At 39.8% G+C, this 60,948-nt stretch overlaps 7 protein-coding genes and 1 long non-coding RNA gene across 21 annotated transcripts; 4 read left to right on the top strand and 4 right to left on the bottom strand.

The window, feature by feature from the left end:
- The first annotated feature begins 2,044 nt into the window (after positions 1-2,044).
- LOC135636330 (uncharacterized) lies at positions 2,045-7,582 on the top strand. 12 transcript variants are annotated; one of them, XR_010495878.1, is made up of 7 exons: positions 2,047-2,343; positions 2,452-2,528; positions 2,689-2,800; positions 3,891-4,027; positions 4,853-5,064; positions 7,024-7,215; positions 7,316-7,582. XR_010495878.1 is itself a non-coding variant. In XM_065148016.1 (5 exons), the coding sequence occupies exons 1-4, from the start codon at positions 2,075-2,077 to the stop codon at positions 4,018-4,020; spliced, it is 588 nt and encodes a 195-aa protein (XP_065004088.1). In that variant the 5' UTR covers positions 2,047-2,074; the 3' UTR covers positions 4,021-4,027; positions 7,024-7,582. The 12 variants fall into 12 exon arrangements, 4 of the variants coding, with proteins under 4 accessions (XP_065004090.1, XP_065004088.1, XP_065004089.1 ...); XR_010495877.1 differs by having other exon boundaries at positions 7,302-7,582; XR_010495882.1 differs by having other exon boundaries at positions 2,045-2,343; positions 2,689-2,780; positions 4,867-5,064; positions 7,024-7,582.
- On the bottom strand, positions 4,609-9,215 carry LOC103981628 (protein trichome birefringence-like 37). Of its 2 annotated transcripts, XM_009398375.3 has the most exons (5): positions 8,893-9,215; positions 8,652-8,823; positions 7,280-7,455; positions 7,022-7,180; positions 4,609-5,137 (listed from the first exon to the last, which is right to left on the bottom strand). In XM_009398375.3, exons 1-5 carry the CDS (start codon positions 9,213-9,215, stop codon positions 4,846-4,848), a joined length of 1,122 nt encoding a protein of 373 aa, XP_009396650.2. In that variant the 3' UTR covers positions 4,609-4,845. The 2 variants fall into 2 exon arrangements, with proteins under 2 accessions (XP_009396650.2, XP_018680949.2); XM_018825404.2 differs by having other exon boundaries at positions 7,022-7,455.
- Positions 9,216-20,792: 11,577 nt separating this feature from the next.
- LOC135635567 (uncharacterized) lies at positions 20,793-23,784 on the bottom strand. Its single transcript, XM_065146719.1, has 3 exons — positions 23,660-23,784; positions 21,245-23,217; positions 20,793-21,126 (listed from the first exon to the last, which is right to left on the bottom strand). The coding sequence occupies exons 2-3, from the start codon at positions 23,145-23,147 to the stop codon at positions 20,966-20,968; spliced, it is 2,064 nt and encodes a 687-aa protein (XP_065002791.1). The 5' UTR covers positions 23,148-23,217; positions 23,660-23,784; the 3' UTR covers positions 20,793-20,965.
- Positions 23,785-24,444: 660 nt separating this feature from the next.
- On the top strand, positions 24,445-25,742 carry LOC135635733 (uncharacterized). The gene is made up of 3 exons (XR_010495727.1): positions 24,445-25,210; positions 25,288-25,397; positions 25,489-25,742. It is a non-coding gene; the product is annotated as an uncharacterized LOC135635733 (long non-coding RNA).
- Positions 25,743-26,397: 655 nt separating this feature from the next.
- On the top strand, positions 26,398-27,649 carry LOC135635511 (pathogenesis-related genes transcriptional activator PTI6-like). The gene has a single exon (XM_065146622.1). It carries the CDS (start codon positions 26,708-26,710, stop codon positions 27,440-27,442), a length of 735 nt encoding a protein of 244 aa, XP_065002694.1. The 5' UTR covers positions 26,398-26,707; the 3' UTR covers positions 27,443-27,649.
- A 452-nt stretch (positions 27,650-28,101) lies between these two features.
- On the bottom strand, positions 28,102-32,200 carry LOC103980978 (putative pentatricopeptide repeat-containing protein At3g11460, mitochondrial). The gene is made up of 2 exons (XM_009397533.3): positions 29,309-32,200; positions 28,102-28,974 (listed from the first exon to the last, which is right to left on the bottom strand). The coding sequence occupies exon 1, from the start codon at positions 32,184-32,186 to the stop codon at positions 30,330-30,332; it is 1,857 nt and encodes a 618-aa protein (XP_009395808.2). The 5' UTR covers positions 32,187-32,200; the 3' UTR covers positions 28,102-28,974; positions 29,309-30,329.
- A 3,050-nt stretch (positions 32,201-35,250) lies between these two features.
- LOC135634851 (RNA-binding protein involved in heterochromatin assembly dri1-like) lies at positions 35,251-36,683 on the bottom strand. 2 transcript variants are annotated; one of them, XM_065145515.1, is made up of 4 exons: positions 36,564-36,683; positions 36,152-36,497; positions 35,539-35,612; positions 35,251-35,454 (listed from the first exon to the last, which is right to left on the bottom strand). In XM_065145515.1, exons 2-4 carry the CDS (start codon positions 36,469-36,471, stop codon positions 35,441-35,443), a joined length of 408 nt encoding a protein of 135 aa, XP_065001587.1. In that variant the 5' UTR covers positions 36,472-36,497; positions 36,564-36,683; the 3' UTR covers positions 35,251-35,440. The 2 variants fall into 2 exon arrangements, with proteins under 2 accessions (XP_065001587.1, XP_065001588.1); XM_065145516.1 differs by having other exon boundaries at positions 35,252-35,454; positions 35,539-35,609.
- A 4,826-nt stretch (positions 36,684-41,509) lies between these two features.
- LOC135636336 (potassium channel AKT1-like) lies at positions 41,510-44,701 on the top strand. Its single transcript, XM_065148026.1, has 9 exons — positions 41,510-41,710; positions 42,435-42,800; positions 42,887-42,944; positions 43,039-43,356; positions 43,454-43,699; positions 43,782-43,880; positions 43,962-43,994; positions 44,072-44,257; positions 44,320-44,701. The coding sequence occupies exons 1-9, from the start codon at positions 41,511-41,513 to the stop codon at positions 44,422-44,424; spliced, it is 1,611 nt and encodes a 536-aa protein (XP_065004098.1). The 5' UTR covers position 41,510; the 3' UTR covers positions 44,425-44,701.
- Positions 44,702-60,948: the final 16,247 nt, after the last annotated feature.

The raw sequence follows: 60,948 nt of genomic DNA, 5'->3' as shown, positions 1-60,948 counted from the left end.
TCCATGGCAAAGCGATTCACAAAATGGGAGAGGGGCTCGTCCTCCTTTTGGTTAAGTCCGAGGAGCAGTGCAACGGACGACTTTGGCCGGGCGTAAGCTAAGAAGTTAAGCTCAAAGTCTTTGGCGAGCTAATCAAAGGAAGTGATCGCCCCGGCCTTCAGGTCATTGTACCATGCGTGGGTTGGCCCCCTCATAGTCGTGGGAAATGCCCTGCATATCAAAGTGTCCGAGGTTTCGTACAATGCCATTTGGGCACGGAAGGCGGCTACATGGTCCGCCAGGTCGGTGGCGCCATCATATGCGTCGAGAGAAGGGAGCCGAAAGTTCGGGGGGACTGACTGATCTTGTATCTCAAGCGCGAACGGAGACCCCCCGAGTTCTTCCTGTGACTTACGAACCTCCCTCTGCACTTCGTCGAGTCGCTGGTTAATGAAGCATAGCTAGGCTTGCAGGGAGCCCGTTGAATCTAAAGATGACACCTCGGGCTCCGGGCGGGTGCTCGGGTTTCCCATTGCTCGATCCTCAAGCGGGGCCGATCGGACCCGAGGTGACGCGGGGAGCTCCGGAGGTACCGTGTGAGCCCGAACGGGCGGCTCTTGTTGCCACAGTGGTTGGATCGTAGGTGGGTGTGTCAGATGAGAAATGAGCGAGATAATGGTCTGCATCATCCCAGTCAGAACTCGGACTTGATGAGCGAGGTCCTGAAAAGGCCTCGGGTGATACGGGTGACGGGTCGGTTGGGGTGCCTTCGGGCGGCGACAAGCCCGGGTCATTGAATAACCGCCAATAGCGCTCTGAGGTCGCGACGGGGTGCTCAGATCGAGGTTCACCATGCCGGGGGGGGGGGATTCCCCGGAGCCCCGATCAAGTGCGACCCCTTAGCTGTGGGTTCGTCTGGGTCGATCTGCCGATCTCTCGACATTCGAACCCTCCTTCCAGCGCCAAACTGTTAGTGTCAACATCTTTACGTCATGGTCTCGGGGCCAACATGATTGGGTTCGGGTCCAAATGATTGGAGATCTTCCTGAACGACCCTTGAGACTGCTGAGGTAGCTGACCATGGTGGTCCGATCACGATGGGGTCATTGTTTTCTCTGGGAAGAGACCCCTCGCCTGGGCGTTCGGTGGGAGGCACTCCGTCTTCGTCCCTACACAGGTCGGGTCGGGAGATCTCGGCCCGACCCCTCCGATGATCAAGTTAGTCGATAGTCTCAGGGGGATTTTCTTATTTGATCTCCCTCCCTCTTCGTTCCGAACGCGAGTGTTTTTATAGGGAAGGTCATCATTTCCTGATGTGCCCGCTTGCAGGGAGAATGGTCGTACCTTGGATAACGTCTGACATCGACATTGGCATTGCGTGAAGGACCGGACTCCTGTAGAATGGTGACATGCCTCGATCGACGTTTTGATCTACTTCGGCCAGGCGTTGTCAAGTCAGATCGAGACAGGCGACCCCTATAACTCCTCGGTCTGCGTGACCTAGGAGACGTCACCCAAGAGTTGGTGATGTTAGTTCATGTCCCATTACTATTATTACCCTCGTCAAGCATGCAAGCATACCAATCTTGCTTCTATGCCCTCCCTCATGTGATTTCTTTGGAGTTGATATCTCGTCTATTATCTTATCTATCTATCTCGGATATTTTATTTACCAATGAGATTGTTTTAATCGATGAGAATTTAGATAGAATAAATAATAAACTTGCGTTATGGAGATAAACTGCTTTTGATCAATTCGATTACAAATATACCTCCAATAGTTTGGTGCCACTGGATATGGTTTAATATCATGATCATTCGGGCTTCATGTCCCAGATTTATATGGTTAAACTATTACTTGAGAGAATAAGCTTAGTTCAAAATCCAATGGTTTACCAATCGTAAAGGAATCTGTTCATAAATGTCAAGGTAATACATGAAAGGAGGGGAACCAACTGGAAGCTCTATTTGGTCTGTTCCATAACGGTCTTAGTCTAGTCCAATCGACACTTGGTTTTTTTTTATCTTGTTCTGGATAATGAAAACTTGTTGCTTCGAGGGGTCTTTTATCCTTTGGTATTCCTCTTCCCGGAAAATGCCGTTGCTTAACAAATGGGGCCTCTGTGGCTCCCCGACTCTTCCTCTCCTGCGGCCCTCTCTCTCGCATGCTAACCTAATCCACCGTTACCGCCCGCCTCTTCCTTTGAAGAAGAGGTGCGGACGAGGAGTTCTCTCGTGCTCCCTTCGCCAGTTCGCAAGATCGATGGAGGGCGAACGGCGACCCACAACGGCAGAGGAAGAGGAGGGTGTCCCCTCGATGAAGCTCCTCTTCGTCGAGATGGGCGTCGGCTATGATCAGCATGGGTAACTCCATCCGAACTCCGATCGAATCGCGTCCTTTCTTCCTACAATTGATTCCTGTTGGTGTAGCTCCTCTTCACGAGGATCTCTCTCTCTCTCTCGTTTTGTCAGGCAAGATATAACCACCGCTGCGATGCGCGCTTGCCGCGACGCCATCTCTTCCAACTCCATCCCTGCTTTTCGACGAGGTTAATAGTTCCTCTTTTCTTTTCTTTCTCATGTTTATGATCAGGTATTCTCCTGACCTTGAGGATCTTGGATTGTTTGTTGAATTGGCTGCTGAAAACTTAGGGTTGAGTCATTCTTTAAGCTTGCTGAAAATTTTTTGTCCTTGTGTTCTCTGTGCAGGGTCGATTCCTGGTGTTAATTCGGATCAGATGAAGCTTGTAATCAAGCTAGGAGTCCCTCGGTCTACCCAGCATCTGCTCGATATTGAGATGGTTAAATCTGTCTTTCCTTAGTGAGTCTAAATCGTTAATTCCCGCTTGTTTCCCGATCCTTTGAATTGTCTGGTTCTTTGAGGTTGTTGATTTGGTAGGTATAAATGATGCTTTTACAATGCACTTGGCTTCCTGCCTGGGATATATTCATTGCAATGATCACGATGTGTATAAGCCAGGAAGTCCAAGTGAATTAATCTTGAGGTCAATGAAGTGACACTAGTTAATTAACAAGAGGTCTCTTAAGTTCTTAATGGAATTGATTGATGAGACCTTCACTGATCAGAGTGACAAGGTTTCTATGGGAGAATTTACCAAAGTCTATATTTGGAAATTATCAGTTACAATTTCCAAGTATGGTTTGCAGAATTCAGTTAGAAAGTTGGGTAACACACATGCAATTCTTATCCAGTAAATAATTAACTGGAAAGGCTATATGCCCGCCCAGGATAATGATTCTTTGATAATCTGTTATATTTGTAAATGACTTAGCTGTTTCACCAAGTGGTATCAAACTTTTAGAGCTGCAGGAATGCTTAATTTAATGTCAGAAGAACTTTGATCTATCTTGTATATGAGTTGAATACTTTTCTTTGTGTTCCTTTTGTTTTCCTTTTCTTTTTCTTGAGTAGAATTTTGTGCTGCAGGCTTACCAAAGTGAGATATGTTTAAATGAGGATTAATCTTATTGTTGCTGTTTAACATGTGCTCTTGAGTTTTTCCTACTGATTTCTTGTTGCATTATTGATTCCTTATCTAATTAAACAGTAGCCCATACGAAACATTATATGATAGAAAACTAGCTACTTGTTCATGTCTATATCTAGAGTTCTTTTCACCGAATAACCTAATCTATGAATTTCTGTAAATTTGCAGCATTTATAGCGTGACATGTCTGAAGAAGCACCTCAGGCCTTTGCTGTTTTATGATAAATTAGAATTAGCATTTCTTGCCTCTATATAACTTCAGGAGTTGTTGAATTTGAGAAATATGTTTGAGAAGATTTATATCTTTTTCTATGACATCCTCACGAATATATTGAGATGATAGGTGTCCAACATATGAAGGCATTTCTGACAACCATTATGAATTTGTTTATCTTATTGTAGTGGCGAAATTATTAAGGTGGAGGTTGTCGATGGAGGGATGATATGCTCAAGTGGTGTTTATCTTGAAGCGATGGGAGACAAAAATGATGATTGCTACATAGTGAATGCTGCGATATATGTTGGCTACTGATGCCTTTGTATGGTCGTCCTTGCTTCTGTCTTTTCCTTACCTTTTCATTATAATGCTTTCATAGAGTGTCATTGCTAGTCTTTCAGAAGGTTATGTAGGCTTTATTCTGTGTTCTCTTAACTTTAAAGTTTTTCTTGGAGTAATAATAATCGTAGTAACTACTTTCTTATTGTGATTTATCTCTGGCAAGTTTTGTTATTGGCATTTTTTTTTCCTTTTATCTCTTTTCACTGAAAGACACATACGTGTTCATTAGTTGATTTCACTAAAAAGCAGGCTTGAATATTGGCATTTGTTCGTATGCTAACATTTCCCTGAATCATTTGGCATTTGTGGCAGTCTTGCATATGCTGTTTTACAATCTGGATCTGCAGCTGCAGCTTCGTTTAGTCATTGATCAAAATATTTTTGTTGGAAGAATTAGTTTAACCTCTTGTGGTATCTATGGAGCTAACTATATTGTCCACCATCTCATCGTGTAACGGACAACTCAAGGGAAAAAAACACATGAATATGAGGTTCTGCTTCCAAACAAAGAACTTTGCATCATAAATTAAACTATTGCTACTGAACCCTCTGATATTGATAAAATGATATTTTATTGGTATGACAAATGACAATGTTACAATTTTGCCACGTTTTTTTTTAGGCTTCTTGATTTCATATTTGTCCAAGCAAGAGATTATTATCACTGACCATACCCCCCATTGAATCACTGAAGAATACATTAACAGATATTGAAAATAATTCTTCCTAACTTCTAAACAGTTACCAATTGTGTACTTTCTAGTCCTTCCACAAATATTGTCAGAAACATCTATTCCATCAACAGAGTGCTGCATATAGGATCTGATTCCAAGTATCTGGAAGGCCGGAAACGCACCAGTGGCTGCAATCCATGCCTGCGTGATCTCCACTGTATGCAGATGGATGTGCGTCTTTTCTGAGTTGGGAGAGCAAGGTTATGTCAAGCAGATAAACTGGCTTTGTCATGGTACTAAGAACACTCTTCACGATGCCTTGAGCTGGAACTGGACCACCAGGGTAAGTTGATCCTTTGACTGGTTGGATCTGTCTGTAACAGTTCTTTGCACTTGGGTCTCCCCAATCGACCCCTCTGATTACAGAATTAAGGAAGAAATGATTTATCAGCTCCATCAACATAACCTATAAGACCTATATGGTTGCTTGAATTTCTTTACTTGATGCATTTCAAGGGAATGAATAGAACATAAGTCTTCTTATCTTTATTTTAAATTCTTCGTTCTTATTAATCTTAACAATAGCTTATGAGTGTTCCTGTTCTAGCACATACACAGGAAAAAAGTGAATTATGATAGAACCATGTAAGGGATGATTTGCATCTGTTATAAATTGAATTCTGGAGAGAGGAAGTCACTGAAAGATTCAATGTTAGGATTAGAAATAGCCAGTGGTATCTGATCTCAGCCTTCATGTTTGTTCCGGTTATGCACCAAAGCGTACCAGAAACGGTAGAAGTCTTCTCATGTTTATTTAAAAAATTTCTTCTTATTAATCTAAAAATGAAGGCTCGAGTGTTTCTGTGTTGGTATACAAGGAAAAGAAGTCAATTATGATAGAACCATGTAAGGGATTGATTTGCATTCCTTGTAAGATGAATTCTGGAAAGTGGAAGTCACTGAAAGATTCAATGTTAGGATAAGAAATAATCAGTGGGATCTGGACCTCAGCCTTCATGTTTGTACCGGTTATGCACCGAAACATACCGGAAATGTAATTTGTCATGATTTAGCATGACCCAGCTTATCAGGAGAGCAATTGACTGTATTAAGAAGATCGATACCTTGGCTGCTAAACAATAACAGACTTTGCACTAAGCTAATTCTCTTTAAAACAGAAGTAAAGGTTTGACTCGGTTGTCTGTTTTGTGATGATATTGAAGACTATGAAATGTGCTTTTGCAAACTATGGTTGTGTGGAGGTAAGCAGAACATAGCTGATCGATACCAATGTTCATTACATTAGGATGAAGGAATCTTCTTGAGAGCTGTGGTAGTAGCAAGTAAAAAAAGATTTTAGCCTGTCTATGATTATGGCTGGAGTTGGTTTGTCTAGAAGGAGAGAAATCAAAGTATCTGTAGCAATAACCTGAATGGTGAGTTGTTTGTTTGGAAGGAGAGAAATTAATGGATCTGTACCAGTAACCTCAATGGCAATTGAGTGGGTCTTCAAGCTGATGTTGCTCAAGCACAGAGATGGTGTAATCTCTGTTGCGAGTTAAATGTTTATCTGTCTATTTTCTCTCTACTTTTCCTTTCATTTATTTTTTTTAATCTTTCTTGTTTCTTATTCTTTGTCATTCATACTCCTTAAATTTTTATTTACCTGTTGGAAGGCCTCTTCCTCCATCTTTTAGTAAAATAGAGAACTGATTTTTCTTGCATGTCACAAGACAAATAACAAACATTAAGGTTTGGATCCGATATGAGATAGGCATACTACAATCCTATATATGCAGGCTTTATTGGTTGCACAATGATTCTTGTAAGCAATGTGTTATCATGCATAAGAGAAACACTTTTGACATCAGTCATTTTGATGTTGTTGACAAATTGTAAAGAGCTTCCATTTTTATTCTTGTTAATCTCTAAGCTTCTTGAATAACTAGTGGTGGTCCGATCCCTGTGAGATATTGGGGGTCTTTATACTGAATGTTACCATTTGTGTTAAAATTTGAAGACATGGATTTTCAGGTTTCCTTCTTGTTACAAAGCTGATGCATTTGTCCAAATAGAAACAAGGAAAACACAAAGATGGTTGGTTCATTAACAGCCAATGCTTTTGGCATAGTGAGAGAACTCCAAGAGAAGGGATTAAGATTCCTAGAGGGAACTGTTAGATGATGTTCTGTACATATTTCAAGAAATTAGTTCCTTTTCGTTTAGGCATATAGTTGTTTTCATGTATGTTTTCTTTCTGCTGATCGTAATTTACGACTGACTGTGGTTGTAGAACTTACAGGTAATGGGTTGGGGATATCCCTTGGAAGAAGACTTTGGTTGTGGCAGGATTGACGTTGGAATCCACCCATTTGGCCCAAGTAGCTAGCCCCTTGTTGAAGGCCAGCAACCTATCCATGTCTCTGTAAACCTGGACTCCGTCCTGTACATAGTCCCATCTGCACCACAAGATTGCTGTTGTTAGACTGACATGGTAGATGAAATAACAGCTTTTCCAAAGAATAATGCAGGGTTCTGAGTTAGGGCATCTCTCACACGGTTGGCTGTTTCCTCTGTGAGTCCACCAATGCCAGGTATTGAAGATTAACACGTCGGCGCCCAGCCACACCGAGCCAGATTGGATGGAATCGAGCTTCAGGACGCGGCCGATGGGTTCGTTCACTATGTCCACCAGGTATGTGGTATGGTAGTACACTACCGACACTCCATAATCCTGCAGTAGCGCCTGTTGTTAGCTGTAGTTTCATTTAATTCTTTACCATGCTTTCGCTGTTGCACTCATGTGCTTTCATAGCTAAAATCTCTACATGACTGGAGCAGCAGGTGAGCTGACTATTTCAGACTGTTCTCTCGTTTGTCTCTCGATATTTTTGGGTATATGACGGAGTTTGTTTTGTGAAAAATGCTCATATATAGGCTAGAATCCGTGGCAGAGAGTAGCTTGCCACAAGGTAAATTTTGTTGTTAGATGGCCCTTCAGAATCACACGAGGGCTTACTGCTGATGCGAGGCAGAACTGTTCTTGGGACCCCAAACTTTATTCCCATTGTAATACCCAAGAATGCTTCGTCGTACAAGATGGGTGTAAAATAAAAGCTGAGGCAAAGGTTCAGAGAAAGTAGGAAAAAGGCGGAACGGTTTGAGGTGACATGAAACAAAGAGGAACAGTGAATGACAGAAAAGAGAAAAAAGTAGGGGCAGGACGAAGCAAAGCAGAAGCCGATGAACAGGGTCCGATTTGGTATCTCAATGAATGAAAATTTGGATTGTCAAAATCCTTTGTCGGGTTTGCACTCTGGCCATGATGCATTGACCGGAAAAAACGCATCGCCATACTGGAGGCCAGATGGAAAGTAACGCCAGTGATGGCTCTTTCTCGATGGCATGTTCTCTGCAGAAGATGACAGAAGAATAAGAAAACTCGGGGTTTTTACTCTTTAGGAAGCTTATCAAAAGGTCATGGCTAGTTGCCTTGGTGCAGACGAACTGAACACTTGTTCCAATCTCTACAACTTAAGAGGTTTCTTATTATAAAAAGCGGAACGGCGCGTCACGGAGTTCGGTCATTACCTCTCGTGACAGGAGCTCAGGAAATGCCAATTTGGGGAGTTGGTGAGGAAAACAAGACTCACAGTGCAATGACATGCCTTGCTGTTGCAGTCTCCCAGGATATGATGTGTGATTCCTTCTTGGATACAGACACGTGAACAATTGGGCACCACCACCACATGTGCCAGCGGATGTGATGCTTGAGATCTTGAATCTCCACGAAACAAAAGAGCGATTCATAACAGAGTTTGGAGAACAAGGTAGGGGAAGGAGGGTTGATGATGATGATGATGATGATGCTGGTGATGAGAAGAACAAAGAGGGGGATATCGCAGAGGTTTCAGAGAGAAAGAAGGGCACCTCGAATGCGATGGTGGAGAGAGCCTCCTTTCTTGTGTAGGTCGTCCTGGCGTTCGGCACCGCGGCATGAAGCATACAGCCCAGTGACTGCCACTGGTTCAAGCTGATGGAGTCCCCCACAAACATAATCTTCTTGCCTTTCCACCTCTTCAGCAAATCTTGGCCGTCGAACCTTCAGGATTCCCCCATTCACTTGGTGCGAAATAGCAGCGAGTAATGAACACAGCAGAGAGAAACTTACCTTGGGAGCTCACAACCATCAGGCTTCCACCTGTACTTGAGGTACATCTTGTCGGTCCGGCCGTATCGTTGGCAATCGAACTCTGGCTCCAGAAAGGGGCAACTTGAGGAGTCGTAGAGCGGGTAGGTCTCGTCGTAAACCCACCTCCCTCGGAACATGTTCTTGCAACTGACACCACTCGCCCTCTCCCGCTTCCTCGCCGACCCGCCGTTGTTGCGACGCTTGTGCTCTAAGCTCTCTGTCGTTATGCCATGCAAAGAGGCAACTAGAAGTAACAGTAAAGTGCAGTGGAGTCCAAAATTCCCGAAGGTTTTGGATCCCATATGGGAGGAGAAGAAGAAGAAGAAGAAGAAGAAGAAGAAGAGGTGATGGCGATGGGAGAGAGGATCTACAGATAGAGCGGTGTCAAGAGAAATGGAGGTGGTAGAATTTATGAAACTGAGCTCACAAGGATTTGGCTGTTCTGCTATTTGCAGCAGTTCACTTTATTGTTCTGTTCACGGTGGTAAAACAAGGACGGAGAGGAGGGAGGGGGGATGTGGCATGGCCTTTGCGAAGGGGGCCGAGCCTGGACAGGTTTGGAGTGTCAAGGAGCATATTGCTATTGAGAGGTGATTTCATGGACTTGCTTTGTGTCGTGGAGTGAACTTGCTTTGGGTTGGCTACTTGCAAGTACGTGTGCCATCTTTGCCGACTGTGGCACCATCCATCTGATGTGGTTGAGACAAGCGTCACATACTAATCCCTCGGTGGCCATTCCATGGACGGGCATGCCTTGTGTATAAAGTGGCAGCATGTATACTCGTGAAATACTCTCTTCAGACCAGTGCTTCTGTCACAAGAACAGGAGATCATAACTTCCAACCATGGGAGGGATGTAGTACTGCTTTTGTAGGATGTCACGTCATTGGTGAGACATGCACCGCAGCAGATCCATAAAATTAGGCTTTTTTTGGGCCTCGATTTTATTACGACGGTTGTGATCATAATCGAGTCCTTTTAATATGTTTATATGCACACATATTTAACATGCATATGTTCACATGTTAAATATTCTTTTATCATCGTTCTCATATTATGTTTAGGCATATGAAAAGTGACAAGAATATAATATATTTCGATGGATAATTATTAGGAGAAAATATCATTGACATATTTGTAAGTACGATATAACCCTGATCTATATGCGCAGAGTCGTTCGAGGTGGAGAGCGCCTTCTCCCGAGTCGTTACATGCATAAAAATCAAAGTTGAGAGAAGCTTTATGAGTTGACCCATCCGATGTTTATGTTAGTATTGAAGTTAACTCTCTTTAATTTTGAGTTCCTCTCGTTTGAAGTTGAGGGTATGTTTTTCTATCATCCCTTGAGGAGACGGAATATCTCATAAAGATTCTATAATGGAGGTGGTTTATAATCAACTCAAGCTGTCCATTCGACTCCCAAAGATAATCTTATGAATATTTCGTAGGGTGATAGTTTGTGATTGTCCCGAGCTGCTCCCTAGACTTCTAAGAATATTCTTGTGAATATTTCACAGGGAAAGCAGTTCGATAACTAACCTTGGACTCCTATCCACGTGTGTAAGCGGGTGTCGGGTTGTTTGAGTCTCTTTCCTCCCACGGGCTTGTGGTTTTTATGTGTGCTGGTTATTTATTCACTATAACTTGTCCCCCTCTCAAAGGTGTGCTTTAGAGCTCTTGGGTTCAAAATGTGTTATTTGGTTTTTTCGGAGAATTCAAGATCTCATCCTAAGGGTTGAGTTTTTCTGAATTAGGTATCTTAACCATTTCAGGCCTTGCGCCTCCACCGTGAGGGATTTTGCTTGGCACGGGTCGGATTTTTCTCGACTCATGTGCCTCGGGCATCATTTAGCCCGATCATTCGCCATAGCGAGTTTCTTTTCACGCAAGTTGGGTCTCCGACTTACACGTCTCACGTATGTTTCGTCTTGTGCCTCCACCGTAGCAGATTTTACTTAGCGTGAGTCGAATTTTTCTTGACTCATGCGCCTCGAGCATTATTTGACTCGATCCTTCGTTGTAGCGGATTACTCTTCACGCGGGTCAAGTCTTCTCGACTCACGTCTTATGCTTTCGTCGTAACATATCTTCTAGTGTGGGTCAGATCTTCTCGATTCACGTGTCTCTTCGGAGCTATCCCGAGGAAACACTTGACTCAATCGCGAGAGGTGGTTATATCATAAGAGGGGAGAGTTTGCTTTCCCTGATCAACATCTATAGTGGGGGGAGAAAGAGTATATCTTCTTCACATCCTTCTCAATTGGTATCTTAGTAATGGAGAGAGAGACCGAGGAAACACTTGACTTCATTGCGAGGGGTGGCTATATCATAAGAGGGGAGAGTTTGCTCTCCCTGATCAACATCTATAGTGGGGGGAGAGAGAGTATATCTTATTCACATCCTTCTCGATTGGTGCCCTAGTAACGAAGGAGAGAGAGACATTCGAGTGACGTCTTTTCGACATGATCCTGAAATAACACTTGTGTTAATCATGTGAGAAGCGAAAGATTTCTCGATTAATTAGCACTTGAGAGGCAGAGGAGAGAGGGATTATATCTTCCTCGATTAGCACCTCAACAAAGAGAGAGAGAGAGGGAGATTTCCTCATGTCTTCCACGATTAGCGCCTTAGCAACGAAAGTTTGATTTCCTCATGTCTTCTACGATTAGTGCCCTAGTTTGCTTTCCCTCATATCTACCTCGATTAGCGCCTCAGCAACAAGGGAGTATCCCTTCAACATGGTCTCGAAGGAACATTTGTACTGATCGTGAGAAGAGAGAGATCGTCCCCTATCTATAAACCTCCCTTAGTCTATTTAGTGAGGTTCATTCCACTCTCTCGTCCTAACATCAAATGTCATGATTCCTTATTACCTCTAAAAAAGAATGCAATCAAGAATTTATTATCCATTTGTTATTTGTATTTTTATTGGTCGAGTAAAAATAATATATATATATATATATATATATAATTATAATAATTATTATTATTATTTATCATCATAGATATCAAGATTCTTGTTAATTTTCTCATTATTCATAACACATATGCTAAGGGAAAGAGTGTCAATTTTGCAAGTATAAGATTTCTCGATCGATTGCGGAAGCTTAGTTCCCAAATTTTTTGAAACAATATCCTATTACAAAATCCTCTGATCATAATCATAACTAGAAATATCTAAAATGTGCATTATAAAATGTTCATCAAATGTGGCGGTTGTATCAAGTCGAGAGTGATAATGACGAAGGGAAGAGAAAACGGCTTCGATGGATGAAAGCATAGGCTAAGTTATCTCATCCCCGGGAGCAAGGGTGAAGCTCGAAGAAGGCTAACAGAAAAGGGATCAAGGTGAACACAGCGCTTACTGGAGAGAGCTTTGGTCTTTTTCTAACATTGAAGGAATAATCTCCAAGGAAAAAATCAGCAAAGGGAAAAAATAGAAGTTACAGGTGGGGATGATGATGGCACTGACGAAGGAATTGGAGGGGTTGTGTAACGTCCCTTAAACTCGATCATAAGAGACTTCAAGATTAGAACTTTAATAAGAGACACTTCAAGTAAATTCTCCAACAAGGCGAACTGACAGGTAAAAATCCAGAAACATGGGTTTTTTCTTTTCTTTTTTTGGGTATAACTCGCCCAAAGTTTAATACATCATCCAACATAAATTTCACCTATTTGTACAACCCCACCAAGTAACCACAAATCCCAAGATAGAAATTGCCTACCTGCACCCACAATGATGGGTTCATTTAAGAGGCAGCTTTCGTGATCAACTGATTGAATGAATGGACATGCAAATTCACTCCCAAAAAGAGAATGAAAAGGCCTTAACGGTGTTCACTTAGAAACAGCGAAGCGAAATAACGGCGGTGAAGCTCAGTTCAACAGTAGAGCAACTTATTAATGTTTATATAATCTCAACGTGAGATGATGCCTATGCATCAGCCCAAGTTCGAACACCAACTTCTCCCACATAAACCCCTGAAATGGTTTATCAAGAGAACAAAATTGGACAGATAAATTCAATTCCTAGTCGTTTCTGCACTCGGGAAGGTACAGGTCAGATTCTTGTCACGGTTTAACAATTTAATATACTGAGATCAATTCTCATCGCTAACTCCACCATTGGAATTGGAGCCTCGAGAAACGATGTCATGACATAAAATAAATCAACATGTCTATGCAAACTACTTTTGAGAATACCTAAACACCTCCTCCAGGTTTAGCACCCCTTTACCCTCTTCCCGGGGATCGTTAGGCCATGACCGTCCGGCTGATACACCGGCCACAGTAGGCCGTTCAATCATCTGAATGTTGCGCCTAGACCCGCTTGAGCTTTCCGACGCCATGAACGGTGGCCTTGCGTCTTTCCCGGTTAGGCTCTGCACAACAGATTTGAAGTGAGTCGCATCCGTCTCGACGAACTTGGTCTCGATTATCTTCACCCTGGTACCTTGTCCTGACATGGAATTCGAACTCTTCCTTGATAAAAACTACGTCGATAGATTTATGGAGGCAACCGACTCGGGTATATAGAAGCCGTCAAAGATATGTTGGATGCCTACTTAGACCCAAGAGAATAGTCAAAGGCACGCCGGTCATGCATTCATGAATGGTGACCAAGCGAATCTATGGATTAAGATCTCCACAAGGTTGGCAAGACAAAAAGGTTCATTATGATAAGTTACTTTTACTTGAACCCAGGTTAATAATGCTGTACCAATTCAAAAGTTAAACATTGACATCCAGTATCTCCTATAGCCCGGCCCGTAATAGTTGAATGTTCCAAGGTGGAGTGGTTGGAGGGATAGCTGACATCTTTAGCTGCTTCATGGGTTTGATCAAAATTACTGGTCGCATATACAACTTATTGTAGAAGCACAGATTGACGATAATTAAATTGTAACAAGGAATATTAGTCCTAGAGGCAAAATTTTCATATACAAACAATTATATTGACTAAGTAATTTAATTGATAATTGAGCAGAAAAAAAATATATATACTAAATATGATAGAGTTTATCTAGAACGCAGTGGATCCCTCGCCAGTTGTTTCTACGGATGAGTGGCTGGAAGCGATGCTCTTCTCTATAAATCTCAGGGAAGATCTGAGCTCCCTTCGTGCAGACCTTATGTAGAAATTTAAGAGAGATTGTTGAAGATCGCAGCAGGACAGCATCAGATGTTATCAAATTGGACACGCAAACGGGAGTCCCTCCACCAATTTGCAAAGTCATGTTCTAGATCGTAGATGAGAACTCTGGGATCTAGTAACGTGGTAACTATTGAATGCTCAAGCGAACGGCGGATGCCTTTAGACCTTCTGTTTCCAAGGACTGAAAGTTACGCTTATAAGCCATAGGGAGAGAGGGAGAGAGACGGAAACCGATAGCCGTAGAACTTTCATCATGAGAATTAACGGGGAAAATACGTAGATAGATACTCCAGATCAATCAACAAGATGACAACGCTGACCATCTACGGCTTCAAAAGATTGGCTACTTTATAGACGCTACCTATTACCCCTCCCTATGCATCATTTGACGAGGGTGCAGGTCACAATTAGACGTGCCGTACTCCAAGACCTGAAAATTAGAAAAACCACAAGGTTTGGTAGGCCACGTCAATGGTTTTTAGTGAGTTCATAGGTGGGCTCACGTTTCCTGGTTAACTTCAAATTTTGGCCGATGATCGTTTGTCAACTTAACTATACCGGCTAGTTATTGAAGCCTAACCACATCTGACCCATTCTAGCTACTGATGATATCTAAAGCAACTTATGCTAGCGGATCAAGTTTATGCTGAATTAGGATATTAGCTAATCGCATTTTGAATGGGTACAGACTGAGAAAAGATCGATATCAAAGTTAGGATGAAGACGAGCTCAAATGCCTACTTTATAAACCATATTCGGTTAACGGATCGAAAAAAATTCTCCGTGTTTGCTATCCATAGGATTAATCGTCAGTCAGATATTTCTAGAAGTTATTTATGTATATCCACTCCATTTATGTCGGATTAGGGTTCCACAAGTAAAAGAGGGTAGCTAGCAAGTTGTCTTGTTTAGTTGACACCGGGAATGAACACAACTTAGCTTGACGGGGCTGATTTCTCTTTACGAGATTGAGTTGCAGGAGAAAGATGGAGACATATTTCATTGTGCCCGCCCTGTAATCAGTGGATCCTATTTGTTGCAGAGAAGCTAAAACACTTCTCAGAAAGATGTTACCATCATGCATCCTGAGAGAAGAGGAGGATTACTAATTTGTCATGGCTATAGCTGAAGACATCGGCACTGAGTGCGTACAGCCACACTCGAAACGTACATCGGCCGGGCCAGTTCCACACACGTTACTGATGATATCACATCTGTTTCCATACTTTTGTTGTTATGGAAAAATATCATTGATATCCTTATCAATATGACGTGATTCTTATCCATATGTCGTAGTCATCCAAGATGAAAAACACCTTCTCTCGACTCGGTACCTACACAAAATCAAAATCGAGAGAGACTTCTTGAATCAATCCCTCTGATGCTTAAGTTAGTCATAAAATCAGCTTCTCTAGGTCTTAGTTTTCTATTTTCCTTCTCCTATTTGAAGTTAAGGATATATTTTTATACCTGACCTTGAAATGATATAATATTTTATAAAAATTTCGTAGAAAAGAGATGATTTATAATCAACTCGAGCTACCTCATAAACTCAAAATATTTCTATAAATATTTCATATGAGAGACAATTTATAACTAACTCGAATCGGTCCCTAGACTCCCGAAAATATTCCTATGAATATTTCATAAGGAGACAATTGATAATCAATCCGAACTATCTCTTAGACTCTTATCCATTCGAACGAATGAGTGTCAAGTCATTTGAACCTTTTTTTTCTCCCATGACGTTATTTTTAATCAATGTTATATTTATTTAATTCAGTATGATTTATGGTCAACTATTATTCCGATTAACAAGAGGACTGGCTTCACCTTCGGCTCCTTCACGGCCAAAACCACATTGAAGGAACCTAAATAGTGTCAATAATTCCTCTACGTGGTCAAAGATGCATGTTGAACTAACTGCAAAATTTAACTGGAATTCTGAGATCACATGCATGACTGCATTATTTTATAAGGTTGTCTGTACGATAATTAGAGTAGCCATGGAGGCTAAAAGCCAGCCTCTGACAAAAGCCTCCAAGAATATTGACCAAACGATGCAAACTCCGAATTACTTTGGGCCCATAGTCCAATGTCGTCGAATTGATGGTAAACTATACAACTCCAAGCTTCATCCAATGGGGGCCGTGTGATGTCCAAAGGATAAAAAGGGGATGCCCAGAATAACCATAATCGACGAGGAGCACAAATGCAGGGCCTTAAATAAAAGGCCCTGCATTTGACAAAATCGATACTGGAACATTGACTGCAGAGACTTCAAATATAATCTGCATTGCCAGCAACATCAGAAGATCGTTTGTCTTCTGAGCAGACAGCAGTGAGAAATTTGCATAATTAATCTGAGAAGTTGGATCCAAACAAAGGGTAATACTGTTAGAGCTAGTTGTAGGAAATTTAGCAATGGATAATTTTGACAATCCAACAAAGACAATAAGGTGAAAAAGATAAAAAGCGATAAGAACATCAGATTTACGTGGTTCGATCAATTAACCTTGACTTACATTCACGGACGAAAAATGAGTAAATCACTACTATAAAAGAGACTATTACAAATGCCTTAGGAAGATATAAGCACAAACTATTTAACTGAGTGTGGACTTAAACCTAAAACAAACACTTAGGTTTTTCTTGTGGTGCCTCTTATGATGCATCTGACTTCAAAGCTCATACCCTTATTTATAGTTCAAATGTGAGACTATGGGACTTGCCAAACTAACAAATCTCCATCTGGCATATCCCAACAAAACTTGCTCCACCTTCTTCATAAAAGCCCCAACGGGCAATCACCAACAATGAACACCAACCAAGTCCAAGCATTGCTTGAACTTGTAAACCGGAAGAGGCTTCGTAAGAATATCAGTTGGATTGTCCTTCGTATGAATTTTCTGAACAAGGACCTTTCCCTCAGCAATAGTATCTCATTTGCATCTAACAATTTTCTTACCCAAAAGCGGCTTCACAAGTTCCCAAGTTCTATTATGATGGAGAGATTCTATTTCTTCATTCATCGCAATCAACCACTTAACAAAATTATCACTGCATCTGAGTAGGAAGTAGGCTCACCAACTTCACTTATTTCTTCTACAACAGACAAAACATATACAACCAAATTTGTATATCTTTGTGGTGGTCAAATATTTCTCCGTGGTCTATCCTTGGCTATGGAATATTGCTCTTTCTCTGGATCATCTGCGTCAGTAGACTCGGGACCATCTACTGACATTCTTTGAATAGAAGAGTTCGACTTAAAAGAATTAAAACTACCAATCTCAAGCTCCACATGCTTCTGCGCACTATCATTTGTACAACTAGTAGATTCCACTTTAGAATATAACATAGACAATTCATCAAAAGTAATATATCTACTGATTACAAATTTTGAGGATTTGAGATCAGAACACCATAATCTTATCCTTTCACCCCAGAAGCATACCCAAGGAAAATGCACTTTTTCGCTCGAGGCTCTAATTTTCCTTCATTTACATGCATATATGCTGGACACCCAAAAATTTTTAAATCAGAGTAATCAGCAGTACCTGACCAAACTTCCTCCGGAGTTTTAAAATTAAGTGTTGCAGAAGGAGCGCGGTTGACAACATAACATGTCATATTAATCGCCTCTACCCAAAAGTCTTTTGTCAACCCTGCATTTGAGATCATACACCTTGCTCTCTCCAAGAGTGTTATGTTCATACGTTCGGCCACACCATTTTGTTGAGGCGTCATCCTAACGGTGCGATGCCGAACGATTCCTTCGTGTTTGCAAAATTCATTAAAGTCACCTTCACAAAATTTCATGTCATTATCAGTTCGAAACCGCTTAATCTGTTTACCTGTTTACTTCTCAATCAAAACCTTCCATTGTTTAAAGGTTAGAAAAACATTATTTTTATGCTTCAAAAAATAAACCCAAACTTTCCTGGAATAATCGTCAATGAAAGTTAACATATACCTAGCACCACTCTTAGACTAAACATGAGCTGAACCCCAAAGGTCTGAATGAATATAGTGAAGAGTACCTTTTGTTTTGTGAACTGCCGGAGAATTGAAGCTGACTCTTTTTTTTTTCCAAACACGCAATGTTCATAAAAATCTAGTGGCCCAGTACTCTGTCCACAAAGTAGACCCTTTTTGCTCAATGTGCTCAAACATTTTTTACTCATATGACCCAAATGCATATGACATAATTTGGTGATGTCAGAATCAAACAATGATGATGATGAGACTGCAACCGAGCTTGTGACAATTGTTCCCTACAAAATATACAAGCTACCAGACATACAAGCTTTCATAACAACAAGAGCACTTCTAGAAACTTTCATAACTCCACCTTCGACTGTGTATTTACACCCAAGGGCCTCTAGAGTACCTAAAAAGATGAGATTCTTTTTTAAATCAGGAACATGTCTAACATTAGTGAGCGTCCTCACAATACCATCATGCATTTTAATTTGAATTGTTCCTTTACCAACAACATCACATGCTGTATTATTGTCCATCAAAACAATTCCACCATTACAAGATTCATATGTAGAAAATAAATCTTTATTAGGACACATGTGATAAGAACAACCTGAATCTAAAATCCATTCATTTTTAGACCTCGTCCTGTCATCAATAGCAAAGAAAATATTTCCAACATTCTTATCAGTTGCTACACTAGCTTCAACGAATTCAATAGTTTTCTCAATAAATTTTTCCTTTTAGTTTAATTTATTTTTTAATTTAAAACAATCAACCTTAATGTGCCCTATTTTATAATAATATCTGCATTCCAAATTTCTATGTCTGGATTTAGATCTAAATTTAGATCTACTATTGTCAAATTTCCTTTTATCTATTCTCCCCCTAACAACTAGACCTTAAGCTTGATTCTCTCTACTTTCCCCAGTGATATCTCTATCTATTTGCTCCTTAGATTTTAGTGCAGATTTAATCTCCTGATACGAAATTATTTCTTTTTCATAAATTATAGTATCACAGAAATGCTTAAAAGATTGGGGAAGAGAACACAAAAGTAATAGGGTCTTATCTTCATCATCAATTTTTGCATCTATATTCTCCAAATTCATAACCAAAGAATCAAATTTATCAAGATATGAGAGTATAGATGTACATTCAGTCATCCGAAGCATATACAAACTCTACTTTAAGTAGAGACAATTCTCTACTGTCATCTTCATATACAAGACTTTAAGCTTATCCTACATGCTCTTAGCCGTAATCTCCGGAGTTACCTTCCGTAAAACCTCGTCATAGAGATTTAAAATAATGTTGGATCGGGCCTTCTTATCCATACCTACAAGATCTTCCTTTGACGTACCATTTGGAATATTTTTAACTCCCTATAGTGCCAAATTAACTCTGTCTTGAACCAGAATGACATTCATCTTGAGTTGCCACATGCCGAAGTTAATATTTCTATCGAATTTCTCGATAACGATATTTGTTATTGTCATTATTACCAAAAGATCTTGAAACTAGGCTCTGATATCAGTTTGTTAGAGTAAGCCTTAAGAAATTTACTAAAGAGTAATTTTGGCAACCCAACAAAAACAATAAAACGGAAAAGATAAAAGCGACAAGAACACTAGATTTACATGGTTCGATCAATTAACCTTTACCTACATCCACGGACGAAAGAGAAACAAATCACTACTATAAAAGAGACTATTACAAATGTCTTAAGAAAATATTCTTAGACCATAAAACACCCAAAAATATTAAACAAGAAAAAATATAAACTATTTAACTGAGTGTGGACTTAAACTCAAAGCAAACACTTAAGTTTTTCTTGTGATGCATCTAACTTCAAGGTCCAGACCCTTATTTATAATTTTAATAAAAGATAATAAGTCTAATTTTCCTGAAACTATAAGAATTGCCCAATCGAATGTTCAAGAGAGTCACACGTTATTGCTACCGACCGCAAACAAATCTGCCTCGCGGAAATACTTCCAGGAAACAAGCAAAACTCTATAATAAATATTCTTCACATCCGCAACAAGAAATCAAGTAATCGACGGAAGAAGAGAGAGTAAAATAAATAAACTCTACGACCGAACTCAGATCAACGAAACCCCAATCCGATCAAACACAAGAACCCCATAACCAAGATTTCGAATGACAGCATTCCAACTCGCACCCTACGGACGACGCAGAAAGAAACCCCATCTAAGATCGGAAAATATAAAATAAAAAACCCGAAACTGAGATTTCAGATCACAAACACAAAAGAAACGGGACAAACAGATTCATCAATCAATCAGCGTTTTCCGATCGGAAAAGGGACAAGAAGAAGAATTAAGAAGCGGGAGCACACCTGGAACTGGAATCTTTCTTCTCGACCCGAATGCTCCCGAGATTTGGTGGAGACGATGAAGTAAATCACACGACCTCCGATCCGCATCAAACAAATAGAGTTCATCACAACGTTAAACGAGAGAAACAATCCAAAGGAAGAAGAGGAAGAGGAGGAAATGACCTGAAGCGGGTTTAAGAGGCGAAAACTTTGGAGCGGGGAGCGGGGAGCGGAGAGCGGGAGAGCGAGAGAGGGGGCGGGAAGGGACCGACTCATGTGACATTTAAGCAAGGAACCCACTCACGTGACATTTCATTTTGTGTAGGTACATTGTGGAAGAAAGAAACCCGGGAAATTAATAAAAAGAAAAGAAAAAAAAAACAAGAGAATCTGTTTACAGAAAAGCCGCTACAATCATTTCCGACTCAACAATACAACAATGAATGTGAAACAAGAGAAACTGTATGGAAGAAGGTCGATCTTCGATCATGACAGTATGAGGGTCTCAACTACCTCGTGTTGGGTCTCTGTGGGGAAGGGGTCTCTTGATCATGACAGGATGAGGGTCTTCAGATATATGTTAGTTCTGAATCTGAGGCATGCCCCGATGCCTTCCGTCTTCTTGGGCTCATCATAACTGGTTGCAGCTGCAGCCGGTTTTCAGCGTTGGTTCTTGCAGTGCGTCCGGTCAGGTGTGTTGGTATAATGGTTCTTGATTTTTGAAGCTTCCCTGTAGAGACGATTGGAGAATAGGAATTAGATTATTGCTCGAAACAACATCAAGGATACCAAGAAATTTGAGAGCCAAATTGAAATCCAAACGAGCACTGCATGAAACCACAAGTTACCTAATTGCTTATTGCTCTTCCCACTAGCCTTCACCGTGGAGGAGGTCTTGTTGTTAGTATCAGAAATCGTGGGAGAGAATGACTTCACAGAACCCACAGAGGTAGAAACCACATCATCTGGGAGAGTTATAATGAATGCGTTTTCATCGCTGCAAACCGAGGCTCCTTCACTCCCTGAATCCGAACACTTGTCCTTGATGTTGGTGCTAGTCTTCTCCCTTTCTGCAACTCGATAAGCGTACATTTGAAAGGGGATTTCTGAGACCCGGGGAACATCTTTCCTTCCCCAGTTTGTGAACCTCTTGCACAGACTAATTTCAAGGTCATAGTAATCCGCCGGTGGCATTGGTGCATCAGGTTGGCTATGATCTGGGTTCATAACCAAGAATCGCTTGATGTACCTGAGCACTCTACAGATGGAAGAGAAGCTGGGCCGCTGGGACGGATCGGTCTGCCAACATCTTTTTGTTAGGGTGGTCAGATACTTGGGGGATTGACATGCGAACAAAGGCCTCACACCCGCTCTTATGTTCTTGCTCATCTTATCTCCTTGAAGATGGTCGTCTTCAAAGGGAATTTTCCCTGTCAGCAGCTCGAAGCATATCATTGCAAAGCTGTAAACATCTGCCTTCTCCGTGCACTTTGAGCCACCACTGCTCTCCCCTGACCGCTCCTGCTCTAGTAGGACTTCTGGAGCATACCAGATACATGGGTTTGTGGCAGCTGCCTGGTTTGCCCAAGGCTTGGAGTTCTTCATTGGTGAAAGCCCGCATCCAGTAACTTTCACATGCAAGTATCCATCTGGTGAAGAATTCCTCGTCTTAACCAATATGTTTGAAGGGTTCAAGTCGCCATGGTATATGTTCTTGGAATGGAGATACTCCATTCCTCTTGCAATCTGAAGCATTATGTCTACTGCCACCAGCAAAGGGAATAACACCTTTCTTCTGGTGGAGGAAATTTCTTTGATGTAGCTGGACAGATCCTTGGTCATTAGCTCCATCAGCAGAAAGCACTCCTTCTTCTCTTCATCGACGAACGAGTACACGTAATACGCTACGTTTGTGTGTGAGACGGATGATAGGAGAGAAATCACAGACATCAGTGGCTCAATCTCTCCGATGACATGCTTCACGGCAAAGCTCTCCCCCATCCATTGCACTTCCTTGTAGTTGTTTCCGGACCCAAATCTTCTTCTGACTTGGTAGTCATTCGATCCTACAAGAGCTGAGCATGGGAAGAGCTTCCCTTTGGGGCACACCAGGAGCTCGGCAAGCCGGTTCTCTTGCTTAGACAGGGGCTTGGATCCTGGGCTTCTCTTCTCGGCTATCGTTTCCGAGAGAACCCATCGATCTTCCTTCCATGCTGTTTCCATTTTGTTGCGTAGTTCCTGAGAAGCCAAGTAGGATTTACCAAACTTGAGCTGGAAGAGCTTAGGCTCCATCCACTCCTTCTCGTACTTCTTCGAGAAAACGAGCTTCTTCCTACCAATGTCTTCTTGGTCGGTTCCAGTGATCTCCCCGACATTCTCGATCGCCTCCATCACGATGGGGACACACCATAACAAGTCGTGAAGGTGGAACTCGACGCAGTCAGTGTTGTGAGTGAGGGCTATGGCTTTTCCCCACCAATCACTGGGCTCCAAGCACTGCCTGAGATACTGCTCCCCTTCTCGGAAGATCCGGTGGAGCTCCCTGAGAGGGTGCTCGAGGGCTTTCCACTTGATGAGCTTCTCGTCGAACCTCAGATGGTTTCTCATCTCCTCTGCCACGCTCTCGAAGGCGAGATCGAAAGCGTCCACCAGCAAGCAACACTGGTGCCGGTTGACTCGTATCTCGTCTCGGAACATCATCAGGGCCTCGATGCTTCCCAGAACTTCACCAATCTGCCGGAATTGCTCCATCTCCAATCCCAAGTTGGGGATGGAGGATTATTTTCCTCCCCAATGCAACTCTACTGGAATCTCTGGCTAGCTGATCAAATGACAATGCCGTAAGTACATATATATAAATAAATACATATCAATTAGCTATATATGACTGGTTCGAGAAAACACAGCAAACAAAAAAAGAGAGAGCACCAAACGAACAGAAAAGAAAAGCAAACAAAATCTGGAGAATTGACTTGATGAAATGTCTTCAGACCATCAATAACAAACATTAGAACTCGTTATATATAAGGAGAATATTTGCGTATCGAATTAAGGAAAACATAAAACAGAGAAATTTGCATGTTCTTCGTCTTCTTCCTATAGAAAAAATAAGAAGCAATCACAATCCCATGACATTTGTATCTTAGAGAAGGTAAAAAGAATGAAAAATCGTGCAAACTCTAATCCACAAAATGCAAAATTTACACCCATGTCAACTTCATGCAACATAAAAAGTTGATAGAACTCGATCGGTCTCGCCATACCAGATGCTCGGGAAGCCGTACGAATTGCAAGCGAGGCCACCGATCCTGGGATGTCGTTCGTCCCCAGATGCCACAAATGAATCGACAAGAGACGTGGACGGAGAGATGTGTGAACAATCCGGTCGGGACCGATGGAAAGAGAAGCAGAGGAGAAGAATAGAGAGGGCCTCAAATGGCGGAGTCAGGAAGGGAGGGAGGGCAATTTGGGTAATTAGGGAGGAGAAGAATCGTGCTGTTGTTGGGATATGGTATTGCCTAAACACCTGGCGGCTCTGTTTTGGAGACACACAAACGTCGCACGGGGTTCCATTTAGACGGAGGTTTAGAATCAAAGTTCTAATTTTGTTCCTTGTTAATAGGAGCCTTAGTCAAACTAAGGCCTGCGTCGAATTGTAACAGTTATATGTAACGGTTGCCAATTGCTGGTTAAACCTTGGCTTTCTTTGATTAGGTATTAAGTGAGAAAATTAAATGAAAAAAAGACTTGGGTAATAAGAAATCTTACTTGTTAGCTTAAGTTAACTATCAATAATCATGATTAACGGTGATCAAATCTGTTGTTTACTAGACGAACTGCAAACATGAAGAGATGTTGAACTCAGTGTCCCCATCGCAGCGCCTCGCCTTGTCCCTGACATGGTTTTGACGTGGCAGAACCTGGGCCGTACGAATGGCGCCCTTTTGACCCAAAGCCGGGCTGGGCTCCACGTTCTTTTTGTGACCGAAACGGCTATAAGACCCGAAGTGTTCTTGACCCTCTGCATGTCCCTCTCGGTATCGACCAAAGAAAGCATCAGAACAGAGGAGGGAACGCCTCGGATCCCGTTGCCCTCCCCCGTATCTCTCCCTCCTCCGCCTCCTCCTCTCTGCTTCACCCAGAGAAGAACGGGAGAGAGATCAGGGTCGTTGGACGCTCTTTGATCCGGATTTCCTGAAGCGGAGGGATGGCAGCGATCCCCAGGGCTTCGCTCGGTCTGGTGGCCATTATGCTTCTCGGCTTGGACATCGTCCTGCCGAACGTCCAGGCTCAGGCCCCCGCTCCCGCTCCTACCAGCGACGGTGATTTGATCTTCTTCTTGCCTTTTGTTTTCCCATCCTCGCGTTTACTTTTCTTTCAAAAGCCAAAGATCCGATCTTTCTGCTGCTATTGCAAATGGATGTGTTCTCTTCTCTGAACTTTTCCCTTTCTTCCTTGATCCATTTTCTAGTTTTTGTTAGTCCGGATCCAGTTTAGGCACAATGTAATGGTTTTCTCTGCAGATTCTCTTGGCTTTTCGTACATTCACGGCGACATAAAGGTTAAAGTTTGCAATCCTTGGCTTGAATAGGTTTTAATTTCTAATGCAAAAATTCCTCTTTTTGAGTTCCTTCTACCCAAACATGGTTGAATGCTGCAACTTCTATGACGAATATTGTGGCCTTCTGCGATGCATTCAGATTATCTTTCTGAATGCAAACTATGAATACGATCTTTATATGAATTTGGATCTTTACGCTGAGGGGATGGAGGGTTGACATTACTGCTTCTTTGTGTGGGAAGGAATCATAAAGGTAGAGACATCAAATTTGTTTTCAATATTCTAAATGCTAAATGTTGTGGAATGAGCTGCATGCCGTGTGTGCCGCAGAACAATGTCAGCCCTATTTGGAAGATTCAGATATGTGCATCACAATAGGATTCAAGAATGCCAGCCTATGACGAGGCCGAACAAAAATTGACGGCATACGGCAAACTCAGGTACCATTCAACATAGTTCTCATCACCTAAATGTCAAAAGGAATCTCGTGAGGCCCATAATTAATATACCCGTCTTGCCATATGTATGCAGAGATGCTCTTTGTCTTCTTCAGAGGCTTCCTTTATTTCTGTTGGCCATTCAACCACGACACTGTTGCCACCACCCAATTTTAAGAACATGGATGTTTCAGAGTGGCAGCAAATGCACTCATGCGCACTCCGAGGGTTTATAAACCTGGAGGACGCAAGCTCAGAGAAAGCTTGCACAGCAACAAATGGGAAAATGAAATTATTAAGCATGCAAAAGGATCAATGTCAAGCTCTTGTATAATTTTGTGCTTGAAATCTAATTTATAAGATGGACCAGTCTCCTTGTAACTGGGAACCAGCAACCATGTATTGATATGACTTGTCTCCTTCCCCATGTCAAACAGGTCTCCACAGTCCACAGGCCATGCCGACTCTCGCCAACCATGGTCATACATCATGGAGCCATCAGTACGTGCCCCTTGGGCTACCGTACTTTCAGATCCAAGACGATCCTAATTATTTTTGGCTGTCGGTACAACCTAACACCAGACCAAATAGGTACCAAATTAATTTCCGCGCCGAGCCATTATTTGCCAAAAGTCAATAGGATTGACTCCTTTCAAGAGGGACTATAAGTATTTTGACCACTCCCCTCTTCTCTCCCCCACGTGTCTTTCACGTGCGCATTGTTGAGAGGGATGATGAAGGGTTTGACCAAGTGTCAACTCACGCTCATCCCGTTGCGGACGGACCCCACAGCTATGAGTAATCGCAGATCCCGAACTCCGGCGGCCGATATGTCATCTGTGCCATGGCGTGAGTGACGGATTTGGGCGATGACTTGAAAGTTGGCAGTGCGCCAGCTGTAGAAAGGGTAGAATTGTGATATTGAGAAAGAACCGCAAGTGCTCAACAACTATGCCTTCGCCCCCGTCTTCGCCTTTTTCCTCGTTTCTGTCACCTCCGGGACTCATCTTTCACGCTCTTCTCTCTCTTCTCCATTTACCGTGTTTCGGCGAGCCAAACCCCTACCACAGTTATCCCATTTGGTCTTTATCTGCGAAGGGTTTAGGGGCTTTTGCATTAGAGAAGTGGAGAAGGGGGAAGAGAATACGAGAACAGAGGTACCTGTTTTTGGTTGAATCTTTCGGCTTCGGAGTCTGTAGCTTTGCCCATTCTTTATTGAATGATCCGCGACCGGTAGTTATTTTGTGTGTGTGTGTGTGTGTGTGTGTGTGAGAGAGAGAGAGAGAGAGAGAGAGAGAGAGAGTTCAACCGCGATGGATCCGGCCGACGTTGCTTGCCAGGTCGAGGTGAAGTTGTCCGAGCATGTTGTCGTGACGAGGAAGACGATCCCAGCGAAGAGAACCGCCGTTGAGGGATCTGGAAGCCGAAGGAGGGTCGTCCGGGTCTATTTCGTTGATGCCGACGCTACTGATTCCTCGTCTAGCGACGATGACCGCGACGGCGTCCGTCGGCGGGTGAAGCGGCACGTGCACGAGATAGGGATCGAGGTCGGCGCCGCGGCCCGGCGGCGGAGGTCTGTGGCGCTGGTGGCATCGAAGGCGAAGGGGGAGGAGGCGCCAGTGGTTAGAGAAGCGAGCGAAGGGAGGAGGTTCCGCGGGGTGCGGCGGCGGCCGTGGGGTCGGTGGGCGGCCGAGATCCGCGACCCGTACCAACGGAAGCGAGTGTGGCTGGGGACCTTCGACACAGCCGAGGAGGCGGCGACGGTGTACGACATGGCCGCCGTGAAGCTGAAGGGCTCCAAGGCGGTGACCAACTTCCCCGCCAAACCGAAAGCGACGGCCGCCGCCGGGTTACATTCGTCCCCCACGTCAGTGCTCCGCTACGGGGATGACGACTGGCCACCGTTAGATGACGTCGGCGACGGGGGAATCGACGACTTCGGTCTCGACGCGGAACCATCGCTGTTATCTCTAACGGAGTCCTACTGGCCATGGCCGAGATTGTGGGACATGGAGTTCGGCGACTTGGACGCCGAGGATTTCTCCTGACGTTTGGACTGTTCTGTCTCTCGGTTCTTGTTTTGTTCTTACTCATTTGGAGTGAGGGGATCGACTTGTTTTTTACTATTTTTGTTCTTTTAATTATGGGATATTTTGTTCAGCAAAATTGTGTGGAGGGGAGAGTGGGAAGAGAGAAGGAAGCTCTTTTTTTTGTATTTAAGCTTGAGAAAGCAGTGAGTTTCTTGCTTTATTTTATTTTATATCTCAATGTATTCTCCTTCTTTTGCAATACGTGATGAGTTAGAAAAAGGAATGTGTCATGCAAAGACAAAAATGGATTCTCCAGATGTCAAGCCATTTAAAAATCGAATGGGAACTAAAACTACAGCGACTGGTGGGACAGTATCCATCGAGATTTCCAACTGGCTGCCGTTGCGGAGCCAGCGGAGTAGGCAGGCGAGAGGTGGTTGCGTCGAGTAGTGGGAGGTGAAGTGTGGAGGGGGGGGGCAGGCGAGAGTGACGTCTACGAAGTAAGGTATAGACTTGTCCACTGTCTCAAGTCTACCATGCACTGATGTCCACGAGGCACATTTGACACGTGTTTATCCATAATTCCTGAAATCACAGCCGTCGGATCCAAAGCTGGAAAATTGAAGTGAAGGCTCAGCTCCAAATGCATGCTGAGGTGTGGGCCGAATAGATTCTCCTGTAGAACATGAAGTGGCTAATGCTTGTGGGAGACGTTGAATCAACCACGTTCCTCCAACGAAATCCCATCGCTCACACAAAGTCTGCAGAGTACAATTGACTGCCCACCAAATGTTCACAGCATGAACTGCAGAGGGAGGGACATCAATAACGTACAGGACGATCAACAAATCTTTGCAATGAATAATGAGATCTCCAGCGCGACAAGTGGAGTGAAAAGAGCAAAATTATCTCGAAGCAGCAGCCACTCGATTGGAGAAGAGGGTCCAAATGGGCAGGCACAGCGCAGCAGGCATGCTCACTGCCGGAACAGCGCGCCTCTGCCCTCCTCCTCGAGCAAGTCATGTGAGTAGGTCCGAACACGAAGACAGCATGATGCGGAATCAATACTCAGCAACCACCGCACGGAGAGTGCCGACGATTCACAGAGCTAAGAGAGGCTCCTACTCCAAATCAATGTGCATTATCTCTTGAAGTTTCAGAAGAGGACCACTAAGTACTGCAACACTGCTCCAAGTTTGACATAAGAAAGGTCTACAAAGAGGAGGACCACTGAGTGCTGTACCACTGTTCAAAGTTTGACATAGAAAAGATCTCCAGGACTTCTCTCCCACTACTACCCCAGACCAGCAGCCATGAAATGGAACATAGATCAGGTCGAGTGTCATGTTCTAGATTACTAACAAAGTTTCCATGTCTACCTCTGTAACATAGCTTAAAATCCACCATGACAGATTTCCATATCAGGCAGCAGAATCTGTGAGGTTATAATAATATAGTAATAAATCCACATTTCTCATCCCAAACACTCGATGAGCTAACACCTCAGAGACATATTTGGTATAAATGTGCTCTAGCAGGGAATCTATCTCCTGCATAACAAATATAAAAAGCCACTGAGTTCTGCAGAATATTGAACAGTTTCATGTTCAGAAATTTCTAATCAGATTTTGTTTTAATAATGTAAAAAGACAACATGTCAGATCAAACTAATTGTCATTTTTAGTTGTCAACACAGAAGGAAACCATCTTGAAGTGGAAGGTAACTCAAAGTAGGTTAAATAATCTTTAAAGATTATCTCACCACCATCTTCCCAAAATTATCAAGGATTGACCTGGAGAAGCATTTAGTACTATAGAATAATATCCTTTGCATGAACATTATGAAATTATTGTTATAAACATCAAGAAACTAGTCAACTTTACCTTAGTATAGAGGCATTGAGGACAAGAGCTGAAGTTTGCCGAACAAGAAACGAATGCCTGTAGCATCTGGGAGATTATCAATCCTTCTCACAAATACTCCAACCATAATTGGTGATATAGGATGCATGAACAAGTCAACAGAAGGTATACAAACACCTTGTGTGATTAACCAGGAAAACAACATCAAGTTTCTGCACATCCACCACTGTGTGAGGAACACTTAACACAGGCTTCCACAAGAACCTTTGCCCCAACTTCATGTGACCAGACCACAATCTCATCTGTAGGAGCAATGGAACCTGAAAACAGGTAGAATATCTGAAACCGAGTGTTCTCTTCCATGGCAATCTCAGTTATCATTCCTTCATATAAAGAATTGCAGCAGCAGAAGAATTTGTACAAACTAAAGTGAATAGCAGCATCTGCACCTACCAACAACTACACAAGCATAGTTACAATGGCACACCAAATTAAGCAGACTGAAACATCTTTATTTTCATCTGAGTTCTTTATGTAAAAAATATACCCAGGATCAATGCTATGGATGTCACAGCTCTTCTTGGAGGTGTACAATTATTCTGCTTTTATAGGAGTACCGACAGTTATACTATTATATTCCATTCATAAAAGCAGCAGGATTTACCGGGTGTATATCCAATTTTTACTGTCCTTGCGCTCCCATGAGGATATCAATACTAAAGAACCATGAACCAAAATAGTTCATCAATTCAATCAATAAAAATGTACTCTTTAGGCGAATAAGCATCCCTGTTACTGTTGTAGCAATCAGCACCATCATCTTCCCTTCAAAACTCCCCTGATTTCACATCTAACTTATTATTCACATCTTCTCCAGCAACTCAAGGATCAAAATGCTGAAAATCTTAGTTTAAATATCTCTGCAGATTCGTTCATCCTTTCCTAGATTAATGTGTATGCATTGGTTGCTGAATGGCCGCTAGGCTGAGATGAAGCTGCCATCCAAATTCATTCTAGCACTTATGATAATGAGTAACAAACTTCACCAATAATCTTTACAAGAACATGCTCCACCTTCAAAATGATGGAAGCGACTCGCATCCCTCACAACAAATTTCCTATTAACTACCTGAGAAACCATCTTCATAAACTGATGGCAATCCTCGCATACCCTCAAGTTCTTAATCACCACAATTTCTGCCCCAGCCTCAGTATTCAAAAGCCCAAAAGCAATTGCTAACTTTTCACTATGAAAACCTGTCAGTGGCAGATTCTCCTTCCTTTTATTCCCATATATCTCACTATCATTCTTCACCATAGCCTCCAATCGAAGGACCATCTCATAAATATTCTTTGCCTGTGGATGAGAATGATCATCAGCCATGAATAAATGAACTTTCCCCTTGTGATCAACATAACTACAACCAGGGCCCTTCTTTAGCCCTCTCTGTCTCATTATAGCTCGCACCCTCGCCACACCATCCAACCTTCCAGCATCAGAGTATATGTTCGACAACAAGACATAGTAACCAACATTTGTCGGCTCAAGCTCAATGACATGCTCAAAAGCCAGTTCTGCCAACTCAACGTTTTTATGGATTTTGCATGCACCCAACAATGCACCCCAAATGGGGCCATCAGGCTCCACTGGCATTGACTCAATCAATTCCCAAGCCTCCTTAAGCTGGCCAGCACGGCCCAAAAGATCCACCACACAAGCATAGTGCTCTCGACTTGGCACAACCCCATATGCTGTCTTCATTGAAGAGAAATACCACATTCCCTTGTCAGCCAACCCCCCATGGCTACATGCCGACAAGACACTGACCATTGCAATTCCATCAGGCCTGATCCCAACCTCTATCATCTTATCAAAGAGCCGCAATGCTTCTTCACCATGCCCGTGCATCCCATATCCAGCAATCATTGCTGTCCAGGAAACTATGGTCCTCTGAGGCATTTCATCAAAAATCTTACGTGCTCGAGCCAAATCTCCACACCTAACATGCAGGCTTATAAGTGCATTTTTTAAGTGGGTATTCGAATCAAAGGATGGTTTTTGGCTAATGTAGTTCTCTATTTTCCTTCCAATGGAGCGGGCGCCGAGATATGCGCAAGAGGAGAGCACGCCAATGAGTGTGACAGCATCTGGCTCAACAGAGGCCGAGTGCTCCATCGTATCAAAGAGATCCAATACTTGATGAGCGAGGCCATTCTGGGCGTAACACGAGATCATGGCGTTCCAAGAAATAAGGTCCTTACGATGGTCGGGCATTTCGTCGAACAGTTGCCGGGCAAAATCTACAGCGCCGACTCTCGAGTAACAAGAGAGCAGGCAGTTGGACACAGAAGATACGGAGGCTAGCGCAGCCCGGAAGGCAACGCCGTGGAGTGGCGGGATGGCGGCCGGCGGGGCGGCTGGGAGGAGCGCGAGGAGGGTGACGTCATCAAAAGGAACAGCCTTACGTCGCATGCGGCAGAAGAGCGCAAGGACGGCAGGTGACGAGACGGGAGCGAGGGCGTGGCCGGAGATGAGGGCGTTGAAGGCGGAGGTGGGCGCAGCAGAGGAGGGGACCTCGTCGAAGAGGCGACAGGTGAGGGGGAGGAGGCGGAGGCGGGAGTAGGCGGACAGGAGGGCGGTAAGGACGAAGGGATCGGCGGGGAGGAGGCCAGACTTGAGGGCGAGGGAGTGGAGCTGGGCGGCGGCGGGAGAGAGGGAGAGGGCCGCGGCGGAGAGGATGGCAGAGGGAAGGATGGAGGAGATAGAGACGAAGGGTTCCGAGTGGCGGAGGGCGTGGCGAAAAAGATCGAGGGCCTCATGGTGGCGTCCGGCGGCCGCGATGTCTCGGAGGCGGATGGTGGACAAGTGACCGCCACTACTGCAGACGCCAACTCGCATTCTTCATTGGGGACGACGTGTTGCCGCATAATAATAATAATAAATCAAACACCGAGCGGTAATATTCAAATCCGATCGGAGGGTAGAAGGAAATTACTAAGCTATTTTATAATTACAGGAAAAAAAAATGGTGTCATTTCTGTCTTCTTGTGAGGAGAGAATAATTAATGTGACTTCTTCACTAAAAAAATATCACATCATTTCTCCATCGTCGCTTTTTAATGGTATGTAATTGTGGGAGAGAAATTTAATTGTCATTTTTATGGTGGTGAATTTCCTGCAAAAACACTTGAACTTTGTTATGCATATAATTTATGGTTATTGTGGAAGACAAAAATGTATAAAGAGGAAAGGTCTCATTATCTAATAATAACATAATATTCTCATTATCCTATTATTGTAGGAAAGAAAATGACATCCTTTTCCTTCGCAATATTTTACGAAAGAGAAAAAGTTCATACGATTGCTATGTGCATGTATGCCAAAACAAAGATTCAGTGTTTTGATAACATGTGGTTCAAATCTCATCATCATATTTCATGATCATATAATTATTTTAGATATTTAATAGTGATATTAAATACAATGATTTTAGACCTCAGTATAAAAATATAACTCAAGTACCTTTTTGGAGAGCTGAATTTTCTCAATACTTATATTAAATACTTTGATTGAATCCTCAAAAAAAAAATTCTGATTGAAGTATCAAAGCACTTTGTCAAGTTTCCATTCTCGATGAAGTTTAAATTTGTGATATACTCAGACTCGAACTAAAGTTGAATTTAGATATTCTTTTACATCAAATAATTAAATTCTACTTTAATAGAATTTCATAAGAATTAAATACTTGTGTATAAGAATTTAACAGAATTACGTCAAATAATTAAATGCTAGAAGGAGGGCCCAACAAGAGAATGTCATAAACTACTTGTGTACAAGAGCTATCGTTAGGGCTAAGCAGTAGCATGGGGGGTTATAGTTGCATCCTATTACCTTTTGATAGGCAAAAGTGATAGTTTGACATAATCAAGCAGCAATAACATGGCTAAACTGATTATGTTTTGGATACCAACATAATCAAATAACTTAAAAAGAAACTCTTAACACTATCACAACCAAATTTTATCATGAAACATCCGATCAAATCAATAAAGCATCCTTCTAAAATAATGTAATCAAAATTAGTCATAAAAAATTGACCTTCTATAATTGAATTAGTCAAGAAACATCTTTTTACAATAACATAATCAAAATCAACCGTAAAACGTCTCTCAAAGGTAACCAAAATCATGTGATGTGATCAAATTGATTAAAAAAATATTATTAAATTCAACCATAAAGCATAATTTAAAAATGATATGATTAAATAAATCCGAAAACATCTCTCGACAATAACACGAGCTGAATTGGTCCAAGGCGTTATTTCAACGATAGCATGATCAAAATTACCCAAGATGCTATTGAATCTCGAATTTTAATGATAAAACTAATTGATGAGTTTATGAACTAATTTACTTTTAAAATAAGTGATATAGAAAATACTTGGATCATAAATTTAAACTATCAAAGGGAAAATTATTGGAGTAGAAAAAATGAACGTTATGATGGAAAAAGTATCATGTGAACGTCGAGCTAGAGAACTGATCGACTACTGAAGATTGGACTTCATGCTATAAGTTCGGGTATCGTGCAGGAAGGATCGAGTATTATATCAAAAGATCGGATGTCGTGGGAAAGTCCAAGTTAAAGAAAAGGATAATATGTCAATGAATCGGACGAAGTGCTAAAAGATTAGCCGACATATCGGAATGGCATACAATATGCTAAAAGCTTCATAATTATGTCGGATATATGGTTAGATTGTTAAAGTCTTGATCGAGATCTTTATTAGGTCAAATTGAGTTAGTATTAGACCAAAATCATGCCAACTTATCGAGAAAGTCAATAGGCTTGAACACAGGACAAATTTGGCCTATTAAAAAACTAAACCAGTGGCTTAATGTAGGCTTGGGCGATGGTACCGCTTAAGTTAACGGACAAGCACAAATAATACTTGTTAGTGCTACCAGTAGTGGTACCATCTAGGGTAAGGATAATATCACTCAAAATTCAAAAATTACGATAGTAGTATTGCCGACATCAAAAGTTATGGTAATAGTACCACAATGTGTCAATGGTAGTACTGCTTGTATCTCAAAATTTAATGATTTAAATTTTTTAGCTCTATTTTTTAAGCCTATTGGGGATTATAAATATCTCATTCATTCTTAGTTGATAGAGTATCAAATTATAAGTTTGAAAAAGATTATAACTCTCTTTGAGTATTATTTGAGTTACTTATTCCTGAGTTTAGAGATTAGTCTAGTTATAAGAGGTGAGAAATTTTGTAAAAGAGAGTATAAACGTTCACTCCTAAGTCTTTAAAGAAGAAAAGTTATAACAAAAATGGTTGATTTTTATTTATTTAAAAAAATCGTTAGTAAAAATCGATAACCTTGATGGAAGAGAAATTGAGAGTGGAAATAGGTTGAAAAAATGAAATTTCTATAAATCAATTTGCATTACTTCTCTTACTTTTGATTTGTTATTACTTACTCGTTTACTTTACTCATAACCCTTATTCGTATTTTCAATATAAATTTATTGATCAACTAAAATTTACTATAGCACTAATTAATCCTTCGGGTATTATTCTAATGATAACATGATCGAAACATCTCAAGTCACTATTTTTATGACAAGATAACAGAAATGACTAAAGTCAGTAACAAGAGCATAATTAAAATAACCAAAAATGTTATTTCGATAGTAGTGCGATCAAATCGGCCAAGATGCTTTTCAGATACCAAGATAATCGAATTAGCCTAAATTATTATTCCAACGATAATGCAATGGAATTAGTTCAATGCACTGTGTCATTGATAATATGACCAATCCAAAATATTATTCCAATGATTAAGTGGTTAAATTAATTATCTAACATATATATATATAATATGTGTGTAATCAACACTACGTATCGAAACAAGGAGATTCCATCACTTACACGAAATCCAGAGTCTATTTTGGATAGCACGAAAAGCCATTCTCTTATTACAAAGATGAAATGGTGAGAGAGCGGATAATTATCTCTCTTTTGTAAACAGTGACTTTCACCAGCACAAGATAAAGCAGCACAAAATGGTGATTTGATAGTAGATGAACTTCGACCTCAGGAAACGAGTGGTATCATCATCTCTTTCTCCATTCTAGATTTAGTACCCCGAACCTGAAAAGAAAAGCCCTCCAGTAATGTAGGAAACCAACATAGCAGGCTGGTGCAAATACAAACGCTTGACCAAATCCAACTCACCATAATTCCTCGGTGTGTTGCACCGGAAGCATTCCATCCTGCTTGCGTAGTTGTGCTTGTTGCAGCCCGACCTGCTTGATTAGTCGATAACAAAAAGGGAGATTTAGCTACATAGGACGACGCCAACACACAGCCAGCCTCATCTGTTCCTAAAAGAGACGATCTTTACACCTCCCCATCTACTTTTCACGCATATACGCATGACAAAAGCACGGCTTCGAATACCAAGAACACCCTGACAATCTTCTGACGATTAGTTGCTAAAGCTTCTCGAAAGCTCACCGAAGACTAGCTCGATCAATAGGCAAAGCACAGCTGTGAAGGTATTTAGACATCACATTCCTATCACGCCCACATCCATTTTCACATCGATTGACTCGTCTCCTTATCCCAACGACTATTTGAACCCTACCCAAAGTACATTAGCTAGTATAGGGCTTCGTAAATCCTCAAAATCCTTTATTGTCTTCCCAAATATACTGATTTAAGCGTCGAAAATATGTCGGATGTCTTCCACCAGTGTGTGTACGTGTGTGTGCGCGTATACGTAAGAGCTATCAGTGTCTGTGCGTGTACGCATATGAAGAGGTGCGCAGTTGGGTCGCGAGCTGACCTCGTGCAAATCCAGTCTCCGGACTTCAATCCAGGTTGAGATTGGCTGGTGCTGGCGGACCCCCAGGACTGGGCGACTGCGGAGGCAGCGTCGTCCTTGGACGCACCGCACTTGAAGCAGCTGGGGCGGCTGGCGTAGTTGTGGACGCCGCATGCACAGCGCCAGTCGCCGGGCTTCACGTCCCAGCTCGCGTTTGGGCTCCCGCGATCGCCTTCATCCCCGCCCACCTTTGCCTTCTTGCATCGTTGGCATGACTCACGCCAGCAGAAGTTGTCGTACTGGCATGACCTGCATATCCAGTCTCCAGCCTTCCGGCTCATCTTCTCTCTCTCGCTCTATCTTCTATCTGCTACGCATGCAGCACAAGAATATGAAGAACAGGAATGAGAATAAGAAGCGGGGGATGGATTACCTCGAGGAAGCGGAGGAGAGAGTCACGACAAGAGAAGGGTAAGTTAGACGAGCAGCCGTGAAGTTGGTCGTCTTGGTTGTGTGGAGATGGTTGGCTTGGCCTTTTATAAGATTAGCCAACGCTAGAGTGTTATTCTCCTTGTTTCTTCAGCTGGCCCACACTGCAGATGGAATCACCCCATAGGAATTTAACCCATTGAGTTTGAGGGAGAGAGATGGGAAGGATAAGGCGACGCTTGTCTGGGGAGGATAAGCAGCAGGCCCTCACCGCCCCCCCACCTTTTACTCCATGGATTCCCCAACCCAGCAAATCGTGCTAAAGCTTACCATATTAAACCCAGGAAGGTTTTATGTGGGGATGGAAGTTCTACTCGGCCTTCGGGTCCGCCTTCGGCATCCGCACGAGAACACCACATGCATGCATGAGCGTGACAGAACCATTGCAAGGCCGTAGCGGCACATATATGCATCAAATTGGATGTCGCATATACGTTATATGTACATGCCGACTTTTGGCTTATCAACACATACCACTGTAGGACGATAAATACCACCCTCTCTTTGTTGGCATACACCTCTCAGTGCTGGATTTACCCATGAGAAATTATTCTGCTCTTCTCGTTTGGGTTAAGTATATTTTATGAATCGGTGTGACGTGTGGTCGACCCTCGTGTTCATGCAATCAATCTCTCCGATTTCTAGCTATACTTGGCGAGGTTTATTTCATGCCTTATGCTAGAAGATTAATTTTAAGTTTCGAGTTTTTAATTTTTGAATCAATAATATTTTATGGAAACGTGTTCGACAGTTTAAAAAGTAATATATACAAAAAAAAAATTATGTTGGATGTATGGGAATACTAGAAAAGTTAAGAAATATTTTTATTCATGAACAATTAACTATCGTCCGGACATAAGATATATATAACGAGAAAAAATTATTTAAAATAATCAAATCATATGCTTAAGAAAACTATGGATATGATAGTTAACAATAAAATAATTAATATTAAAAATATAAAAAATAAAGAAAGACTTAAAAATTTAAATATAAATATAAATAAAATTTAAATACTTTAAATTTAATTAAATATATAATCTTTTATATATCTCAATGATGATAAAACATCCATATAGCATCAAATTTGCCTAAACTTTAATTCGTATGACCGTAGTCATCATTTGCCTTCGTTCCTAACTAAATAAATACGATGAAGGCGGTATGATTTATGCCATAGTCATACCTTATGTTTTCATGACATTACAATTTACATTCACCTTTTATAGAAAAAGTGTATGTGTATGATTTATGTTTCATCACCTATAGTTTTATTTACTTACCAAAAAGGAAGTCACTGTCAGAATACTCTCTTTCGAACATTTATGGAATACATAATCAAAAATATATTTTTATAATCATAGATATTATCTATAAAAATTATATTTTCACTCCGATCTTCTCTCTCTTCCATCACACTATTTTTCAGTTCTCTCTTGTTGATTCTTTTCTTTATCTTACGTTACAGGATTTTCAGTATACCAAAAAATATTATAACATAATATTTTTATATAAATTTTATAAAAATAGTATACTTATAGTGTCTTTACATTATGTTACAGTGTTTTTCAACAATACTAAAAAACTATTGTAACACAGGATAAAATATAAAAATATTATATATTTTAATAGTATTTTTTTTATAGTAATAATAAAAAATATTATAGCACAATATAAAAATACTATAAAATAATGATTTTGTACCGTATTATAATATTTTTTATTTTTGTACTATGTTATTTTATTTTTCTATTATTGTCGATAACACTAGTGTAAAAATATTATAATTGGATTGTTTCACCCTATAGATTTTCCTACATCATCAATGTTGGTTTTTCAAAGATGTTAATTGACTTGAATGGTAAAGATTTAAACTTTTATACTAAAATCTTAGTATCAAAATTATCAACAACACTTAAGCTTTAAAAAAATTACTGAATTAAATAGAACGAAAATGATCTTTTTTTTTCTCTTAAAGAAATAGACTTGTGCATTTACATGCATAAGTAACGTAGAAAATGAAATTAGTCTCGAAAATATTTCCTGTTTTACAGAAGAGAAATGCTGAGATTGGAATCGGTTCTCTATAAACAAGTGGACTGATGTAATGCCTCCAAGGTACACAGATTCAACAGAGACTCAAAATATTGATCTTAATCTAAGTGCACATTGTTGAATTATTTTATATATATGATTAGACAAATCATGTATGTATAGAGGCAGTATTTAGATGATGTAGAACAATCTTAATTTCTAATTCAAATCATGCACATATTTTAAATCCAAAACAGTGTGATATTGTCATACTCTTAAGTGGCGGGACCAAAGAGTCGAATCTGCTGTTGCTGTTCCGATTAATCGGATATGATATGTTCCTCGGTGCAATAGGAAGCCAAAGGTTCCTCCAATATTGTCTTTTAGCTACTAATCAAATAGTAAAGCAAAGATTTGTCGTTATCATATGTTAGAATAAGCAGCTATTGGTGAGTTTAGCAAAACAGGATTTGGAGCTTTCACTGTTTTTGATGGAAGCGTCACAGTTGCTCATGTCGTTAACGCAAAGATAAATCCAAATTATGAGTGAGATTAATATATAATATTCAAATTTTGTTCTTTAGATTCTTAGTAATGCAAGATTAATTTTTTGTCCACCTATTTTAATCTTCATTTCACACACTCACATATAAATATTCTTTTAATATCTTCCTTTCCTTTTTTGTAATAATATATTAAATTAAGATTGAACCTACATCAACCCTCACTGATTTGATTCGTAAATGTGTGAGATAAAGATTAAATGAAGATTAAAAATAATCCCATAGTGTTTAAAAAATAAAAATAAAATAAAAATCAAATGATATGTTCAATCTCAGTTGTTTTAATCTCCATCCATCGGACTCAGAATCATCTTTGACCATCCCGAAAGGAAGCGTAGCAAACTCCAAGATGTCGAGAAACGCAGCTTTTGCAGTGGGGACAACAACGTGAACTATGCTTTCCAATATTCTTTCCATCTCTTTGATAACGTGGAAAACATTTGGAACAGAGGGAGAGCAGCACGAAGCGTGGCAGCCACTGTGGCGTGGTTGACTCCAATCATGCAACCGATCGACCAGGAGAACCTTATGTGCGTGCATGTGAGATACAAAGTCACCTCTGGGATGCGCCAACTGGGTGACGGCGACGGGAGGATAGGCGCCTTCCCCGGGTAGCGCGCCGGTGAGATGCCAATTGCAGTTTCATATGGCCTTATCATCTTCTTCTTCCTTTCATCTCAGGTGACCTTCAGTGCCCAGGGAATCACCAACTTTACCAACACATCACCCGACGTCTATATCACTAGACCAAATGAATATTCTCCCTCGGCCGCTATCTTTCTTTCGCCGACCCCTCCCTCCTCCGTCCAACCTTGGATCCAAGCCTCTCCCTTCTTCATCGAACATCAATGCTCGACGGTTCAAATGAGCCTTCACGTTCCATATTTCAATGAACCCCGTATTGGTCTTCTATAGCACCTACCTACACGAGGCATCGCTGCCTGAGCAATTCATCCCGAAGCAACTCAACCACAGTTATTGTTTGGGTGCATCGAATTCATTGATCTGAACTCTCAAACAAGGCCTCATTTCCACAGCTGGGAACCCACAAGAATGGTTGGATTCCTTTAATGCGGACAGAGCCTAATTTTAGATTGCAAACAAACCATCGGCGCGTTGAATTCATCGATATGAACTCTCAAACAAAGCTTCATTTCCACAATTACAAACCCACATAAATAGTTGGGTTCCATTAATGCGGACAGAGCTTAAGTTTAGATTGCAAACAAAACATCGGCGCGTTGAATTCACTGATATAAACTCTCAAACAAAGCTTCATTTCCACAATTACAAACCCACATAAATAGTTGGGTTCCATTAATGCGGACAGAGCCTAAGTTTAGATTGCAAACAAACCATCGGCGAGTTGAATTCACTGATATGAACTCTCAAACAAGGCCTCATTTCCACAGCTGGGAAACCACAAGAATGGTTGGGTTCCATTAATGCGGACAGAGCCTAAGTTTAGATTGCAAACAAACCATCGGCGCGTTGAATTCACTGATATGAACTCTCAAACAAGGCCTCATTTCCACAGCTGGGAACCCACAACAATGGTTGGGTTCCATTACTGTGGACGTATAGCCTCTTGTGGAGATTGCAAACAAACCAATGGTGCCCATCCTCGACTTATCCAAGCAAGTTACTATTTATTTGGGCAAGTTGAAATTTAATGCGTCTAACATTGTTTCTACAATAATCAAATTAAAGATAGATCACTTTTATATAGATCGTGTTAATCAAATATAACATAGTTCATTTACTATTTATATACATAATTATTCAATTGGCTTCCTTAATGTGATTTAAAGGCTTTTAGGTCAAATTTAATATGGTTTTAGGTTAATCCTATAACGCACAAAACATATAGCTATTGATTATCACTATGTAGTGAGACAAAGTATCAAACTGGGGTTCTATACATACACATGATCGATTGATCGATCGATTAACATAATTTTGATTTAACTAATGAAGTCAAGTTTCATTTAATTTATGTTTAAGATTGAGATTTTCAATAGGACGCGGGTATTAGGAGTTTCTTTAAAAACATTATGAATATTCTTTGAATCATTATTCTTTCATAACATTTTTTTTTATTGTGAATTGATTATAATTTTGCCAATTATATTGGCCCTACCATATATGGTTCTTCAACCAAATCAGCGGATATTACCGTACATTGCATATCGAGACATCCATCTCTATAAGAACACCGACCATGTAGTAAATAAAAATCATATTCTTTGTGAGTGTTCGATGTTCTAAGCCTTTCAATGCCAATATCAACAGCAATGGCGAAGGAGAGGAAGGCAGCGAGGCTCAGAGCGCCGCCGGTGACCACGACAGGCGTTCATGATGTGGAAATTGAGCTGTCGAGGGAGGCAAGCCCCTACAGCTTGTCGAGCGGCATCCTTCCTTCCCTCGGCGCTAGGAGTACTCGTAGGGTCAAGCTTCGGAGGTTCATCGTCTCCCCGTACGCCCGCAGATATAAGTACGTACGTTAATGCATGAATTCATTACATGCCATATCATCACTATAAACTACTGAATGATACTCCTCCACCTCTTCTTCTTCTTGGTTCTGTGAGATGCGTGTTCGGACGTCAACCGGAGGTCTTTGTTTCTTGTTCTTGTTGACATAATATGTGGTAGGAGAAAGCGATCGCGTGAGCTATGATGATTAATGCTTGTGTTTCTTTTCTTGGTTTCTTCTTTCACCGACGTCTGATAATATTTATTTCCGGGTTTGCATGTTACTGCAATTCTACTTAAACAGTAAACAATCCATAAATGTCTTTGTTTTTTATTTGATTGATACGCATATTTATCTCTTTTACTTCCAAACTCCCTTACTTCATATAATCACCTAACAATAAAATAAAATATAATTTTACTAATAGAATCTATTACTGTGAGCATTGATGTCGGAATTCTAACCACTTCCTCTTCGATCATCTTTGGAACTCTATCTCCGTGAACGTTACATCTATTCTCTCCGAAGAAGGGAAAAAAAAAAAAATGGAAGTAGCTAAAAATATTTTTGGAAGTAAGTGATAATTTGAGGACATTCATGTTCATCTACAAAGGAATATCTTAAAAATATTAAAAATTATAAATAATAATCCATAATTAATTATTGTTTTGTGTTATTCATTGCTTCTTTTTCTTTCGGATGACTTCCCACTGGTTGTGTAATAGCAAATATTTGGGTGCAGAGCCTGGGAGACTTTTCTTATCGTTCTGGTCGTTTACACTGCGTGGGCGTCGCCATTCGAGTTCGGATTCCTTGAGAGATCGAGGAGAGCTCTGGAGCTGGTGGATAACGTCGTCGATGCATTATTCGCAGTCGATATCGTCTTGACCTTCTTCGTGGCTTACGTCGACAAAACATCTTATCTGCTTATAGACAGTCGGAAGAAAATTGCTTGGAGGTACCTATCCACCTGGTTCGTTCTGGATCTTGCTTCCACTGTCCCTTTAGAGATCGTCCGAAGGATTCTACCTCGCAAGCTCGGATCTTATGGGTTCTTCACCATGCTTCGGCTTTGGCGTCTCCGAAGAGTTAGCTCACTTTTCGCTCGGTATGGATCTTATGGCTTCATGGTTCCCATTCGTATAAGTTTTCTTCGAATAATTGTCTTCATGCTTTTACTCTTTTGGTTTGCAGATTAGAGAAAGATAGGAAATTTAACTACTTTTGGGTTCGATGTGCGAAGCTTACCTGTGTAAGTGTAGTAGTCGGCAGATGCTTTTGCAAGTGTATTTTGAGCTGCACGCACCTCTAAACCACCTTCATCGTTTTCTGCTCTGATCTCACAGGTCACCCTCTTTGCGGTGCATTCTGCCGGTTGCTTCTTTTACCTTGTCGCTGCAAGGTATCATGATCCCAGCAGAACATGGATTGGGGCGTCTATCCCCGACTTCCATGTCCGAAGCTTGTGGGTCCGTTATGTCACATCATTGTATTGGTCAATCACCACCCTGAGCACCGTGGGGTACGGAGACTTGCATGCTCAAAACACATGGGAGATGGCGTTTACCATTGTTTACATGCTCTTCAACCTCGGATTGGCCTCCTACTTGATCGGAAACATGACCAACTTGGTCGTGCATGGCACCAGACGAACTAGAAATTATGTAAGATCGACCTTTGTTTCCCATTGCTCATGCATGCGTTAGACTAACTAACATGCATTTGCTTTCGGTGGATGGATGTGGAATTGTACGTACGTAGAGGGATTCGATTCAAGCAGCCACAGGTTTTGCTCAAAGGAACCAGCTCCCGGACCGGCTGCAAGACCAGATGATCTCGCATCTCAGCTTAAGGTTCAGGATAGATTCTGAAGGGCTTCACCAGCAAGAAACACTCGACACCCTTCCTAAAGCCATTCGTTCCAGCATTTCCCACCACTTGTTTTACCCTCTCGTTGCTAAGGTCTACTTGTTCCGGGGGGTCTCTCATAATATGCTTTTCCAGCTGGTAATGCTGCATAATGAATGCTCAATGCTCTAATCTTTGTTATCTTCTAGTCTTTCTCACTACAGTGGAAAATGTTTTGAAGGTGTCAGAAATGAAGGCTGAATACTTTCCACCAAGGGAAGATGTCATCTTGCAAAACGAAGCGCCTACAGACCTTTACATAGTAGTCACCGGCATTATGGTAATAAATACTCTGTGTCATGTGACAGATCTATTTGACTCCATTTTTTCTGTACAACGCTGATGCACTAAAACTTGGCAGGATTTGATTGATCATAGGAGCGGAGCCGAACAGGTAAATCGAGGAAAGATGGCTATCGACAGAGATGCCAAATTTTGGATTCTGTGAATAATCTTGTGGTTTTTATGAAGGTTTGTGGAGTGGCAAAGACAGGTGATGTTGCTGGGGAGATAGGAGTCCTTTGTTGCCGACCACAAGCGTTCACCGCACGAACAAGGTCGTTGTGCCAACTCCTGCGGTTGAATCGTACCACGTTCCTCAGCATCGTTCAGTCCAACGTTGGAGATGGCACCACAATCGTCAACAATCTGCTTCAGGTTCTTACGCTATGCTTGCTTACCTCTCTGTGCTAATCTCATGTAGCGTCGTTTTTGTGCAGTATCTGAAAGCGCAGGAGGATCCTGTGATGATGCGCGAGCTGCGGGAGATAGAGAACATGCTGGCGCAGCATCGATGTATTTGCTATCTCAACTTCGATGCTTGAGAGGCACATCAAATACGTCTAGAAAAGCTGCATGTAATTTTGCCTCTCAACGTCGATTGCCACGAGAAACAAGCAGCATCGATGTATTTGCTATCTACCGCCGAAGCTTGTGCTTATGTAGCGCTTTCTGGGCCAAAGAATGAGCAGAACAGATTCCAATCAACATGTGAAGACGATAGATAGATCAAATGTAAATAATTTGATCCACTTGGATTCCAATCAACATGTGGCTGCATCGACAGGACCACATGATTAATGTTAATTTGATTTGATTTTAGCCTGCTATTCGTAAGAGTCCTAAGGTGATGGAGATAATAACTCAGACATCGTCCGTAGTGTTAACCTACACAAAGATCAAAATTGTATACGATCAATTCTCAACGTTCACATTAAAATTAAGATAGAAAGTTTAGGAGGTAAGCCCAAGAAAATATTATATTAGATGGGTGAAATATTCATATTTTGGTCCATCACAAATGTAATGCCTACGCGATCCAGTCCATATGTGGGCTTGGATAATTTGGACCATACGTCCAAATCAACAATTTGGACATAAGTCCAAACCAACTAATCAACGAAATTAGGGTGAGATCAGAGAAAGAGCGTGCGCATGATGCGGCGTGCAGAGAAAAGAGGAGAGAGAAATAGAGAGAGAAAGTAAGGTTTCTGAGTTTTTCTGCTTGACGATCGGTGGCCAAACGTTGTCAGTTTCGGCCCAAATTTTATGTGGAGAATCCTTACAGCAAACTCTACAATCCTAATGGTGTTGATCTACAGTTTACCCTCTCTAAGGTATTTTCCTGCGATATCCATTTTATGAGACTTAGAATTCTTCTCGGAGGAGATCTACCTATGTGCTGAAGATATGCTTATTTTTGAGCCAAGATCTATGTTCTTGATATTATTCTGATCCTCTAGTTATTCTAGAGAAGACCTACTGTAAACCTGTTATCATTATTATTGATAGTGGAAGTTTGAGGTGGACTACGGTCCCGTGATTTTTCCCACATTGGGTTTTCTACGTTAAAAAGATTTGGTCTCACTGTGTGATTGATTTATTGCTCTATTGTTTATGCTGTGTTGGTTGATATTTTCATTTGGATATCAAGTTGGTATTTTGATGAGGAACCCATTTTGATACACAAAGAGGGAAAAGATTATTCCGCATTAACAGGTTTCTTCCCAACAAGTGATATCAGAGCATCAGGTTGTTTGGTGCTAGTTTTCTTATGTGATTGAAATGGAGCAGTCAGATGGTATGATTAAATTAAACTCATCAAATTATTCCATTTGGAGGCGTCTGATGGAAGATTTGCTCTATTGTAAAGATTTGTATAAGCCTATCAAGGTTAAAGATAAACCTTCTATTATGGACGATGAAGAATGAGAAGTTCAACATAGAAAAGCTATTACCTATATTAGAAGATGGATGGATATAAACTTGCATGAGCATATTTCAGATGAAATCAGAGCTGATGTTGTTTGGCAAAGGTTACAAAATCTCTTAGTGAAAAAGACAGTGGGAAATAGAATTTCTCTCCTCAGAAGGCTTGTAAATTTGAAGTATAAAGATGGTGGTAATATTGTTGAACACATAAGCCTATTTCAGAGTCTTGCAAACAAGTTGGTTGCTATGAAAATGAATATAGATGATGAAATGCAGGGATTATTACTTCTCAGCTCTTTACCAGAAAGTTGGGAAACGTATGTGGTGACTATTTGTAACTCCACGCCAGAGGGGACTCTAACCATAGATATGGTTAAAGACAGTTTGCTAAATGAAGATGCAAGAAGGAAAGAACAGGGTGAATCTTCTTCTGGTGCATTTGTTACTGAAAAACAAGAAAGACGTAGAAGAAGTCATAGCAGAAATCCATATGGTTATAGAGGAAGATCCAAGTCTAGAAGAGATATCAAATGTTTTCACTGTAATAAGCCAGGTCACATGAAGAAAGAGTGTAGGTTTTGGAAGCGAGAACAGAATGAAATGAAGAAAAATGAGAAAGAGATCAATACAGTTGCTGCTGAAGGTAATATCACTATTGTCTGTGATGAAGGTTGTGTTATCTTTGTAGCTCAGGACAGTAATTGGGTAATTGACTCCGGTGCTTCATTTCATGTTACTTCTCAGGGTGATTTCTTTAGATCTTACAGTGCTGGTGATTTTGGTAATGTCAGAATGGGAAACAATGGTACATCTAAGATTGTGGGTATTGGAGATATTTGCTTGGAGACTAGTATTGGGAGCAAATTGATACTCAAAGATGTAAGGCATGTTCCAGATATTCGTCTTAACTTGATATCTACAGGTAGACTTGATGATGAGGGTTTTGCACATTATTTTGGTGAAAGTAAATGGAAACTCACTAAAGGTTCTCTAATTGTGGTAAAAGGAAAGAAGATTAACTCTTTTTATGTCATGGAAGCTAAGCTACACAAAGGAGAGATTAATGCAATTCGAAAAGGTGAAAGTATAGATCTTTGGCATAAGAGGCTTGGGCATATCAGCGAGAAGGGACTTCAAACTCTTGCTATAAAGCAGTTCTTATCAGAGTTGCAAGGTACATCTCTTAAATCTTGTGATTATTGCTTAGCTGGAAAAACACATAGAGTTGCATTTCAGACATATCCATCATCTAGAAGATCTGATGTTATTGATTTAGTTCATACCGATGTTTGTACTATGCAAACTAGAACTCTTGGATGTGCTCTTTATTTTGTTACTTTTATTGATGACCATTCTAGAAAAGTTTGAGCTTTTGCTTTGAAATCTAAAGACCAGGTACTCGATGCTTTCAAGGAGTTTCATGTCAATGTTGAAAGAGAAACTGGCAGAAAGCTAAAGTGTGTTCGATCAGATAATGGTGGCGAGTACAGGGGTCCTTTTGAGAATTATTGCAGGTTCCATGGTATCAGGCTTGAGAAAACAGTTCCTAAAACTCCTCAACAGAACAGTGTGGCAGAAAGGATGAACAGAACTATTGAAGAAAGGATTAGGTGTATGCTTTCCCACGCCAAGTTACCAAAGTCATTTTGGGGGGAGGCTATCAGAACTACAGTTGACCTGATAAATCTTTCTCCATCAGTTCCTCTGCAAGGTGATGTTCCAGAGAGAGTATGGAGAGGAAAAGATATATCTTATAATCATTTGAGAGTCTTTGGGTGTAAAGCATTTGTTCATATTCCCAAAGATGAGAGATCCAAGCTTGATAATAAAGCAAAAGCATGTATCTTCTTGGGATATGGTCATGAAGAGTTTGGGTACAAATTATGGGATCCAGTGAACAAGAAGATTATTAGAAGCAGAGATGTTGTGTATCTTGAAGACCAATTGTTTGATGATGGTGATAATGTTGAGAAGCCAGAAACCTCTGTTTATATTCCTTGGAGTTTGGGTCCAGTTCCTTACCTGTAGTTCATGATGATCATGAGGGAGATGAACAAGAAGATTGTGGTGAGAATACTAGTGATGATACACATACAGTTGATGATGCTGAACCAACTGAACAGACACCTCCACCACCAGTTGAGATTCCATTGAGAAGATCCACTAGAGAGCGACAACCCTCTACCAGATATCCTCCACATGAGTATGTTATGCTTACTGACGGGGGAGAGCCAGAAACTTACCAAGAAGCTATTCTACATGAGAATAAGAGTGAGTGGGTTAAAGTCATGCAAAAAGAGATGAGATCCTTGCTTGAGAACCACACCTATGACTTGGTAAAGCTGCCGAAAGAGAAGAAAGCTCTCAAGAATAAGTGGGTTTATAAATTGAAGACTGAAAATAATAGCTCACAACAAAGATACAAGGCACGACTAGTTGTGAAAGGATCCAGTCAGAAGAAAGGTATTGACTTTGAAGAAATATTTTCTCCGGTTGTGAAAATGTCCTCTATCCGAGTTGTTCTTGGTTTGGCTGCCCGCTTGAATTTATAAGTTGAGCAACTTGATGTAAAAATAGCATTTCTTCATGGTGACTTAGAAGAAGAAATTTACATGGAGCAACCAGAATGTTTCAAAGTCAAGGGAAAAGAAAATCTGGTATGTAAGCTTAGGAAAAGCTTATATGGACTCAAACAGGCACCTAGACAGTGGTACAAGAAGTTTGATTCCTTTATGATGAGCCGAGGGTATGATAGAACCACATCTGATCATTGTGTGTTTATGAAAAAATTTTCAGATAATGATTTTATTATTTTACTGCTATACGTTGATGATATGCTGATTGTTGGCCATGATGTTGGAAAAATTGGAAAGCTTAAAAGAGAGCTAAGTAAGTCTTTTGCCATGAAAGACTTGGGATCGGTGAAACAAATACTTGGCATGAAGATTCTTCGTGATAGGAATAAAAGGAAGATTTGGCTATCTCAAGAGACTTACATTGAAAAGGTTCTTGAAAGATTCAACATGCGTAAAGCCAAAGCAGTTTGTTCCCCACTTGCAGGTCATTTCAAGCTTAGTTCGAAACAATGTCCTACAAGTGAGAAAGAAAAAGAAGAAATGTCCAGAGTGCCTTACTCATCTGCAGTAGGCAGTTTGATGTATGCTATGGTTTGTACTAGGCCAGATATAGCTCATGCAGTTGGAGTTGTTAGCCGATTTCTCTCAAATCCTGGAAAGGAACATTGGGCAGCAGTGAAATGGATATTAAGATATCTAAGAGGTACTTCCAGGTTGTGTTTATGTTTTGGTGATGATGAACCTGTGTTAGAAGGGTACACAGATGCAGACATGGCAGGTGATACTGATTCTAGGAAGTCCACTTCGGGATTCTTGATGACATTTGCAAGAGGAGCAGTCTCTTGGCAGTCTAAGTTACAGAAGTGTGTTGCTCTATCAACCACAGAAGCAGAATACATAGCAGTTACTGAAGCCTGCAATGAAGCTTTATGGATGAAAAAGTTTCTACAGGAATTTGGCTTGAAACAGGAAGGATATACTGTTTACTGTGACAGTCAGAGCGCTATTCACCTCTCAAAGAATTCAACATACCATTCTAGATCCAAGCATATTGATGTGAGATATCACGGGATTCGTGATGTGCTTGAGATGAAAGAATTACAGTTGGAAAAGGTGCATACCAATGATAATTGTTCAGATATGTTGACAAAGTCTTTGCCTAAGGAAAAGTTTGAAGCATGTAGGCGAAGAGCAGGCTTGGTATAGCCCATCATACGAGCTGGAGGGGGAGAATTGTTGGGTCCAGTCCATATGTGGGCTTAGACAATTTGGGCCATAAACCCACATCAACTAATTGGAGATTAGAGAGAACGAAATTAGGGTGAGATTAGAGTAAGAGCGTGCAGCGTGCGGCGGTGTGCAGAAAAAAGAGGAGAGAGAAAATAAGGTTTCTGAGTTTTTCTGCTTGACGATCGGTGGCCAAACGTTGTCAGTTTCGGCCCAAATTTTATGTGGAGAATCCTTGCAGCAAACTCTACAATCCTAACGGTGTTGATCTGCAGTTTACCCTCTCTAAGGTACTTTCTTGCGATATCCACTTTGTGAGACCTAGAATTCTCTTTGGAGGAGATCCACCTATGTGCTGAAGATATGCTATTCTTGAGCCAAGATCTATGTTCTTGATGTTGTTCTGATCCTCTAGTTATTCTAGAGAAGACCTACTGTAAACCTGTTATCATTATTATTGATAGTGGAAGTTTGAGGTGGACTACGGTCCCGTGGTTTTTCCCACATTGGGTTTTCCACGTTAAAAAGATTTGGTCTCACTGTGTGATTGATTTATTGCTCTATTGTTTATGCTGTGTTGGTGGATATTTTCATTTAGATATTAAGTTGGTATTTTGATGAGGAACCCATTTTGATACACAAAAAGAGAAAAGATTATTTCGCATTAACATGTTTCTTCCGACATAACGAATTACGATTAAGCATGATTAATGTGTTGCAATATCGAATAAATATGATCTCGAGATGGTAACTCCGATGTCCATAATAATATCAACCTATACAAGGATCAAAGTAGAATAGATATCAGATTAAATCCCTTGGTCAAATTAAAATTGAGATAGAAAATAGACTCACCATGAAATATTCATATTTTGGTCCATCGTTACGATTACAGATAAACTTCTCTCCTATCAATTATCCTAGAAAGAAATTATCCTAAAACAAATATAAAAGCACATAGAATAAGAATTATGTCACACACGAACATCACTTATGACAATTAAACTAATGCGATGGGAATAAAATTGGGAAGTCACTGTCAGAATACTGTCTTTCGAACATTTATGGAATACATAATCAAAAATATATTTTTATAATCATAGATATTATCTATAAAAATTATATTTTCACTCCAATCTTCTCTCTCTTCCATCACACTATTTTTCAGTTCTCTCTTGTTGATTCTTTTCTTTCTCTTACGTTACAGTATTTTCAGTATACCAAAAAACTATTATAACATAATATTTTTATATAAATTTTATAAAAATAGTATACTTATAGTGTCTTTACATTATGTTACAGTGTTTTTCAACAATACTAAAAAACTATTGTAACACAGGATAAAATATAAAAATATTATTTATTATAATAGTATTTTTATTTTTAGTAATAATAAAAAAATATTATAGCACAATATAAAAATACTATAAAATAATGATTTTGTACCGTATTATAATATTTTATTTATTTATTTTTGTATTATGTTATTTTTTTCTATTATTGTCGATAAAAATATTATTACTGGATTGTTTCACCCTATAGATCAGTCCCTAAGAGGAGAGAGAGAAGAAAAAAAGGATAGGTGATCGGAGATATTTTATATATTAGGTAAAACAAGGTAACGATGTTTAAGAATTCTAAAAATGATGTCGATAGAAACCCGAAAATTTGATTATTGATAGTGAAGGTTTTCCTACATCATCAATGTTGGTTTTTCAAAGATGTTAATTGACTTGAATGGTAAAGAATTAAACTTTTATACTAAAATCTTAGGATCAAAATTATCAACACCACTTAAACTTTCAAAAAATTACTGAATTAAATATAACAAAAATGATCTCTCTTTTTTCTCTTAAAGAAATAGACTCGTGCATTTACATGCATAAGTAACGGAGAAAATGACATTAGTCTTGAAAATGTTTCCTGTTTTATAAAAGAGAAATGCTGAGATTGGAATCGGTTCTCTATAAACAAGTGGACTGATGTAATGCCTCCAAGGTATACAGGTTCAACAGAGACTCCAAATATTGATCTTAATCTAAGGGCTGTTAAATGCATGCACATTGTTGAATTAGTTATATATATATATATATATATATATATATATATATGATTAGACAAATCATGTACATATAGAAGCAGTATTTAGATGATGTAGAACAACCTTAATTTCTAATTCAAATCATGCACATATTTTAAATCCAAAACAGTGTGATATTGTCATACTCTCGAGTGGCGGGACCAAAGAGTCGAATCTGCTGTTGCTGTTCCAATTAATCGGATATGATATGTTCCTCGGTGCAATAGGAAAGCCAAAGGTTCCTCCAATATTGTCTTTTAGCTACTAATCAAATAGTAAAGCTAAGATTTGTCGTTATCATATGTTAGAATAAGCAGCTATTGGTGAGTTTAGCAAAACAGGATTTGGAGCTTTCACTGTTTTTGATGGAAGCGTCACAGTTGCTCATGTCGTTAACGCAAAGATAAATCCAATTTATGAGTGAGATTAATATATAATATTAAAATTTTGTTGAGTTGTGCATTAAATCTGATATATTCTTTAGATTCTTAGTAATGCAAGATTAATTTTTTGTCCTCCTATTTTTAATCTTCATTTCACACACTCACATATACATATTATTTTAATATCTTCCTTTCCTTATTTGTAATAATGTATTAAATTACGATTAAACCAACTTAACTTTTTAAATTGAATTGATGCCCGATTATTGCGTACATCAATCCTCACTAATTTGATTAGTAAATGTGTGAGATAAAGATTAAAAATAATCCCATAGCGTTTAAAAAAATAAAAAAAAAAATCAAATAATATGTATGTATGTAGATAGTATTCAATCTCAATTTGTTTTAATTTCCATCCGTCAGACTCTGAATCATCTTTGACCATCCGGAAAAGAACCGTAGTAAACTCCAAGATGTCGAGAAACACAGCTTTTGCAGTGGGGACAACAACGTGAACTATGCTTTCCAATATTCTTTCCATCTCTTTGATAACGTGGAAAACATTTGGAACAGAGGGAGAGCAGAACGATGTGTGGCAGCCACTGTGGCGTGGTTGACTCCAATCATGCAACCGATCGACCAGGAGAACCTTATGTGCGTGCATGTGAGATACAAAGTCACCTCCGGGATGCGCCAACTGGGTGACGGCGACGGGATAGGCGCCGGTGAGAGGGAGAGCAGCACGAAGTGTGGCAGCCACTGGTGTGTGGTTGACTCCAAATCTTTCGTACCAAGATATATTTCTAAATTAATATAATAAAAATATAATAAAAACCGATACAGAAACAAAATAGCGTATCTTCAACCGTTGTTATCAAGAATTTTTAACTCAGAACTCTCGCTTTAGATAGTATAGGAAATCTTTTTTGCTTCAAAAATATGTTGAGCCGAGAGACCAAAATCTTTGTTTATATATATGTTCTTCCATCAAAACTATTTATTATCACCAACTCATAACGTTCAAGAATTAATTCAAATTTATAACATTTGGACTATAATGAAGAATTTTAATGATATTAAATATTTAATTTAATAATAATGATTTTATATATAATGAATAAAAAACTGAAATTATTTAAATCATAATAAATCAAGAAATTCATGATAATGAATTATGAATCTTAATGAGAACGGTTACATTATTATTAAATAAGATATTTAATAATAACAGTTACATTCTCCCACTTGGTCCATACGTTTAGCTTAATAATTTGAATTAATCTTTCTCGAACAACTTTCTTAAGAAATAAATACATGAATCATAATGATAAGTCCTCTAAGAGCGAATATTATCATCCATGTATTACGATATATTTAATTTCTTAATCTTAATATGGTAATATTACTTAATGAATAAACCTTATGTTTATTCTTGGTCCAATAACAATATATTTTCTCAAAATAACGTGCACATGAATGAGAAAATATCACAATATATAAGAGTTTCAATATCATTACAAAGTGGAACCAAGTCTCATTTTCTCTAAATGATCCTTGAATTTCAGAGGTGGCATGCCTTTAGTTAAAGGATCAACAATCATCAATTCAGTGCTAATATGCTCAATGACCACTTTCTTTTCTTTTACACGTTCTCTTAGGGCTAAATACTTAATGTCGATATGTTTACTTCGACTTCTACTTTTATTGTTTTAGCCATAAAGACAGCAGTTGAATTATCATAGAAAATTCTTAATGGCCTAAAAACAGAATCCATGATTCTAAGCCCAGAAATGAAACTCTTAAGTCATACACCATGTGAAGTAGCCTCAAAACAGGAGACAAACTCAACTTCTATGGTAGAAGTAGCAATCAAGGTCTGCTTTGTGCTTCTCCAAGAAATAGCTTCATCAGCTATCATAAAATTATATCATGATGTTGATTTACAAGAATCAACACAACCGACGAAGTCTGAATCTGAGTAACTAATCACATCCAGATTGTTTGTATATTTATACATAAACATGTAATCTTTGGTTCCTTGTAGATACCTCATCACTTTCTTTGCAGCTCTCCAGTGGTCCATACTTAGATTACTCTGACATCGACCTAGCATCCCTACAATAAATATAATATCAGGTCTAGTACAGACCTGAGTATACATAAGACTTCCTACAGCAAAAGTATATTGGATATTTTTCATTGATTCTCTTTCAAAGTTGTTCTTTGGGCATTGGTTCAAATTGAACCTATCACTTTTCACAATGGGAGCAACACTTAGTGAACAATCCTTCAGAAATCTTTCTAAAAGTTTATCAATATAGGTTTCTTATGATAAACCTAAAATGCCTCGAGGTCTATCTCTATGGATCTTAATGTCAATAATATAATATGCTTCACCCATATCCTTCATGTCAAAATTTTTAGAAAGAAATTGTTTCACCTCATGCAGCAAACCCTTATCGTTGGTTATAAGTAAAATATTATCTACGTATAAAACAAGGAAACATATTTTACTCTCACTAACCTTTTAGTATATGCATTGATCCATGAGATTTTTAACAAATCCAAGGGATTTTTAACAAATCCAAATAAAGAAATCACTTCATAGAATTTAAAATACCATTGACGGGAGGCATGTTTTAAGTTGTATATAGACTTCCTAAGCTTATAAACCAAGTGTTCACCAACACTAGAGGAGAAACCTTCAGGTTGTTTCATTTAAACCTCTTCATCTAGATCTCCATTAAGAAATATCGTTTTCACATCCATTTGTTACAACTCAAGGTCAAAATAAGTAACTAATGCTAAAATAATATGTAGAGAATCTTTCTTAGATACAAGAGAAAACATCTCCGTATAATCGATTTCATCTTTTTGAGTAAATCTCTCGTTAGGCAATTGCCTAACGAATCTTTCTTAGTTTTAAAAACTCATTTGCAACTAATAGTCTTTGCTTCATTATGCAACTCTATAAGATCTCAAACTCCATTGTTCATCATGGAATTCATCTCTTCTTTCATAGCATCATGCCACAAATTTGACTCTTTGCAACTCATGGCTTGTGAAAATGTTTTAAGATCATTTTTGGCTCTAATATTATAGTCAAATTCTTGTAAATATATAACATAATCACTAGGAATTACTGATCTTTTATTTCTAGTGGATCTTCTTAATGTTGTACTAATGATTCCCTGAGGAACTTGTGGTTCAACTAGTCATTCAAGAGCATATTGTAATTCCTAAACTGCTTGATCTATTAGAATACTATCAACAACTTATGGAATTTTAATGATTGGTTGTTCATGTTGGGAAATCTTGGTACGATATCACATGCGCAGCGGAAGAACAAGAAAACAAAATCCCCAATTTTCTAAAAAGATGTTCGTCATTGTGCGAAGATTGGTACGAAAAAAATCCGCGAAACAAACTGCGTACAGAATATATTATATTACCTAGGGAGATCGTATATCCCTGTTTCCTTGCAGGTCTCTAGGAGAGGGTGAAGGGGGTTAAGCATCCTCCTCTCTACCGGTGATCCACACAATAGGGCTGCGACGATTCTCCTCAAAACTCTAGGCCTGCACTAAGGTGGAGAGAGGGAGAAGAATAGGAGAGGCAAGAAAAGACTCTAGCCTATGAACCACTGAATCCCTCCTTTTTATAGAGGTTTCCTGTTAAACCCTAATGGATCCTCCCCTGGTGGGTGTTGGATCTGGATCCAATTACCCAAGCCTTTTATATTAGTGGATCTCTATCTAATAATCTCTCATGGGCTCTTATTGGATCTCGTCCATGAGAATTCAGGATTTTATTGGATATCCAATAAGATAGGGGCTCCGACGGATATCTCATATCCAAACCTCTACTCATCGCAATGCCTATCATATGCGTGTGACCCTCTAGACCCAATATCAAGCTGGCCGTGAGTCATATCTGTCAGAATTTCTTCTAATTTAGTGAATTATTATCTCTATAATAATTCACTCGACTCATCGACTACGGACATACTAGGTCACTACGTCATAGTCCCCAAACGATACAGGGGAATTCAATCCATTGGACCTGACTGTCCTTAGTTACCATATACCTATAGTCCGTTATCCATCTAATATCCCAGAAACTGTATATCGGGCATGGTGCTATCAGATCCATACGGTTTCTTCTCGAGTCTCGCTATAATCGGATTCTCCCGGAGAACCCTTTCTCTCTCAATCCGAATGACCATGGCTAGGGATTTGTCTGAGCAAGAACACATGAGATATTCCTCTCATAATGCCGAGAGTGGATGATCCTCTATCGACAATCAATAGCCCTTGTAAGTTCGATGTCACCCCCAAATAATAACCGTCTACTAGATTGGTTATAATTCATAGTACTCCAATGAGCACTTGTACTATATATCTAGTGTCCCCACACGAGCAGCTATACGACCAGCTGCATCCATCATATAGACGGGTATACAGTACACCAATCTGTTCGGTTATCATGATGTCCCTCTCGAATAATCTATGACCGGAATTATTTAGGATCTGTGTTTAAAGGTGAATCAGTCTCATTATCGTGATCTCATCATGATCTGATTCTCATTGCATAGATCTAAGGACATCACAATATATATGTATATATGTAATAGTTAATATAAAGTGATAAATACCAAAATATAATAAGCAAAAAGATTTCGTGTCAAGTCACATGTGCTATCACTCACATGATTGGCTTGTTGGGCACCTATAACTAACAATCTCCCACTTGACCTAAAACCAATCACCTATGTGTCTAATCTCCATCAGACTCCTGTGATGCTCAAAGACAATATGAGACAACGGCTTTGTTAGTGGATCTACAATGTTATATTCGGATGTAACTCTTTCTACTACTACATCTCCTCAGGTTATGATCTCTCCAATAAATTGGAACCTCCTCAGAACACTTCTTATGAGACCCGGGTTCCCTTATTTGAGTAATATCCCTATAGTTGTTGTAATATATGGAATCAGCTCCTTCCTACTTAGCCCGACTCCTAGATCTGTGATGAATTTCTTCATCCAAACTCCCTCCTTTGCTGCATCTGCTATAGCAATGTACTCCACTTTTGTGATCGAGTTAGTAGTAGTATCTTGCTTGGAACTCTTCCAGCACACTTCTCCTCCATTCAAGGTATACACATACCCTTGAGTCTGTGTAGCCTTCAACCCTGAGGTTACTACCTCCATATACTAGTAAAAGATCATTAGTCCTTCTCAAATACTTAAGGATATACTTTACTGCTTTCTAGTGCTCCAAGCTTAGATCTACCTAATACCTGCTCGTGACACTCAGAGCATGCGCTATATCAGGCCTAGTACATAGCATGGCATACGCGATAGACCCTATCGCTGAGGTATAAGATATCATATCCATGTTCGCCCTTTCTTCTGGAGTCTTTGGGACATACTCCTAGAAAGTGATATCCCATGTCTCATCGGTATGAGACCTATCTTAGAATTTTTCATGCCAAACCTTTTGACAATGGTTTCTACATACTTGGATTGGGACAAGCCGAGCATCCTCTTGAATTTGTCTCTATAGATCCGAATCCCCAAGATATAGGATGCTTCCCCTAAGTCCTTCACGGAGAAGTGTCTAGATAACCAAGTTTTTACTATGGATAGTATTCCTATGTAATTCCCAATAATCAGGATGTCATCCACATATAACACCAAAAATGTGATAGCACTCCCACTTACCTTCCTGTACACACAAGGCTCATCTTCACTCTTAACGAAGTCATAAGATCTGATTGCCTCATCAAATCTTATGTTCCAACTTTGGGAAGCTTGCTTTAGTCCATAAATGGATCTAAGCAACCTACACACCTTATATGGCCAGTTCTTAGACATTAATCCCTTATGTTGTATCATATACACCTCCTCCTCGAGGTTCCCAATGAGGGATGTAGTTTTCACATCCATCTGCCAGATCTCATAATCATAGTGTGTTGTAATAACCAATAGAATTCAGATGGATTTTAGCATTGCTACGGGTGAGAAGGTTTCGTCATAGTCAACACATTGCCTTTGAAGATACCCCTTAGCCACTAGCCTTGCTTTATAATAAGTAAAAAGATTCTGTGTCAAGTCACACGTGCCATCACTCACATGATTGGCTTGTTGGGCACCTATGACTAGCAGTTCAGCACTAGTTTGTACTTAAGGAGTACTATGAATTATAACCAATCTATCGTTTGATGTGGAAGGTTGATATTTTATATGATCATGTACGGAAACTATGTTTTTGAAATGATTGCTCTCATCCTCAAGAAATTTAGCGTTTCTTGATTCCACAATCCTAGTTGTGTGAGATTGACAATAGAACCTGTAACCTTTGGACTTTTCAGCGTATGCAATGAAATACTCACTAATAGTCCTCGGGTCCAGTTTCTTCTCTTATGGATTATATATCCTGACTTCAGACGGACATCCCCAAACGCGCATATGTCGCAAACTCGATTTTCAACCTTTCCATAATTCAAATGGTGTCTTTTGGACAACTTTGGTTGGAACTCGGTTTAATATATACACAGTCGTCTTTAGTGCTTCAGTCCACAAGAACTTAGGAAGATTGGAGTTACTAAGCATACTCCGCACCATGTCTAATAATATTCGGTTTCTTATTTCTGCAACACCATTCTGGTCTGGAGAACTAGGCATAGTGTATTGGGCAACAATCCCATGTTCTTGAAAAAACTAAACAAAAGGACCATGTGCTTGTCCATTTTCAGTATATCTACCATAATATTCTCCACCCCTATCTGATCTCACAATTTTAATTTGCTTACCACATTGGTTCTCAATTCCAACCTTAAAGACTTTGAAGGCATCCAATGCTTCATTTTTGTTATGAAGCAAATATATATACATATATCATGAGTAATCATCTATAAAGAAGATGAAGTATTTCTGACTATGTATGTCTATATCTGGATAATATATATCAGTATGAATTATCTCTGATAAGTCTGAACTCCTATTAGCACTCCTTTTGGACTTATTGGTATGTTTTCCCTTAATACAATCCACACAAGTCTTAAAATTAGTAAAATCAAGAGTAGTAAGTAGCCCATCTTCAATTAATCTCTTAATTCCCTCTATGGAGATATGTCATAATCTCCGATGTCATAATATAGAGGAGTCCTCATTAATATTACACCTCTTAATGTCAGCGTGAACATGCATTGAACTTTGAGTATTATCATTTTGTAATAAAATACGATAAAGACCATCAGACAAAATATCATTCCCAACACAATCTGAATTATATAATAAACAAATTGATGTATCTTTAAAATTAAAAGAATACCCAAATGGTATGAGTCTGGAAACAAAAAATAAGTTTCGTGAGAAACTTGGTACATAAAAGGTCATTTCTAATTTTAAAACAAAACCACTTCTTAAAATTAAAATGCATGTTCCAATTACCTCCACATGTGAGCCCATCTTATTTCCTAAAAGATGCTTTGCTCACTTCTCACTAGCTTCCTTAGATTTTGCATACCTTGCAAAGAGTTTGCAATATGGATTGTTGATCCAAAGTCAATCCACTAGGTGTTAATATTAACATTGATCATATTAGATTCATAACACACAAACGATGTTAGTTTACTTTTCTTTTCAAGTCATTGTTAGAATTTTATACATTCCTTCTTTATGTGTCCCTTTCTTTTACAAAAGAAACACTTTGCTTCTTTCTTGATATCAGCTTGGGGTGGTATTTTGCCTTTTCCCTACTGATGAGCATTCTGATTGGCTTGGTTTTTATCAGTTTTATTCTTCCCACGAGTGGTTACTACCAATGCACTCTCACCTAGTTATGCACTCTCACCTAGTTCCATCACTAGCCTCTCTTATTCTTGAACACACATGGTCATTAATTCATTGATTGACCATTTGTCCTTATGTGTATTGTATGAAATTTTAAAATGGTCATATTGAGGTGGAAGGGTGTTCAGAATATAGTGCACGAGGAAGGATTCTGATATATTAACCTCGAGTTTCTTAAGTTGAGTCGCAATATCTCGCATTTGCATTATGTGCTCACGCACACCCTTTATATTGGTAAGTCTAAAGGATGAAAATTTCATTATTAGGGTATTTGCTAGTGCCTTATCCGAAGCGACGAATTGTTCATCGATAGCTTTTAGCAAGTCTCGGACATTTTCATGTTGGTCAACAGAACCACGTATGCCAACAGTTATCTTAGTTTTGATAAACATCACGCTTTGCCGATTAGATCGCTCCCATCGCTCATATAACGTGATCTCAATTGGAGTGCTGGTATTAGTGACTATAGGTGGTTCGTCTTTCCTAATAGCATAATCAATATCCATCTACCTTAAATGGAGGAGAACCCTCTCCTTCCATATCTTATAGTTATCACCACTAAGTTCGGAAATATCACATCGAATATAAGAGAAATTATCAGAAACTGCATAAAATTAAACATGTTTATATCAAAATTTGAAGCTTAATAGTCTAAATTGCATATTTTACCAATGTGAAACATACCAAAAAATATGAATCTCATGGCATAAAAATTGCCTATGGGCTAAATTCTTAATTCAAATAGATTCAAATGGTTTTTATGGTAAAACTATCAAATTATATTCCAATTCATAATCCTTGTGGGTAAATTATGAAAATAATATGATATTTTATCCTGATTAATTATATTAAATATAATAAAATATCTTATGGGATAATAATTATTATATGAAATATAATTAGTCACAATATGATGCCTAATTACTTATGTGATCCTTATTTTAACTTTATATATAATTTTAATTAATTAAGAATGTAGTGGTTAATTCTTAATTAATTAAAATTATATGGA

This window comes from Musa acuminata, chromosome BXJ3-4 (genome assembly GCF_036884655.1).
Source record: "Musa acuminata AAA Group cultivar baxijiao chromosome BXJ3-4, Cavendish_Baxijiao_AAA, whole genome shotgun sequence".
Lineage (NCBI taxonomy): Eukaryota > Viridiplantae > Streptophyta > Magnoliopsida > Zingiberales > Musaceae > Musa > Musa acuminata.
This window is presented reverse-complemented; position numbering and strand designations above follow the sequence as displayed.

Coding starts and splice junctions, on each gene's coding strand:
- LOC103980978 (XM_009397533.3), bottom strand. CDS start 32,186: ATGCGAGTTGGCGTCTGCAGTAGTGGCGGTCACTTGTCCACCATCCGC.
- LOC135635567 (XM_065146719.1), bottom strand. CDS start 23,147: ATGGAGCAATTCCGGCAGATTGGTGAAGTTCTGGGAAGCATCGAGGCC. Junction 21,127..21,244: donor GAAGAGCAATAAGCAATTAG/GTAACTTGTGGT, acceptor TCGTCTCTACAG/GGAAGCTTCAAAAATCAAGA.
- LOC135634851 (XM_065145515.1), bottom strand. CDS start 36,471: ATGAGCCGGAAGGCTGGAGACTGGATATGCAGGTCATGCCAGTACGAC. Junction 35,613..36,151: donor GGAGACTGGATTTGCACGAG/GTCAGCTCGCGA, acceptor CGACTAATCAAG/CAGGTCGGGCTGCAACAAGC.
- LOC135636330 (XM_065148016.1), top strand. CDS start 2,075: ATGCCGTTGCTTAACAAATGGGGCCTCTGTGGCTCCCCGACTCTTCCT. Junction 2,529..2,688: donor CATCCCTGCTTTTCGACGAG/GTTAATAGTTCC, acceptor TTCTCTGTGCAG/GGTCGATTCCTGGTGTTAAT. Junction 2,801..3,890: donor GTTAAATCTGTCTTTCCTTA/GTGAGTCTAAAT, acceptor ATCTTATTGTAG/TGGCGAAATTATTAAGGTGG.
- LOC135635511 (XM_065146622.1), top strand. CDS start 26,708: ATGGATCCGGCCGACGTTGCTTGCCAGGTCGAGGTGAAGTTGTCCGAG.
- LOC103981628 (XM_018825404.2), bottom strand. CDS start 9,215: ATGGGATCCAAAACCTTCGGGAATTTTGGACTCCACTGCACTTTACTG. Junction 7,456..8,651: donor TCTCCACCATCGCATTCGAG/GTGCCCTTCTTT, acceptor GCGCTACTGCAG/GATTATGGAGTGTCGGTAGT. Junction 5,138..7,021: donor ATATCCCCAACCCATTACCT/GTAAGTTCTACA, acceptor TTCTGTAATCAG/AGGGGTCGATTGGGGAGACC.
- LOC135636336 (XM_065148026.1), top strand. CDS start 41,511: ATGGCGAAGGAGAGGAAGGCAGCGAGGCTCAGAGCGCCGCCGGTGACC. Junction 41,711..42,434: donor CCGTACGCCCGCAGATATAA/GTACGTACGTTA, acceptor ATTTGGGTGCAG/AGCCTGGGAGACTTTTCTTA. Junction 43,881..43,961: donor TAGTAGTCACCGGCATTATG/GTAATAAATACT, acceptor AAAACTTGGCAG/GATTTGATTGATCATAGGAG.